General features: G+C 32.3%; 1 protein-coding gene across 1 annotated transcript; it reads left to right on the forward strand.

The window, feature by feature from the left end:
• Window positions 1–27,035: 27,035 nt before the first annotated feature.
• Window positions 27,036–29,666, forward strand: LOC139892073 (plasma membrane-associated cation-binding protein 1). The gene is made up of 5 exons (XM_071875107.1): window positions 27,036–27,154; window positions 27,660–27,808; window positions 27,937–28,026; window positions 28,544–28,628; window positions 29,080–29,666. Exons 2-5 carry the CDS (start codon window positions 27,698–27,700, stop codon window positions 29,403–29,405), a joined length of 612 nt encoding a protein of 203 aa, XP_071731208.1. The 5' UTR covers window positions 27,036–27,154; window positions 27,660–27,697; the 3' UTR covers window positions 29,406–29,666.
• Window positions 29,667–72,089: the final 42,423 nt, after the last annotated feature.

Genomic DNA, 72,089 nt, shown 5'->3' on the forward strand with positions numbered 1-72,089 from the left:
GAAGTTTTCTTAATCAACCTACACATCAAAATGAAGCTAGTGATGCTAGTAACTCATTTAATACATGAACTTTTAACATCTAACAATATTTAAGCAACCAAAACTCAAGATCAAACTAGTTACTTTTCAAGTTTAAGCTAGTTACACTAGAACAACAAGATCGAGCATACAATCATGTATTCATGTTAGACTCGAGCCATAGACACTAACTAACACTTTTATAAGTCAAAAACATCAAGAACATAAACTCTAGTGTTTTTAGAAAGTTACCCAAATGAGATGAAGTTGGTATGGATTCGAAGAGGAAGATGCAAGGATTCCGAATATGTAATTTGTTTTGAAGAACGCTTGCTAGATTCAAAATGGATGATGATTCTTTGATTTGGTGTTTGAGAGAATAAAGTGGAAGTAGTGGAAAAGTGGAGGATGAAATGAATGGAGGAGATGGGTATTGACCCTTTAACCTAGTCAAGACTTTGCTCACATGGCAACATTGGTTCCTCAAGTTTAAAGGCGGGTGCGTGAATTACCTAAACGAGATATTTCAAAAACGTGTATTAACAGAAGTTGTTATAATTATATAACGGACTTTAAGATAATTAAACGGAAAGTAAATGGAAAAATACGGGATGTTACATTACATACTCCTTAAAAGAAATTTCGTCCCGAAATTTAAGTAGGCGTAGTAGTCGTTGTTTCTTCCTCGAGATCTTGCGTTCCCAAATCCACGAATAAATGAGGGTACTTCTTTTTCATTTGATCTTGCCTTTCCCAAGTAAACTCGGGTCCTCTTTTGGTGTTCCAACGGACTTTGACAATCGGAATTCAGCTTTGTTTTAGCATTTTGACGGAATGGTCCACAATTTCAACCGGTTCTTCCACAAAATGAATTTTGTCATCAATAGTAAGCTCCTCGAGGGGGATGACGAGTTCGGGTTTGTCAAAACACTTCTTCAAATTAGATACATGGAAGGTAGGATAGACGGAGCTCAGTTGAGGCGGAAGGTCTAAACGATAAGCAACGGTTCCAACACGCTCCAAAATTTCGAAAGGACCAATATACCACAGATTTAGCTTCCCGCGTTTCTCAAAACGGATTACACCCTTCCAAGGTGTGACTTTTAACATTACTCGGTCACTGACTTGGAATTCGAGATCGTTGCGTCTAATGTCGGTATAGCTCTTTTGATGACTACGGGCCGTCCTGAGCCTATCTCGGATTTGAACGATCTTCTCGGTTGTTTCATGAATGAGTTCAGGTCCGGTGATTTGCTTGTCGCCTACTTCGGCCCAACAAAGAGGAGAACAACATTTTCGGCCATATAACGCTTCGAATGGTGCGTCGTTGATACTCGAGTGATAACTATTGTTGTAGGAGAATTCGGCGAGAGGCAAGTGCTTGTCCCAAGCTTTTCCAAAATCGATAATGCAAGCTCGTAGCATGTCTTCCAAGGTTTGAATTGTGCGTTCGCTTTGTCCGTCAGTTTGCAGATGGTATGCGGTGCTCATGTCTAATCGTGTTCCCAACGCTTCTTGTAAAGTACGCCAAAATCTAGAAACAAAACGGCCATCTCGGTCAGAAATAATCGATAACGGTACACCGTGACGGGCTACGATCTCTTTAATGTAAAGTTGTGCAAGTTTCTCTATTTTTTCGGTTTCCTTCATGGCAAGGAAGTGGGCGGATTTGGTGAGACGGTCTACAATAACCCAAATAGTATCATAACCGCTCACTGTTCTTGGTAGTTTTGTGATAAAATCCATCGTTATTCTTTCTCACTTCCATTGTGGGATTTCGGGTTGTTGAAGTAGCCCGAACGGTCTTTGGTGTTCGGCTTTGACTTTGGAGCAAGTTAGGCACTTTCCAACATAAGTAGCAACGTCCCTTTTAATGTTCGGCCACCAATAGTGTTCCTTGAGGTCGTGGTACATCTTATTTGGCACCGGGGTGAATCGAATACGTTGACTTATGGGCTTCGTCTAGAATAAGGCTTCGCAAGTCCCCATCAATAGGCACCGAAATTCTCCCGGCGAATTATCGGAGTCCGGTCTCCTTAACTTCGAATCGTGAGGCGAGGACGTTCAAGCTTTCGAGAGATATGTTTTCATCCTCAAAAGCTTCATCTTGGGCTACCCGAATTTGGTTATTGAGATTGGTGTGGATGGTGATATTTAAAGCTCGGACACGAAGAGGCACTGCTCTTTCCTTTCGACTTAAGGCATCGGCTACTACATTTACCTTTCCCGGATGGTAACGAAGCTCACAATCGTAATCGTTCAAAGTTTCAATCCACCGTCGTTGTCTCATGTTTAGTTGCTTTTGATCGAAGATGTGTTGGAGGATTTTATGATCAGTGAAAATAGTACTTTTGGTCCCATAAAGATAGTGTCTCCACATTTTGAGTGCAAAGACAAAGGCTCCGAGTTCGAGATCATGTGTCGTGTAGTTCCGTTCGTGGATTTTCAATTGTTGGGAGGCATAAGAAATAACCTTCTTTCGTTGCATCAATACGCACCCAAAACCAAGTTTCAAGGCATCGCAATATACAACAAAATCATCATTGCCTTCGGGAAGTGACAAGATAGGAGCTGTGGTTAGCTTTGTCTTCAAGATTTGAAACACGGACTCTTGTTCGGTTGCCCAAATGAATTTCTTTCCCTTGTGAGTTAATGCACTTAGAGGACGAGCAACCAAAGAGAAATCCTTAATGAATCTACGATAGTACCCGGCGAGGCCTAAGAATTGACGAATGTGAGTAGGAGTAGTAGAGGTTTCCCATTTGCTAATGGCTTCGATTTTTGCGGGATCGACCTTAATGCCTTGATCGCTTACAACGTGACCAAGAAATTGAACCTCCTTCAACCAAAATTCACACTTGGAGAATTTGGCATAGAGTCGTTCTTGTCTTAAGAGTTTGAGCACAAGTCGAAGGTGTTGTTCGTGCTCTTCTTCGCTTTTAGAATAGACCAAAATATCGTCGATGAAAACAATAACGAATTTGTCGAGGTAAGGTTTGCACACGCAGTTCATAAGATCCATGAACACCGCCGGTGCGTTATTTATACCAAATGGCATTACAAAAAATTCGTAACTACCATAGCGAGTCCAGAAAGCAATTTTGGAGACATCTTCCCCCTTAACCCTTAGTTGATGATAGCCCGAGCGGAGATCGATTTTTGAATATACACAAGACCCTTGTAGTTGATCAAAGAGGTCATCGATGCGAGGAAAAGCATATCAGTTCTTAAACGTCAATTTATTTAGTTCACGATAATCGATACACATTCGCAGGGATCTATCTTTCTTCTTAACGAATAAAATCGGAGCTCCCCACGGTGAATGGCTAGGTTGGATAAAACCACGGTCAAGTAGTTCTTAAATTTTACTTTGCAATTCTTGCATTTCGGATGGAGCAAGTCTATATGGTGCACGTGCCACGGGTGCAGCTCCCGGGATAAGATCGATTTGAAATTCAACCGGTCGATGGGTGGAAGACCCGGCAATTCTTCGGGAAATACATCGGAAAATTCACTAACAATTGGCACATCATCGTTATGCTTCTCGTCGGTCTCAACTTTCTTAACGTGGGCTAGGATCGCAAAGCAACCTTTATGAAGATATTTTTCAACTTTAAGGCACGAGACGAGGTTGAGTTCGGTGCAACTCTTATCGCCATAGACAATCAAGGGCTCACCATTCTCGATAGGAATTCGGATTGTGTTAAGATCACAAAGGATGTGAGATTTTGTTTTTGCTAACCAATTCATACCAATTATTACATCGAAGCTCCCTAGTTCCATAGGTATCAGGTCAATTTCAAACTCCTTACCCAATAAGTTTAACGTACACCCCCGATAATATTTTTCAGCACTTAATAGTTTCCCATTGGCCATTTCAATAGTATAAGTAGTATCTAGGGGGAGTGGTGGAGTGCGAAAAGCGTGAGTCAAAGTCTTGGATACAAAACTCTTATCGGTACCCGAATCGAATAAACACGAAACATAAGTGTAGTTGAGAAGAAACGTACCCGTGACTAGTTCATTGTCATCTTGGGCCTCCGCGGTGTTAATGTTGAAAGCTCGGCCGCGTGCATTGGGATTGGCTTTCTTCTTTAGGCATGCATTTCTAAAATGACCCGGTAGGCCACATTTAAAACAAACACCCGTCTTTGGTGCATTGAGCCCCTTTTGAGCGACGGGGGCGGCACTTCGACAATCATTGGCCACATGATCAATTCTTTGATACCGGTGGAAAAATGGCTTGCCACATTCACCATAGTGATGCTTGTTGAGTTCCGGCATAACTCTTCTTGCCGTCGGAGGTGAAAGGCTTTTTGGTGAAGGTGTTGTTGTTGTAGTTGCTTGATTGAGTGGCTTCCCATTTTCTTTTGTTGCCACCCGACTTATCCTCGGCCTTAGGTGCCGGCACTTCGATTTCATCCACCGTTTCTATCAATTGGCGGGCCATCTTTAAATCTTCTTGTAGGTTAGTGGGTTTGGATGACATCACCCCGTGTTTAATGCTCTTAGGGAGGCCATCCATATAAAGTTCAACTCTTAGGGGCTCGGGAGTCACGAGGGCCGGACACATTAGGGCTAGCTCAGTAAACCGTTGATTATAAGTCTTGAGGTCATTTCCGACCGCTTTCAAACTTCTTAGCTCGCTTTCGAGCTTTCGAGTCTCTTCACGCGGAAAGTATTTGGTGATCATCCTTCCTATTAAGTCGCCCAAGAGAGTGCGTGCGCTTCATCGGTACCCATCGATTATACATATGTATTCCACCATGTGAGAGCAATACCGGCGAAAGTGTGAGTGGAAAACTTGACCTTATCTTGGTCCCGGCAATCGCTTATACTAAAAACGGCTTCCGTTTGTTCGAACCATCGGGTGAGAGTAATCGGTCCTCCGGTCCCATCGAAAGTGTGAGGTTTGCACCCCATGAAAGCTTTGTAGGAGCATCCCTCGTTTGAATTACCGGCTCCTTTGTGGTTGTTGTGGCTGTTGTTATTGTTATTGTTGTTGGAAGAGTGACCGGCCATGGCCGCGTCTACGGCAGTGGCTATCATTCGTTGAAGAGCTTGTTCAGGAGTTTCATTGCATGGAACTAGGCGAGGAGGCATTGTTCCTTCAAGACAAAAGAATATCATTGATTAGTATTCTCAATAATACTAATCGTGATATGGAATAAAGATAGATAGAAATTTTCCTTGACTCGCTCTAAATTCTTTATGTTATAATGTCGGAACATCCATATGAGTCACCGTAATATAATCCCGGCAATTATATTACTCTAATTCATATGTGCATTCAACATTATCTCATAAAGTCAAGATGGCGTGTCAATCAAATTAAACAACGTGAGATTAAGATGAAATAAGAGTTAGATACGAATAGAAGAGTTCAAGTATAAATGCACAAGTAGTAAACCAAGTCCTACTTCAAGTCTATATGCCAGTTGTAGTCTAGACTCACTAATGCACCCTATGACTCAGGGTTGATGAAAGGACCCGTCCTAATCCATCAGGACGAAGTCCACATCGATTATAAACGATTCACAACAGTTGATTTCATCGCGAGTTACTTGACCTCTATATGATATATTTTACAAACATTGCATTCGTTTTGAAAAGACAATCTTTCATTACATCTGAAGTTGACAGACATGCATACCATTTCATAATATATCCAACTATAATTGACTAAATAATGATCTTGATAAACTCAATGACTCGAATGCAACGTCTTTTGAAATATGTCATGAATGACTCCAAGTAATATCTTTAAAATAATCAAATGCACAGCGGAAGATTTCTTTCGTACCTGAGAATAAACATGCTTTCAAGTGTCAATCAAAAGGTTGGTGAGTTCATTAGTTTAACATAAATAATCATTTAATAATTTTAATAGACCACAAGATTTCATATTTCTATTTCTCATAAACATACGTCCCATGCATAGAGACAAAAATATCATTCATATGGATTGAACACCTGGTAACCGACATTCACAATTTGTATATAAGAATATCCCCATCATTCCGGGATCCTCCTTCGAACATGATATAAATTTCGAAGTACTAAAGCATCCGGTGCTTTGGATGGGGCTTGTTGGGCCCAATAGATCTATCTTTAGGATTCGCGTCAATTAGGGTGTCTGTTCCCTAATTCTTAGATTACCAGACTTAATAAAAAGGGGCATATTCGATTTTGATCATTCAACCATATAATGTAGTTTCGATTACTTGTGTCTATTTAGTAAAACATTTATAAAAGCACATGCATTCTCAGTCCCAAAAATATATATTGCAAAAGCATTTAAAAAGGGAGCAAATGAAACTCACCTAATGTATTTTGTAGTAAAAATACATAGAATGACATTGAACAAGTATAGGGTTGGCCTCAGATTTACGAACCTATATCATTTGTATATTTATTAATATACATAGTTATAATCGAACATATATACATATAAATTTATTAGTTATATCTTTTTTTATATGGTTATTATTTATATGTTTCATTTATTCATTTTGTATACTAAAGTATTAATTTTTATTATGTTATATGTATTAAGTGTGTATATATATATATATATATATATATATATATATATATATATATATATATATATATATATATATATATATATATATATATATATATCATTTATTTGTTAAAATATAGTAATTATAATAATTCCATAATATTATTGTAATGGTAAAAATGATAATAATGATAATACCTAATGTTAATAATAAAAATAATAAAGCTAATAATTTTGTTAATAATAATATTGAAGGTAGTTTTTGATTACAAATTTGATAATGATTATATTAGTAGTTTTTGATAAAATGAATAATTTAGAAATGATATTAATAATTAGTAATTCACTTAAATCGTAGTTTTTAAATCTATACATTTATGATCTTAATAATAATATCTTTAAACTTTTATTGTCATAATTATAATACTCCTAATAATAATAATATGAATACTACTGATAATTTTAATGATAACCTTTATAAAATTTATAGTGATGATAATAAGTTTTATAATATTAATGATAATAAGAATAATTAACATTGATAGTAATAATAATAATTGATATTCATACTACTTATTAATAATAATACTTATACTAAATATTAATACTAATATTAATGATAGTAATAATTATAATTCTTATAAATATGGTAATAATAATAATAATTGTAAGTATGGTACTAATAATAATAATAATCATAATAATAACAATAATAATAATAATCATATTAATATTAACAATACTAATAATTATGATTAATAAGTATTAACAAATAAATAAATAAAGACTACCTCAAAACCTCTTCAAAAAAAAGAAAACGTCGCAAACCGGTTTCGAACTCACGACCTCTCGCTTCACGACACTAACCCCCAACCATCCAAGCTACACGTTCTTTCTATTTTTATACAACCCCGAAATACTTTTAAGCCGTATTTCTTATTATCCCGGCCCAACTAGGAGACTTTGGCCCAAAACCACAATACATGATTAGTTTATGTATGGGACAATTAGGATCCAAGGAGAAATATCCCCTAGCCGACCCCCCATTCCTTTATTTAATCGCATATACTGCAACACCATTCAATCATGTTATTTACTTTAATCATATCATTGAATTGATTTCATCAACCCATCATCTTCTTCTTTTATTTTATCGAGTATAAACATAAACATATCACAGCGGCTGCATCAAAGGTTCGATGATTGGGTGATCTTGTTCGTTGGCTAAGGCAGATTACAAATTAGCAATAGCATGATCATGTGACGAGCTGTTGAATGTTGTTGGTATTTTGGTGGTCTGAACAGTAACCGAAGCACTTTTTAGACGACAAGTTGCAGCAGTAGCTGCAGCTGTAATGTTCGATCAGTGAAGGTGGTGGTGGATTGCAGAGATGTTTGATACTGATAAAGATGGAACAAAAAAAAATTGAAAGATAGTGATTATTGTTTATTGAACAATAAGTGTACGATTTATTTTTCATGGCCGTTCTTGATCCCTTGTGACTAGAATCTAAACTATCGTTTGTTCTCGAGCTTTAGGTTCTACTTGGAGTCTTGGGTGGTTTCATGCGTGGTGCAAACAGAAAACATAAAATAAAAAAAGTTACATCAACCGTGAGTCGAGCAAGGTGGTTATCGAAAGTGATAATGGTCATAGTTGATGGTGTGCGGTGGTGATGATTAAAGAGAGCAAAGTTGTAGGTGGCATGGTGATAATTCGAATAGTCTGAGATGGTTCGTTTGATAATGTTATTAACAGAAAAGAAATAGAAGGTTTAACAGAAGAAGAAAGAAGGGTGATGTTCCTTTTAAGCTGGGTTCACGATCAAGAAGAAAAGAAAGAAAGGAGAAAGAATTGTGATGGTGTTTTGGACAGAATAACAACGACAGTAGTAGTAGTCGATGGGTCTTGATGGGTTGAGGAATTGGTGCTTGAAGTGAAGATGATGGTGATCGTTTGTATTAAAAGTTCATGGGTTGGAACAAAATGAAGATCACAAAGTGATGGGTTGCAGTAACTAGAATTGATCTATTTGGATTATAGTGATTGTGGTTGACAGCTTTCATTCTTCAAGGACAGAAATAAAATACAGAATATACAAAAGATTGAATGTGATGGCTACAATTTTTGGATATTATTGATATTAGATTCACTAGTACAGATCTTTAGAGACAGAAACAAATTACATAAAGTATTGAAAACAATAGGAAACTGAATATGCAAATTCTCTGTATCTTTATATGTATATACCATGTTTATATAAGTATATATACCATATTTATTTATTTATATAACTGTATACACATATTTATCCATATATATTTGTAACTGTAATTTGCATATGTATATATATTTACATATATCTTTATTTGTATAACTATATATATATATATATATTTGTATATTAAATATATAATGAAACATAATAATAATAATAATAATAATAATAATAATAATAATAATAATAATATTAATTATACAATTATTAATGTTAACTATTAGTTTTAAAAATAATAATGAAAGTAATAGTAATAATATTGATATAACAATTTACTCATACCAAATCTTTTATATATATATATATATATATATATATATATATATATATATATATATATATATATATATATAATCTATTAATAATACAGATATCAATATTGATAATGAAAGTAGTATAATAACTATATTTTAACTCATAATTAAGTTAATATAATTGTATTTTATTAATTATGTAATACCTATTATAACACATTTGAATATTTAATTTTTATATATATATTAGATATATTACCACATACATATCATATTAATTGTGTACTTAACTTATATATATATTTATTTACTTTTATAATATCTTATTTATTTTATAAATTAATTTACATGTTTAAATCAAATGATTAAATGGTATTATATTAATACAAATTAATATATACACACATATATATATATATATTTACATGTATATATTTATTTACATATTTATTTACACCTTTGTTCGTGAATCGTCGAGAATAGTCAAAGGGTAATTGATTACCTGATTATAGATTTCAAACTTTCGAGACTCAACATTACAGGTTTTTGCTTATCGTGTCGGAAACATTTAAATATTAGAGTTTAAATTTGATCGGAAATTTCCGGGTCACTACAGTACCTACCCGTTAAAGAAATTTCGTCCCGAAATTTGAGTGGTGATAGTCGGAATTGAAATTGAGAATGTTTTAGTACCAAATTTTGAACTCAGATTCTTAATAGAACGATTTTAGTCGTCTAAGAATATTTCATCGAAGAAGAAAATGATAGGATTTAAGATTTCTTCGAGGTTGATACGCAGATAGATTTATGAATGCCCATCTTGGGTCGAGTTCGGGTTCATAATGAATTAGAATCAAGTAACAGGGTTCATGATGAATATAAGTCGAGTAACACGGTTCGTGGTGTTAGTAAGGTTGATCAAGCATTACCACCATCACGTTCCATTAGAAACTCAGCATGAATTACTGTAATATAATCATGTTGATCAAGTGTCATTATATTATACTAACTCATGCATCAGTTCCCAACATTACTTCAATAACATTCATATTTTAAGCTCGAAAGTTTACAGAATATAGAAACTAACAGCTTCTATATGATGTAATACTGATAGCACGAAGAGATTAATGATTTCAGATAAGAATAGTTATAAAAATATCTCCAGAAATATGGAGGATATTTATAATGAAAGATACGATAATATCTCAGAATATCTAAGATCAGAGGATGATAGAAACTATTATCAGCAAGGGTTTAGAGTAAGGAGCAAGATATTCACTAAAGACTTTAGCAGACATTGAATCATTTGAATTCTTTGAAGTCAAACTTATTCTTTGTGATTTATCCACGGATTTCTTCCTAGTTTCGCATAATCTATTTTTCGGTACTAAATTTTCTATTGAATGTTTCCAATATAATGATACACAGGAAGCACGAGGAGGTTTATAATTTCGGACGAGAATATTTATGACAATATCCTCAGAAATATCGAAGATATTGATGATGATATTTTGGAATTTCTAAGTTCGATGGTTGATGGAGAAAGATTTTCCGCAAGATTTTAACATGACTTCGGAGCAAGATATTCTCTAAAGATTTCAACGGATCTAGATTTATCTGGGTTCTATCAATTTAGGGTATGTTACTTGTATTTCTCCTTGGTTTCCTTTATGGTTAGCTCAATCCACTTTCCAGTTCCAACTTTTCTGAGCTTTTCCAACATACTAATCTTTATCATCAAACTTTCGATGATTATGGTCGTTTACGGTTATCTACAGTTTCTGCTGCTTCATTCAGCTTTTTCAACATTCAGAGTATTGATTTGTGACTGAATGCTTTTCAGAATTTCAGAATGAGAGATCATAATTCTAAGAGATAAATGTCATACATATAACTATTGATGTAGATATGCTGTGAGTTTTCAAAGTACTGATTGCTGATTCCCGGTAATTGGTATGGCAGTTCTCGTTACAAGATGTGGATGAGTATATGATAGGGTTTCAATGAATAAATATAATGATTTGTCAGAGAGATTTAAGCCAAGAAGTAACGAGGTTGCAGGTATGTCTGCTGGTAATATTGTGGAATATAAAAGAATTTTCCGGTATCAAAAGGGTAATCGTATATATCAGGATTATAGTAAGGCTACTTCAAATGAAAAGTCGAAGTTGAAATGCTGAAGCTGTGACAAAATTGGCTAATTTGGAAAGGAATTGCAAAGTTATTTTCGGTGATAACAACGCCAAAGGAGCTAGCACAGATACGTGTTAAACGTTTATACAGGTTCTGAGAATTTTTCAGGTGCATAACTATATGCGTAAATCTTTTCTTCCGTAGATGGAGTGCGGTTGATTCATCCTCCCGATTGAGGTGTTTTCAAGAATCATGAAAGGTTTGAACGTTGATTGTAATCGTCAAGATACAAATGAAGTTTAAGATGAAATCAAGTGGCAAACTTGAAGAATTGTTTAGTTTCATATGTTAAAATCAATATTTTAATTCATTTTAATTGTCCAATGTTGATAGTCCTCAGTTGATAGTCCACAGTTAGCAGTGTACAAATAATGATTCATATATAGTTTACTATATAATATTCGAATTAATAAATACGTATCGTGACCCGTGTACATGTCTCAGACTCGATCACAACTCAAAGTATATATATTATTTGAGAATCAACCTCAACCCTGTATAGAGAACTCGATCATTACTATATACAGAGTGCCTATGGTGATTCCAAATAATATATATATATGCGTCGATATGATATGTCAAAACCTTGTATACGTGTCCCGATATTTAAAGTGCGTAAAATAAATAACAGAAATTAAATGACGATAAATAAAGTGTGTAAAGTAAATAATTAAATGACGAATAATAAAATTGCGAGAATGTAAATTGCGATAAATAAACTGCGATAAATAAATTGCGATAATTAAATGGTAATACGGAATTAACAGTTAGCTAGGAACAGTTAGCTAGGATTTTGTTAGCGTAGATTCTTAATAGAATTTCATATTATTAATTAATCTGTTTCTAATCAATTTTTATTGTGTCCATTATTTCTTCATTATGCCACTTGTTGGATTCTGATAGGTCAAAATCCAAATATGTAATTGGATGAATATGGTTATTCAGTGGTGAACGGATTTGTATATCGGTGGATGTAAGTAGGATAGTATATGACTGTTGAAACAGATTCGAAGAACGTACAATGTAACTTATTAATGTGAAATTTAAATAGTCCTCGGGTATTACCTACCCGTTAAAATATTTTCACCATTAACAGTTTGTACAAGAGAATTTTTAATTACAATCTTTATGAAAACATATATACATATATATTTTCTTCAGATGTATTCATGGATTTAATGAGTTAATATAATATTAAACTCATTTGCTTTTCGGTTGGAACTAGAATAAATAATCTTTAAAACTTTAGAGATTACATATTCGACATGTCGAACGAAGATCATACTCAAAGTACAGATGATGATATTGAAGCATGGATTGTTGATGGTACTGGTGCTGTTATTGATTGTACTGTTGGTGCCGGTGATGTTGCTGAAGCTGGTACATTTTGCACCATATTCTTCGAATTGATTATTCGAGCGCGAAGTTTGTTGACTTATTACTCCAGGATGATTGTTGGTCGGAACGAGCGGATGAATAAGGTTCAGAATTGTGGATAGAATATAATCTTGTCAAGTTACCCCGAAAATGAGACTGAAAAATGGTGTCTCGAACAGGTTCGCCGGTAAACGCTTCAGGTTCATTGTCAAGAGGTGAATTCGGTTGGTGGAAGGGATTGCCTTCTGTGCGTTTCCATTAATTAAGTCGACTACGAACCCATCAGATGAATTGATAATGGCTGATTGGTTGATTCATGCCGATGACGCTGTTTTCGGAGCTTAGGTGAACATCTATATCGGAATAGCTGTCGGAATAACTATCGGAATAGCTATTGGAATCTGAGGGACTCGAACTGGTTGCAGGATTCATCTCGTACGATCAGATGAAGGATTTTCGATAAGAAATAGATTATAGGATGTAGATTAATACCCTGTAATACATAATTTACATATGCATATATAATACTAAAATCCCATAAGTTACGGAGGAATCTACGGAAGTTTTCAGGCAAAGTTACAGTAACAGATACGCTAAGATATAAAGTAGCAGATACGCTAAGATATGAATTTTGTCTATACACTATTCATGCAGTCAATGCAGTAAAACGTGTCTAGACTAAGAATGATAAGCAAGTGATTCTCTAAGAATGTTAAGCAGGTAATTTTTGACACCAAATGATAAGCAAAACTTTTGACATGCAGACACGATCGAAGTCCAGACTCACAAATGCATCCTAAAGACTTATCAGTTAGACACACTAATGCAGACATGGTTCGCTAAGACCACCGCTCTGATACCAACTGAAAGGACCCGTCCTAATCCATCTGGACGAAGTCCATATCGATTATAAACGATTCACAACAGTTGATTTCATCGCGAGGTACTTGACCTCTATATGATACATTTTACAAACATTGCATTCGTTTTGAAAAGACAATCTTTCATTACATCTGAAGTTGACAGACATGCATACCATTTCATAATATATCCAACTATAATTGACTAAATAATGATCTTGATAAACTCAACGACTCGAATGCAGCGTCTGTTGAAATATGTCATGAATGACTCCAAGTAATATCTTTAAAATAATCAAATGCACAGTGGAAGATTTCTTTCGTACCTGAGAATAAACATGCTTTCAAGTGTCTACCAAAAGGTTGGTGAGTTCATTAGTTTAACATAAATAATCATTTAATAATTTTAATAGACCACAAGATGTCATATTTCTATTTCTCATAAACATACGTCCCATGCATAGAGACAAAAATATCATTCATATGGATTGAACACCTGGTAACCGACATTCACAATTTGTATATAAGAATATCCCCATCATTCCGGGATCCTCCTTTGAACACGATATAAATTTCAAAGTACTAAAGCATCCGGTACTTTGGATGGGGCTTGTTGGGCCCAATAGATCTATCTTTAGGATTCGCGTCAATTAGGGTGTCTGTTCCCTAATTCTTAGATTACCAGACTTAATAAAAAGGGGCATATTCGATTTTGATCATTCAACCATATAATGTAGTTTCGATTACTTGTGTCTATTTCGTAAAACATTTATAAAAGTGCATGCATTCTCAGTCCCAAAAATATATATTGCAAAAGCATTTAAAAAGGGAGCAAATGAAACTCACCTAATGTATTTTATAGTAAAAATACATAGAACGACATTGAACAAGTATAGGGTTGGCCTCAGATTCACGAACCTATATCATTTGTATATTTATTAATATACATAGTTATAATCGAACATATATACATATAAATTTATTAGTTATATCTTTTTTTATATAGTTAATATTTATATGTTTCATTTATTCATTTTGTATACGAAAGTATTAATTTTTATTATGTTATATGTATTAAGTATATATATATATATATATATATATATATATATATATATATATATATATATATATATATATATATATATATATATATATATATATATATATATATATATATATATATCATTTGTTTGTTAAAATATAGTAATTATAATAATTCCATAATATTATTGTAATGGTAAAAATGATAATAATGATAATACCTAATGTTACTAATAAAAATAATAAAGCTAATAATTTTGTTAATAATAATATTGAAGGTAGTTTTTGATTACAAATTTGATAATGATTATATTAGTAGTTTTTGATAAAAATGAATAATTTAGAAATGATATTAATAATTAGTAATTCACTTAAATCGTAGTTTTTAAATCTATACATTTATGATCTTAATAATAATATCTTTAAACTTTTATTGTCATAATTATAATACTCCTAATAATAATAATATGAATACTACTGATAATTTTAGTGATAACCTTTATAAAATTTATAGTGATGATAATAAGTTTTATAATATTAATGATAATAAGAATAATTAACATTGATAGTAATAATAATAATTGATATTCATACTACTTATTAATAATAATACTTATACTAAATATTAATACTAATATTAATGATAGTAATAATTATAATTCTTATAAATATGGTAATAATAATAATAATTGTAAGTATGGTACTAATAATAATAATAATCATAATAATAACAATAATAATAATAATCATATTAATATTAACAATACTAATAATTATGATTAATAAGTATTAACAAATAAATAAATAAATAAAGACTACCTCAAAACCTCTTCAAAAAAAAGAAAACGTCGCAAACCGGTTTCGAACTCACGACCTCTCGCTTCACGACACTAACCCCCAACCATCCAAGCTACATGTTCTTTCTGCTTTTATACAACCCCGAAATACTTTTAACCCGTATTTCTTATTATCACGGCCCAACTAGGAGACTTTGGCCCAAAACCACAATACATGATTAGTTTATGTATGGGACAATTAGGATCCAAGGAGAAATATCCCCTAGCCGACCCCCCATTCCTTTATTTAAACGCATATACTGCAACACCATTCAATCATGTTCTTTACTTTAATCATATCATTGAATTGATTTCATCAACCCATCATCTTCTTCTTTTATTTTATCGAATATAAACATAAACATATCACAGCGGCTGCAGCAAAGGTTCGTTGATTGGGTGATCTTGTTCGTTGGCTAAGACAGATTACAAATTAGCAATAGCATGATCATGTGACGAGCTGTTGAATGTTGTTGGTATTTTGGTGGTCTGAACAGTAACCGAAGCACTTTTTAGACGACAAGTTGTAGTAGTAGCTGCAGCTGTAATGTTCGATCAGTGAAGGTGGTGGTGGATTGCAGAGATGTTTGATAATGATAAAGATGGAACAAAAAAAAAATTGAAAGATAGTGATTATTTTTTATTGAACAATAAGTGTACGATTTATTTTTCATGGCCGTTCTTGATCCCTTGTGACTAGAATCTAAACTACCGTTTGTTCTCGAGCTTTAGGTGCTACTTGGAGTCTTGGGTGGTTTCATGCGTGGTGCAAACAGAAAACATAAAATAAAAAAGTTACATCAACCGTGAGTCGAGCAAGGTGGTTATCGAAAGTGATAATGGTCATAGTTGATGGTGTACGGTGGTGATGATTAAAGAGAGCAAAGTTGTAGGTGGCATGGTGATAATTCGAATAGTCTGAGATGGTTCGTTAGATAAAGTTATTAACAGAAAAGAAATAGAAGGTTTAACAGAAGAAGAAAGAAGGGTGATGTTCCTTTTAAGCTGGGTTCACGATCAAGAAGAAAAGAAAGAAAGGAGAAAGAATTGTGATGGTGTTTTGGACAGAATAACAACGACAGTAGTAGTAGTCGATGGGTCTTGATGGGTTGAGGAATTGGTGCTTGAAGTGAAGATGATGGTGACCGTTTGTATTAAAAGTTCATGGGTTGGAACAAAATGAAGATCACAAAGTGATGGGTTGCAGTAACTAGAATTGATCTATTTGGATTATAGTGATTGTGGTCGACAGCTTTCATTCTTCAAGGACAGAAATAAAATACAGAATATACAAAAGATTGAATGTGATGGCTAACGATTTTTGGATATTATTGATATTAGAATCACTAGTACAGATCTTTAGAGACAGAAACAAATTACATAAAGTATTGAAAACAATGGGAAACTGAATATGCAAATTCTCTGTATCTTTATATGTATATACCATGTTTATATATGTATATATACCATATTTATTTATTTATATAACTGTATACACATATTTATCCATATATATTTGTAACTGTAATTTGCATCTGTATATATATTTACATATATCTTTATTTGTATAACTATATATATATTTGTATATTAAATATATAATGAAACATAATAATAATAATAATAATAATAATAATAATAATAATAATAATATTAATTATACAATTATTAATATTAACTATTAGTTTTAATAATAATAATGAAAGTAATAGTAATAATGTTGATATAACAATTTACTCATACCAAATCTTTTATATATATATATATATTAAATTAATCTATTAATAATCCAGATATAAATATTGATAATGAAAGTAGTATAATAACTATATTTTAACTCATAATTAAATTTAATATAATTGTATTTTATTAATTATGTAATACCTATTATAACACATTTGAATATTTAATTTTTATATATATATTAGATATATTACCACATACATATCATATTAATTGTGTACTTAACTTATATATATATTTATTTACTTTTATATTATCTTATTTATTTTATAAATTAATTTACATGTTTAAATCAAATGATTAAATGGTATTATATTAATACAAATTAATATATACACACATATATATATTTACATGTATATATTTATTTACATATTTATTTACACCTTTGTTCGTGAATCGTCGAGAATAGTCAAAGGGTAATTGATTACCTGATTATAGATTTCAAACTTTCGAGACTCAACATTACAGGTTTTTGCTTATCGTGTCGGAAACATTTAAAGAATAGAGTTTAAATTTGATCGGAAATTTCCGGGTCACTACAGTTGACACCAAAGAACTCTAAATCCCTACAACCAACGCTCTGATACCATCTGTAGCGACTCGACCAAATCGTCATTGACGGCGCCGTCTACTTAGGTCCCGTTACGTGGTCATAAGTCTTTAAAATAACGTTTGACCAAAATATGTCGCATTCATTTCAAATGTAAAGATGTTACAAAGTTTACAAGGTAGTTCAACGACTAAAGGTGTTACAATATTTTAAGTACAAATGAAACCTATGCGACACAACTTAAGTAAAGTTAAAAGACGTTCCAAGTATGCATGTATACTCGACATCCAAGCAAGTATCGAAATAGTGTGCGAAAGCATGTATCACTTAGCGTTCAAGGACCTGAGAAAACATATAGAAAACTGTCAACGAAAAATGTTGGTGAAATCATAGGTGTATTAGTAAACGTTGTTTTTGAAACACAAGATTTTGTATTTCCATAACATAGATTATCTAAATCGTTTACATTCCGAAGTTGTTATTCGTTTGTTGAGCACCCAATTATCAAGACTTAACTGTTCACGTACCCCGTCATCATAGTGTTAGAACCTACACTATATACTCGAAAATATATTTCATCCGCTAACGGTAGCGAACCGTCCGAATGAGGGCTTGTCAAGCCCATGTGATCACATAACATAAGTTCACGTTTACACCCTGCAAGTGTAACTAATGATAATTGAATTGAGGCCTTTTTATTCTAACTCGCATATGGAATGTTTGTTTTTGTACTTGTGTTCAAAGCATAAAAGTATGATACGTATATGTTTCTCATCCCATACTTTAAAGAGTAAAAGTTGTTGAAAAAGTGGGACTATGATCTCACCTTGATTGCACGAAAGTAAAAGTACTTCATAAAGTAACGTGTGCAAGAACGAATGCTAGTCTTGACCTAAACAAATAGGTTGTATCAATAACGCTAAACACGGTCGGTCAAAGTTGTTCAATTAGTCCTATGGCTCGTTACGACTCGATTAATATAGCATGTAAGTCAAATTGTCAAGTTTCATGCAAGATACAAGTATAAAAGCACGCTAGAACGATTGCATAAGTATTCGGTTACGTTTGAATAAAAGTAAACTTTGGTCAAGTCAAAGTCAACGAAAAAGTCAACACGTTCGGGTCGGGTCTCGGACAATTTTTCTGAGTTATATAATCATATTTGAGCATGTTAGAACAAGTTAAATGTTAATCGGAGGTGCATAGCATAGTTAGAATTAAACGGTGAATGACCAACTTGATCAGAATTCTGCAGTTCATTTGGACGGCGTCCAAATGGCCTTGACAACGTCCAGTATTGAAGGACTGGAAAGCGTCCAATGATTTGGACGGCGTCCAAAATGGCTTCCAGATCCTGCTTGCTGAAAACTCACAAGTGCACGAACCAAACTTCAAACAATCACAATTTATGACCCGCAAACAATCAAAATATGTTTCTTATCTCATCAGAAAGGTATTTTGACGAGGAAAATGACTAAACACATTTCATCAATCAATTCAACATTTACCACATCCAAAATCACATTAAATTCTCATCATTTATTACATTCAAGATCATAAATGCAATTTGTTAATTCGAGAACTTACTACCTACATATCATACGACGTTTCGTAGGTAATTACGCATACAATACAACTAAACACTTACCAACAACATTTCATAGCATTCAATGCATCAAAAGTTCATTTTTAAGTCTATCAAACCCTAACCAAAATCACAAAATCAATAATCATCTTAGTGAAGTTTTCTTAATCAACCTACACATCAAAATGAAGCTAGTGATGCTAGTAACTCATTTAATACATGAACTTTTAACATCTAACAACATTTAAGCAACCAAAACTCAAGATCAAACTAGTTACTTTTCAAGTTCAAGCTAGTTACACTAGAACAACAAGATCGAGCATACAATCATATATTAATGTTAGACTCGAGCCATAGACACTAACTAACACTTTTATAAGTCAAAAACATCAAGAACATAAAATCTAGTGTTTTTAGAAAGTTACCCAAATGAGATGAAGTTGGTATGGATTCGAAGAGAAAGATGCAAGGATTCCGAATATGTAATTTGTTTTGAAGAACGCTTGCTAGATTCAAAATGGATGATAATTCTTTGATTTGGTGTTTGAGAGAATAAAGTGGAAGTAGTGAAAAATTGGAGGATGAAATGAATGGAGGAGATGTGTGTTGACCCTTTGACCTAGTCAAGACTTTGGTCACATGGCAACATTGGTCCCTCAAGTTTAAAGGCGGGTGTGTGAATTACCTAAACGAGATATTTCAAAAACGCGTATTAACGGAAGATTTATAATTATATAACGGACTTTAAGATAATTAAATGGAAAAAGACGAGATGATATATATATATATATATATATATATATATATATATATATATATATATATATATCGGGTCACCTTGCCTCAAACCCCGCTTTCCTTTAAAATAACCAGTAGCTCACCGCTAATATCAATGGAAAATGAAATTTATGTGACACACTTCATAAATCAGTGAATCATCAAATACGGGAACTCAAATCGAATCAGAATAGACCTCATAAAGTCCCTATTCACAGTATTTTACGCTTTCTGAATATCTACTTGAAAATCACACTTAGGCGTACGTCTCGAGAAATGACAATTCCTCATCAAATCTTGCGTAAGTAGGTACTAATAGAAATCCGAAGGTCAGGCACAAATGCCGACTGATTAATGACAATAATGTCATCAAAACTCTCTTTAATATGGTTCGTAATAATTTTGCTAATGCATTTGCTCGAACACGACTCACAGCTAAGTATCATAAAGTATAACATTATAAAAATATATTTGATGATTGCCATCTATTATAAAACACAAAATCATGAACAATAAACCTGCTGACGTAACATCCACTTATACTTTTTTAGAAACTTTTTAATTACTATTACTAAAATAAGACTTTGGCCAATGAATAAGAGTCCATAAAAATTAAGTTCAAGGAAAATCAAGCTCACTTCTCTTTTTCTTAATCTTTACCTTGGAACTTTGATTTAATAGACTCACTTCCAGACTTCAATAAACATTATTTCTACCTTCACCAATTTTTTGCACCTACTCTTTAATCATCTCTATATCTACCCGAATTTTAAGAGAGTTTTTCATTGTCGGCCTAAAACTTATGTTGTACCGCTAAGTTGAAAAGCACCGAAGAACATGAATTATCGTAAATAAAGAAAAAAGGGTTTTCTAGCTATTCGTGGATGGGTTCGGAGGAATTTCATTTGGTTTTGATTTTCTAGCACATCCCTGGTGTACTGAAGCCCCATGCATTGCATATATTAGCTACGAGCCGTTGTAAGCGTTGTTGCGTGAGTACTATATCACGAACTAACAAGAGAGGAACTACAAGCAGAAATCAGTAGTCACTCTTCGACTTAAAGAACAATTGAAAAATGGTGTAGTCATTATGCATATTAACGACTGTCTTTGATTGTTGTTATATATATATTACACCTATAGATAGATGGTCCCGATTGACCATTTGGATTTTTCTAGTTGATAAATAAAGTTTTGTATTACCACGTAATGCATTCCCCCTTGTATCTTTTGAGTTATGAATAGTTCACTTTTGGAGCCCTCAAAGGTCATTTTACCCATCTCTTTCCCACTTTCTTATTTACAACATCCACTTACAACCTGCTACATACTCCCAACAAACACACAAAGACGAAAATACCCTCACACTACTAGCTCTCCTCATTGTTGGTACTTCTTCTACAACATAGCGTACAGCCACTTACTACCTAAGTTTTGTTATCAAATACAAAATACAAAAATTAACAAACTCATAACAAACAAAAACATATAAAAAATAAAAATAAAAAAACTACAAACATAAACATCTTTAAACAAGATCCTCAAAGTTCAAACTAACCTGATTCCCAAGAATTTCAAAGACAATTGCTACCCAGATCGTTAAAAAAATTAATAAAAAAAAAATCTATAAAAATGTAACCACCACAGATGGCCACTTCAAACACTAAAAAGTCTATTTTGTCAAACAACCATCAATCACGACGACTTCCCGCAACAACCGACGTTGGTAAGTACCACTATCATCCAGATTTGAAAAAAACTGTTAACACTGAAAAAATGTAATCAAAACACAAAAACAATATATAAACGCAAAACAAAATTAGATCTGAAAATAAAAAGAAAAAACTCAGTTCTAAAGAAAAATAATGATAACTAAAAAAATTTGAAAACATAAAGAAGGTCAACTTATTTAACAACGTGTGGATTTGGGTAATTGTCGGAGGACTACCGTTGTCAATGATGCATCCTAACCACCGCTGAAAAAAGATTAAATTCTATGTTTTAGTTTCACTTAACTAAGTAGCTTGGGAAAAAAAAAAAAAAAAGTTAGAACCGCAAAGTGATAGAAAAATCGGAGATGAGGCCGTGAGAATAATACTCCCTCCGTCCCACTACAAATGTCCACGTTTGACTTCTAAAGTCTTTTGTTGTTAACTATGGTCGTAAATATTTTCATTTGTGTTATATATTATTTGATAAAAATTGTATAAATAAAATCGTGTTTAAAAACTCAATCCATTCATATAAATTTAATCAAATATTATATAACACAAATAAAGATATTTACAGTCAAAGTTGAGAACAAAAGACTTTGAAAGTCAGATGTAGACACTTATAGTAGGACGGAGGGAGTAATATGGTAAGAAAATAAGTGGGTGAAATCAAAATGATAAAGAAATATGGTACAAAGGAATAAAGAAATATATATACTAGAAGTAATGAAACCCAAAACCAGGGGTGTTCAAAATATCCGAATCCGAAATCCGAATCCGAATTATCCGAAATCCGAATCCGAAAATATCCGAAAATATCCGAAAAATCGGATATCCGAAAATTCGGATATCCGAAAATCGGATATCCGATTTTTCGGATTCGGATATCGGATGGAGTTTTTAAAATTTTTGGATATTCGGATATCCGAATATCCGAAAATTTCTAAAAAATCCAAAAAAATCCGAAAAATGTCCGAAATATCCGAAAAATATCCGAAATATCCGAATATCCGGAAAATTATCCGAAAATATTCGAAGTTCTTCAAAAATATCGGATATTCGGATAATCCGATATCCGAATCCGAAATTTCGGATATCCGAAAATCGGATATCCGAAATTTCGGATTCGGATTTCGGATGGGGTTTTTCACTATCCGAATTTTCGGATATCCGAAAATTCGGATATCCGAATTTCGGATATCCGAAAATGAACACCCCTACCCAAAACAATCAAACTCAATGCATCACGAGCCCAAATTTTTAGAAGCCCAAAACTTATGTCCAACAACATATAACCAAAATATATTTTGACAAAATGAAAAAAAGATGAATACCTACATTTAGTTTGAATACTTAGAGCGCTAGGTGTCTGTGTCTCTTTGTTAAGGTTTATTTCGGTGTTAAAAATGGACCTTGATATTAATTAAAGTGGGGTGTCGTTTGGTGTCCATTTCAGGGTCGAGTATGACATGGACCAATAAGAAAATAGAATAATTTAAAAAGGAAAAAAGAGAGAGAAGAACCACCGTCGGTGTTGCGATGGTGTGAAGCCACGACAGAATCGACGGTGGGGCGGTATCCATGTCGCTGCAGCGTCGATGATGGATGGTGAAATGGAAGCCGGGTACCGAGAGCTCTTATAACTTTAATTACCATAATACGATAGGATAACTAAATATAAAAGGACAGGTTATATGTTTTTCAGATTTTGAGTTGATAAATAAACAAGGCTAAATATGGGTTATGGTCATTAATAAATATGTACTTATATATTATAGGCTATGACCCACTACAGATACTTAAATATTCATCTTAGCCCATACGCCATATAATAATATAATAATAATTACAATAAATAATATAGATAGATGTTCAAGAAAATACATATCTGGAATTTTCTTATCAATTTTTTCATCATGTTTGTCTATCGAAAAAAAGCGTTCCCGTCGCGAAGCGGGTCTCCTCACCACGTTTATACATATTAATTCTCTTTATACATATTAATTCTCTTTATTAACATATATGATGATGAAGTCGTTTATATAATTGATTGATTGATGATCACAAGGACAATTGGTGGGGTGGTGATTGATTTTGATTCTGTTTAAAATTAACTAACGGCGTGATTAATGGCTGTTACTTAACCCCCCACAGCTAAGCCACGTGGGAAGATAATCTCTTGAAGGACAAGTCAGAAAATGTTGGTTTCACAGGTCATCATCAGGTCCCACCTTTGGGTCCCATTTAAGGTGAGCGCCAGCTTTCAAATCATTTCAGTTTCCTATTTTGCCCCCTTCATCTTCAATCATTAATCCAGTCAATGCTAACCAAACTCTTCTCCAAATTCTAATTTAATTTAATTTAATTTTTTATATTAAAATTTAAATTTAAATATTTAAATTTTAATAATTTATAGAATTATTTATATTCGTATGACGTATACTACCGGGCTTATAACAGCTATTAGTACTTCGTGATTTATTCATTATTTTATGTCATAGGAGTGATCAAATTAATACAAGAGTTTTGTCAACTTGTTTCATCAATTTGATCTACTTTTACTTGATTCATATTTTTTTTAAATTTAGAATGTGTAATTAATAATTAACACTTATGATGATAGCAGAATTGTGGTGTCTTTTCAATGATGAGGTTTGCGGTTCAAGTTTTAAGATAAACAAATATGTATATGAGTAACCTCAAACGGTAACTTACTAGTTTGATGTTTAAAATTTATAAAGGAGATCTCCAGGCGAAACAAAAAGCTCAATATGAAGTGACATCAATGATTAATCAACAAGAGTTTTTATGTGGCTTCATCAAATAACCGCAAGGTTGAGTTGGCATCTTTTTATTGATATTTTGTCTCTAAATTGTATATATATGTCTGTATAGTTGTATAGTCTTCTTAGGTTTTGGTTTTTCTTGTTCGTTGGGTTTTTCCGCAGCTCTGCCTTGTACGTTCGTTTGGTTCTAATATATTGTTATGCTTGCCTTGAAAAAAATAAATAAAGGAGATATAGTTTCAATCTTTATTGGCTACACGGTATTGTCTTTAAAATATATTTATTCTTATAAATTGTGGTGTCGAGTATGAGTAATTTACTTTTCTTTCTGTTTTTGTAAATGGCAAAAGGATAACGAGTAATTTATCCCTCTAAAAAGAATAATAAATTTAAACTGGATTAATGAGTAGTTATTACAAATTTTAGCTTTTTTAAATGGATTTAATTTAATACGTTTAAACGGTGCAATGCAGACAAGAACTAATAAAATCATCAGTTAAATCATTGGTAGTATGATGTTAGATTAAAAAAATATGCAAGTAATTAATGTTGTTGCTTTGGTGTACCAAATTAAAATTCATATATTATTATGCAAATACAATAGCACTTGGAATCTTAGCTAACCCCTAACTAGAGAGATAAATAACCCGAATATTTGTTTGATCAAAACTTTAAATTTAGTAAAAATATTCCTCTTAATATATTTTTTTTCTTTTTTCAAAAAGCAAATTTTATTAAACACGAAAGGGACAAGCATTGAGATAGCTTGCCCCGAATGTTACAACACGATGTCACTCGGAATCTGGAACAGAAAATGCAACGAAGAGAAACAAGTTGCTAAGGGAGCAACTAGGACACGAAAACAAGACAAAAATTACAAATGAGCTACGACACTACACAACATAGACACACGGGTTGGTGATCCATTGAAGCCAATCCAATTTTACGGTCTTTATTCTAGTAGAAATCCATTCAAACGATTTAAGTTGAATCTCCATTAGCGCCGTCGGTCCATTCCAACTTGTGTTTGAGAAAACTTTTTTGTTTCGGTTGCACCATATTAGGTAGGCGCACGTCCACTCCAAAGCTTGCCAAATTTTGCTACCCACATGAGACATTGAGATGTTGCTATTACCCCGGAAAGACTCGTTGACACTTAACAATGGGGTCGACTTGAAACCCCGCCATTTGTACATACATTCCCAAGTATCAAAAGCATCACGACAAAAGAATAACACATGATCAAAAGATTCCACGTCATCGTCGCATATCGGACATCTTACGGAGTGAAGATCTATCCCACGCTTGTCAAGTTCGATTCTTGTTGGTAAACGTTTCTTTAGAACTCTCCAAATGAAAACTTCGAGTTTCCCCGGCACCAAGTTGTTCTTAAGTGTCTCGCTTCTTGATCTATTGTCTAGTATAGTTTTGTCGTCAATAAGACTCGATAATTTCTTCGTAGTAAAGATCCCGTTCGATGCAAGATTCCAATACCATTTATCCGAGCTACCATCCTGTTTAACATATGAAAATAATAGGTTATTCTACAAAAATATTTTTGACAACCCTAATTAATTAGGAAGAATTTCTACAAAAATATTTTTTTTTTCGCCTCAATCAATTAAAGTGTCCACTCTAGCTACAGTATAAAATTATAAGATTCTTTGTAATTGTAAAATAATTTAAACACTTACATATATGCATGGGAGGGAGCAAGTATATACAAACCCGATATATGGTTAATCAATTTTTATTGAAAAAGTACTCCATAATTAATGTATATAGTTTGGAAATAACCGCATCATATTCTTTTTGGTAATTTTGTTTGCTTTTACGTTGATGTGACCATGATTGCAACATGAATTAAGACAAATGGTTTTATGTAGATGTCCGTATGTCATGGTGTTTGAGTAAACACGCATCTACATGTTTGAATTTGAGAATTTAAGCTCAATACGCATCATCAATTAATTAATTAATTTATCTTGTATTTTAACACTAAAATAATTATAACTATAGATAGCAAAATTAAAGAAGTGAAAAGATCAGTTGAAGGACAAAATTGTAACTAAAAGGTAGAGGTGGGGATTGTGGAGGGGTATTTATAAAATATTATTAAAATTATATAAATAATAATAATATATAATTTCATAATTTTTAATTTTAATTTTATAATTTATAATTTGATATCTATAATTTATAATTTTATATTATATATATATATATATATATATATATATATATATATACATATATATATATATATATATATATATATATATATATATATATATATATATATATATATATATATATATATATATATATATATATATATATATTATATTTATATTTATATTTATATTTATATTTATAATAATTAATAATAATAATAATATAATATAATAAAATAATAATAATAGTAATAATAATAATATAATATATAATATAATAACAATAACAATAACAATAACAATAATGTTAAACGAATTAAATAATTAGAATAGCTAGGCAAAGGTTTTGAAAGTTCATATATAACTTGTAATCACATCGTACCATTCAATTACAAAATATTCATCTTCATCAACAATCAATACAATTTCTCTCAAAGGTATCTCCTCCTTAATTTATCTTTTTTCTTTTTCTATACCCAAACCCAAAACCTTGAAGTGTTCAATTCCTGCATGTTAGATTTTTTCTTATGATTATCTTGATAATCATAATTTAAATATAAGATTTTAGAGTACACCTTTTTGTTGTTTTGATGTAGATATTTACTTATGCTTAAGAGTCTAAACTATGTTAATCATGCATGGTGTATGTGACTATAAAACTTGATTTAGTTATATCATTTATGTGGTTGGAAGGCCAATTGGTGTTCTATGTTACAGTTATATTTACAAGAAAAAACTGTTTCATATTATAATATAAATATTTTATTAAGGAAATCAAAGGTGATGACAACTTTAAAGAATTTCGTTTAATCGATTATTTCTGAAAATTTAATTAGTTGGTTTGGAATCCTTATTTGTGGATAATTTGATATCTGTATATATGGTTTTATACTATGGTTTTATAATTAATTATTAATTGAATTAAAATTATGGTTGGTACAGGGTTAAATATTTGAAGAAAATAGTTAAAGATCAAAAAAATGGGTTACTGGAAATCAACAGTGGTGCCAAAGTTCAAGAAGTTGTTTGAGAAGAATAGTATTAAGAAGGCTGGTGCTGCTGAAGCTTGCAAGGCCTTTGATGAATCTAAGGTACATACAACGTCCTTATTTTTTTTTTAAATCGAATTATTTGTTTTTTACTCTATATAGCTTTTTCTTTTCTTTTCTTTTCATTTTTTTTTTTTAAAAAGTGGATTAATTGATGAAACTTGGCGCAGGAAAATTACAGCAAAGAATTTGAGGAGAAGAAAGCGGAACTTGAAGCCAAAGTTATAGAACTCTATGAAGCTGCTACTGCTGAAGTCAAGGTAATTTGACTGTAAATTTAGCTAGTAACTAGTTACTTATAGATTAACGTTAACCTAGTATCGAGTATTAGGTGCTCTTTTTGTCTGAGGATATATGCTGAATACCGAAGACTGTTTGTAACTTAATCCCGTTTGCAGTTCTAAGTCAGCGAGATTGCAGACAGAATTAGAACTTATTTAATACTGTAGTATGTCTTCAAAAACAAACCGTCTGCATTAAAAACGTCTGCCAGTTTACAGATATAAAACATAATAAAGTTTGCAGACCGAAAAATAAAGGACACCATAGTTTTAATTGATTGGATCTATTAAAAGTAAATGACAAGGACACTCTTAATCAAATTCAATTATTGATTGATTAATATCAATAATAATTATTACTTATAATATCTAAGACTTTACAACTATAGTGTCAATCAATATTTTGAAATCATCAATTACTACTCGTAAATAAATACATAATCTTGTGTAACGAACTTAACTGATGATCACCTTGAACAAATTAAAACGATAACAGGCAGCCGTGAAGGAGCGCAAGAAGGGTATTTTCAAGAAGGTATCTACCGGTGTTGAGGCATTCCTCGAGGAGCTTTCTAAAATAGGTAAGAAAATTATACTAATCTTAGTTAATAGGATTCGATTTGAGTCGGTATTTCATACTTCCAGCGTAACGCTAGCCAGTTTTCAATGATGTCTAGGTAATGTAATGTATGCTGTTAGCAGCACCTAAACTACATTAACTGTAACCACCGACCTTCCAGTTGAGTGGTATCGAGTCTTAGTAGGGCGGACCCTCGATTCGTTGCCAAGCAACCCGGGTTCGATCCTTGGAGTTTCCTACCTAGCGTGTGTGGGTGCAAATGAGAACATTCGATGCCTCTCAAGCCGTTAAAAGAAAATACATTACATGTACCAAAGATCATTTTTAATATGTACTTATTTAGTCAATTTGATAGCTTAGTGGTTTTGAGTTCTGAGAGTTCTGAACAAAAAAAGTTCCAAGTTTTTAGTCGGGACTAATAATATATACTTGTATATATTTTCCTTCGTTAGAATTCCCTGGGTCGAAAGCAGCTCATGAAGCAACCTGCAAGTACGGAGCAAGCTATGTCGAGGGGCCCATTTTCTTTGTTTTCGAAAAGGTGTCAGTATTCATAGTTGTCGAAGAGAAAACAGAGGAAGCACCACCACCAACAACCACCGAACCAGAAGTGGTGGCTCCAGTTGAGGAAACAAGTACAAAAGAGAAGGAAATTGTTGTTGAGGAGGAGAAGAAAGACGAGGTGCCCGTGGTGCCTGAGGTGGTTGAAAAGAAACCCGAACCGGTGGTTGAACCAAAGGTGGAAGTAGTCCCAACTGAGCCACCAAAGGCTTGTTGATCAGGGTCTTGTTTTGAATGTGTGCAGTGGTATGGAATTATTTGTGAAAATTAATTAAATCAAAGTTCTGTAAACAATGTTTTACTTGCACAAATTTGTTATTCTTTTTGGTTAATTTATTTGAATTTATTTGATGGGGGTAGTTATCCACCCTTTTTGTAATACACTGAAAATGTTTTGTTGGGTGCATTTTTTTTGGATATAGTCTTGTACATTAATGTTGTAACGTGTATGATATTTAAAACTTTTTTTCTTGATTAATTACCTATCCTTGATATGTTACCGAAACAGTAAGCTTTGCTTGTACATATAAAACTTTATTTGTAATTGTTGTAAGATTATGAGAAAAGAGGTAGTGGAAAAGGTTACGAAAAGGCTGTGAAAATTTCAGGGCTGTTTCGTCGATTTCAATTTTTATTATGGGTCCCGTTCAATTAATAAAATTTAGACCTTTTGTATAAAAAATTTTAAATACATGTAAGAATAAGTTCAGTTAATACTAAAAAATAAGGTCAAATACCCGCATATTTAATAACATTTTTCTTAAATACAACATATTGTTGGACTTGGGACCCCTTTAGATTAAGGCCCTGTGCAACCGCACATGTTCAACGCTCTCAAATCCGCTCCTGAAAGATTGTGACTGAATTCGAAAAGCAAATAACATTACATTGCACGACGCTCGTTTTGTTGCTTGTTAAAAGTTGTTTTAAGCCCACAAAATAGTAACGGAATGGATCACAGGTTATATGATTTGAAGAAATCGGAACAATCAGACTTTCTCTAAATCTAAGCCAAATTGAGATTTAATTTTCAATAAAATTCAACTCAAAAGCTTTGAATGGATAATAGATACAAGTTCATGAACATTGTAATGGACCGATGGGTTTCATGTCCATTATCCTTAATGTCGAACGCGTTTAGCCGTTCTGGAATTGGATAAGATCGTGATTTTTTTATGGATGATATGGTGCAATTTTTGTGTCCCGTGGTTTTCGCCATGGGTGGTGCGAAATGTGTGCTTATGGGCTGCTTTGTCGTTGAGTCGCCAACGCTGTTGGCTCCTTTGTACACTGCTTACATTTTGAGTTAAGTCGATCCATGGTTACTGGTAAGATATAGAGTTGCACCTTTCCCCCCTTCTGTTTCATATACTATCGAGATCTCCTTGGGCTGCTGTTTTTGTTTCTTTGCTGCGATGCATGTATATGTATAAATTTAGTTACATGGCAATCTGTATTTTATTTTTCTTTGTTTTCTCTCGTTTTTTCGTGGTGAGCCCTTCGGTTTCTCCTTGCATTGTAAATACTTAATTTGGTGATAAATATAATTTCTTTTATGCTGTAAAAAAATAAAAAGAGTTGTGAGGTTTGCACACCCAAAAACAACTCCCAATAACAAGTGATCATATATGAACTAGAAAGGAATATAATATAACAATAGTGAAATAACACGTGAAACTATGGGGTTGTTTAAACGAAAAAGTTTAATGAAATGTTTTATGATTTAAGTGAATGTAAATGTTAAAGCTATTTAGTTTAGTGTGACGATCGCTCCAAATCCATATGGACGAACACGTCATTCATTGATTTCATTGCGAGGTATTTGACCTCTATATGATACGTTTTGTAAACATTGCATTCTTTTGAAAAGGCACACCATAAATGAATATTTAAATCAAAGGTTTTCGACATCTGATGATTTCTACATATAGACAATCACCGTATATAATAGTTTACAATAGTACTTCCGTTGACAATGCAGTCAAAATAAGGTACATGATGATGAATTGGTGAATGCAACGTTTTCTTGAAAAATATGCCATATAAGACTCCATGCACATAGCTTGTCTATCATATAAGCAAACAGCGAAAGACTTCTAGGGAACCTGAGAATAAACATGCTAACAAGTGTCAACACAAAGGTTGGTGAGTTCATAGTTTGTATGTTTCGCATAATCTGTATATAAAGATGGATCACAAGATTTCAGTTGTTTCATCCAGAAACGTTTATCAAAATATTCTACGAAATTGAGCACCCTGGTAACTAAACTTAACGTATATATAATTTGTACCCTTTGTATAATCATCTTAATAATACACGCAAACCAACGTGTACGCTTCTCAAATAGCATACATCCGTTAAAAGGCTAGTGCTCTAGCTCGGACGGGGATATCAAGCCCTATGGATCCATATACTACTACTCGCGCCCACCAGTTCTTATAACTGGCAGTTACTAGTTACCAAAGCTAAGGGATTTTCGGTTCAAACTCGGTGTAGAATTTAGTGTGTACTTGTATCCATTTTTAAAATAAAGTGCATGTATTCTCAGCCCAAAAATATAGATTGCAAAAACAATTAAAACGGAAGCAAATGAAACTCACGCATATAATTATTGTAAAACAGTTAATAAAGCATTTGCATGTATTCTCAGCCCCAAAAATGTAAAGAGTAAAGGGGGAGCAAATGAAACTCACCTTAGCAGCACATACAGTTGTTCATCGTAATGTGACCGAAACTCGGTATATCAAATAATCGTAGATCTCAGCCTAGAGAACATATGTTGTTCAATAAATGTCTATCAAGCTAGGTCAGGTCATAGTGTATCACAATCCTAATGCTCGAGATCGACATACAAAAGTTATCCAAAGTTGTTTCAAAAAGTCAATTTTGACAATAGTTTAATAAAATGAGACTTGCCTTATATAAAGATTCATTATAAACTGTTTAACGACGAAATTTAGCATACAAGCATGTATAAATATATATACTCGAGTACTAGACATGGATACACTATTAATATATAATAGATAAAATATAAGTACTTACGTATTAATATTGAGATTCAATATTGTAGAAAAGTACGTAGACGTAACGGAGATGATAAACACTAGGTTTGATTCATAAATATATCCCCGAACATTACCCATAACCTCCTTAGCAATAACCCATAATTTCCTTAGCTCTATCCCGCTCGTAAAACTCATTTTTAAAAGTGACATGCTCATAACCTCGTCGTAATATTTTATGTATAATATTACTAAAAATATTAAGATTAATAATAATTTAATAATATAATAATAATAATAATAATAATAATAATTTAAATAAAATAAATACGGAGTAATAAGTGTGTGTAAACTGAGCAAAAACGAATTCAATTTATAGACCTTTCCTGAAATCTGACCCCATGCGATCGCATGGGTTTTATGCCTATTTTCCATGCGATCGCATGGCCCCAAAATCCAGCTCGTATTTTTTTGTATTTTTGTTTGTCGACATAATAATTAATAATATATATAATATATTTAATTTATATAATTAATTATATATTATATTAAATTCACATGCATAGTTAACTTGTAATTTTTGTTCCGATAAGTCGTACGTTGTTACGCGACTTATGTCCCGGTTCCGATTTTTCGAGTGTCCCTTCGTACGCTGAGAAAACTTGTAATTTTCATTCTGGGACACGTACCTTTGTCAAAATATAGCCTTAAATTATCCCTAAATTATACCACCCAAAGTATATCTTAAACTTTCGAGTATTTTGGTCATTTACTTCTATAAATCATTGTCTCGTTATTTATTAATATAATAGTATTTATCAAACGTTTCATAACCAAGTTAATATCTATTCTCAATATTTATAAACACGTTTTAAAATATGTATCGCAAGTTATTCATATAATTAATTCTTAACAGTTAATATTTCTTATTATTGTATGTGTCCAAATTACGTTATTTAAACAAATAATTCACCATTTATTCCGAATACCGTTAAAAATGAATAATTTCTCAAATCAACGTGGACCTCTCAACAGAGACACGTAATAATATCATAATTCTTAAGAGACTCAGTAAATATCTTTTACTTGAATCGTTTGGCATAATCTTTTAACTCTGTAGTTGAATATATCAATCAGATAATCAAACCAATAAGTTTAATGCACAGTATCATATCCCCAACACTTTGTTACGTTTTCAAGTTATAGTATATGTATCTATATATAATTGTTCGCGTTTCGTTGAGAACAATCGAAGGTTAATTGAACAGTTTAAAATTTTGAGATTTAACTTCATAGACTTTGTTTATCGTGTCGAAAACGTTAATCATACAAGATTAAGTTTAAATTTAGTCAGAATTTTCCGGGTCATCACAGTACCTACCCGTTAAAGAAATTTCGTCCCGAAATTTGAGTGAGGTTGTCATGGTTAACAATAAAAATGTTTTTATGACGAATATGAGTCGATAAATAGAGTTTTATCACCGTTGAATAATATGGATAAAACAATCAAATTACTTGAAGCGTATGAGAGAAGCCTTCGTAATAAAGTGAAATGGAGAATAGAGATGCGCCTTATCTCTTGACGTAGTAACGATTGATTTCCGGAATTTAAGGAATAGAAAATCTTCATAATCTAAATAAGATTTGATTCTTCGGGAATTAAGGAAATTAAGATTTCCTTTGATTAATTGCGTAATCTGCCTCGATTGTTATGTCTGATATTTTGCTATAAATTGCCCACTTCCGTTTCATTATTTTCACCACTCCCACATATTCTTCCTCATTTCATACTTCCAAAAGATTGTGAAATGCTTCATCCAGTTCTGATTCTTGATATACTCCTAACCTTCATATCTGTCATTCTTCTCTTTCATTTACCACCGGAGGATTTTATTTACTTTTACTTTTATCTTGGGGTTATAGTGTTATTAATTTTCCCGTGTCTTTACGTTGCAATACGTATTGATATACACGGTTTGTAAATTTCGGGGTTGTTATCGGGCCTATATTCTCCTTTATATTTCGGAGCTTCATGTTTTCGTTTTCTCTTCCCGACTTCAAGTCAAGCGAATAATGGTCCAGAATTCGTAGGTATGGAGTTTCGAATGATCATAATATACAAAGTAGAAAGGAAAGGTAATAACAAGATTTGATTTGTCAAATTACCATAATATCTAGAAAAGACTGAATCATCAAGAAAAATATTTTCTTGATATTTTTAGAGATTATATAGAATGAAAGAGTTATGTAACATGGTTCATGATGAGGGTATGATCTGTGAACCTTTATCACGTTTCATTAGAAACTCAGCATGACTTACTGTAATATAATCACGATGATCAAGTGTCATTATATTATACTAACTCATGCTTCAATTCCCAACACTACTTCAAAAACATCCATTTTTCGAAATTTTCAGAAATTAGAAACTAAAATAGTTTCTTTTATGATGTAACACAGATAGCGTGAAGAGATAATTGATTTCAGATAAGAATAGTTATGAAAATATCTTCAGAAATATGGAGGATATTTATAATAGAAGATACGATGATATCTTAGAATTTCTAATATCAGAGAATGATGCGGAAAATCTGTCTGTGAAGGTTTAGAATAAGAAGTAAGATTCTTACTAATGGTTTCAGCAGACACTGAATCATTTGGATTCTTTGAAGGTAGATTTCGTCCTTGTGATTTGTTTACAGCTTCCTTCATACTTTGCTCAACCCGTTTTCCAGTTTCAAACCTTCTCTTTTTCTGTGCTTTTCCAACACGCTACTCTTTATCATCAAACTTTCGACTGTTAAACTCGTTTATAGTTTTTGCTGCTTCATCAGCATTTTTCCAAAATTCGTAGAACTAGTTTCGTAGTTTGGGGTGTTTTTCAGAAACTTCACATTCGAAGTATGTAAGTCTAGAAGATAGATGTTATATATATATATATAACTGTTGTCGTAGAAAATGCTGCGAGATTCAAAATACTGATTGCTAATTCCCGGTGGTTGGTATGGAAATTATTGTTACAAGATGTGGATGAGTACATGATAGGGTTTCAATGAGTATAAGAATTTTTCGAAAGGTCAAGGATTAATAAAGTTGTTTGGTAAATTTACTGCTAATGTGGCGGAACATGAAAGGTTCCCCAGTAATAAAACGTATATACCAAGGTTACAATAAGGCTTAATCTGAAAAGTTGAAGTTGACTGGTTGGAAGTGTGATAAAACTGGATACTTTGAAAAGAAATTGCAAGATTATTTTCGGTAATAACAATGCTAAAGGATCTTTCACCGTTTTGAAGTCAAAGTATAGCTTTTAAAGATGTAGAGATCTAAGAATGATGTCACTTGTTAAATCTTGACTTGGATTCTACTCTGTCAATATCAGAATATGTAATTGAATTTGTATGGAAACGACTGTATATCGCTGTGAGCATAGTTAATAATTTTTGAATCAAAGTTGAAGAATGTACAGTGTAACATATTAATTGTGAACTTATATATTCCCGAGTATTACTTACCCGTTAAAGATTTCACAATTAATATTTTGTACAAAAGAATTTTCATTGCAGTCTTTATGAAAATATATGTATGTATATTTCTTCAGATGTAATACAGATTTAATGAGTTAATATCATATTAAGCTCATTTTATTTTTAACTTGAATTAGAAATGAATAATCTCTAAAACATTAGAGATTACATAATCTTCGAGGAGTATTTCACTAATGAAATCAATACTTCATTATTTATTTTTATTGATATTCCTTGGTGAAGGGTGTTGATATTTGTGGAATTCTTGCAAACTTCGCAAGGTGCAAATGATGTTTTCTAGAAAGTTTCGAGTGCATCGAAGATGAAAGTGTAAAATCAACCATGTTATTGAATAATACACTTGGTTTATTATGAAATGAAATTCATTGAATTGAAACAGAGATTGTAGTTATCGATGATTAAGCCGTTAACGAAGGATGTACATCATTGCATATTAGTAATATGAACTAACCGAGTAGTACCTACCAGTTAAGATTCACACGTAATAGCTTAGTACGAAAATATTTATTTTGATTTCAAAATTCATATATATTAAATATACATAAAATTTCTTCAGGGGAAATGAGTTAATACTTCATCGGTTATTGTTGCTGGTATTTCTTGGTAACTACGGTGCGTATGACGTTGATGCTCGTGGAACAGATTGTGAAGTTGAGGTTTGCGATACGGATGTTGTTGGTGGTGGTAATGGTACTGTTGGTGTTGTTGTCGGTGGTACTGTTGATGCTGGTGATGCTGCTGATGTTTGTAACCTTTGCACCATATTCTCCAAAGCTACTACCCGAGCACGAAGCTCGTTGACTTCTTCTACTACACCGGGATGATTGGCGGTTCGGACGAGCGGATGAATAAGATCCAGAATTTGAGATAGTATATTATCGTGACGAGATACTCTAGAAATGAGAGAGAAAATGGTGTCTCGAACAGGTTCGCCGGTAAGAGCTTCAGGTTCTTCGCCAAGAGGGCAATGTGGTGGGTGAAAGGGATCGCCTTCTTCTTGTCTCCAATAATTAAGTAGGCTACGAACCCATCCCCAATTCATCCATAATAGATGATGGCTAATTGGTTGATCCATTCCGGTTACACTGTCTTCAGAATTCAGGTGAATATCCATATCGGAATAGCTGTCAGAGTTTGAACTAGATACGGGATCCATCTTGTATAATTAGGGAGATGATTTTTGATATGAATTAGATTATAGAATTTAGTTTGGTATTCTTCAATACATAATTTACATATGTATATATAATACCAAATTCCATAAATCACGGAGAAATTTTCGGAAGATATCAGGAAAAGTTTACAGTAACAGATACGCTAAGATATGAATTTTTGTCTATACAATATTTATGCAATAAATGCAGGAAAACGTGTCTAGACTTAAGAATGATAAGCATGTAATTTTCGACAAGAAATGATAAGCAAAACTTTTAACATGCAGACACTGTCGAAGTCCAGACTTACTAATGCATCTTAACAACTATCAGTTAGACACATTCATGCAAGACCTGGTTAGCTAGGACCAACGCTCTGATACCAACTGTGACGATCGCTCCAAATCCATATGGACGAACACGTCATTCATTGATTTCATTGCGAGGTATTTGACCTCTATATGATACGTTTTGTAAACATTGCATTCTTTTGAAAAGGCACACCATAAATGAATATTTAAATCAAAGGTTTTCGACATCTGATGATTTCTACATATAGACAATCACCGTATATAATAGTTTACAATAGTACTTCCGTTGACAATGCAGTCAAAATAAGGTACATGATGATGAATTGGTGAATGCAACGTTTTCTTGAAAAATATGCCATATAAGACTCCATGCACATAGCTTGTCTATCATATAAGCAAACAGCGAAAGACTTCTAGGGAACCTGAGAATAAACATGCTAACAAGTGTCAACACAAAGGTTGGTGATTTCATAGTTTGTATGTTTCGCATAATCTGTATATAAAGATGGATCACAAGATTTCAGTTGTTTCATCCAGAAACGTTTATCAAAATATTCTACGAAATTGAGCACCCTGGTAACTAAACTTAACGTATATATAATTTGTACCCTTTGTATAATCATCTTAATAATACACGCAAACCAACGTGTACGCTTCTCAAATAGCATACGTCCGTTAAAAGGCTAGTGCTCTAGCTCGGACGGGGATATCAAGCCCTATGGATCCATATACTACTACTCGCGCCCACCAGTTCTTATAACTGGCAGTTACTAGTTACCAAAGCTAAGGGATTTTCGGTTCAAACTCGGTGTAGAATTTAGTGTGTACTTGTATCCATTTTTAAAATAAAGTGCATGTATTCTCAGCCCAAAAATATAGATTGCAAAAACAATTAAAACGGAAGCAAATGAAACTCACGCATATAATTATTGTAAAACAGTTAATAAAGCATTTGCATGTATTCTCAGCCCCAAAAATGTAAAGAGTAAAGGGGGAGCAAATGAAACTCACCTTAGGAGCACATACAGTTGTTCATCGTAATGTGACCGAAACTCGGTATATCAAATAATCGTAGATCTCAGCCTAGAGAACATATGTTGGTCAATAAATGTCTATCAAGCTAGGTCAGGTCATAGTGTATCACAATCCTAATGCTCGAGATCGACATACAAAAGTTATCCAAAGTTGTTTCAAAAAGTCAATTTTGACAATAGTTTAATAAAATGAGACTTGCCTTATATAAAGATTCATTATAAACTGTTTAACGACGAAATTTAGCATACAAGCATGTATAAATATATATACTCGAGTACTAGACATGGATACACTATTAATATATAATAGATAAAATATAAGTACTTACGTATTAATATTGAGATTCAATATTGTAGAAAAGTACGTAGACGTAATGGAGATGATAAACACTAGGTTTGATTCATAAATATATCCCCGAACATTACCCATAACCTCCTTGGCAATAACCCATAATTTCCTTAGCTCTATCCCGCTCGTAAAACTCATTTTTAAAAGTGACATGCTCATAACCTCGTCGTAATATTTTATGTATAATATTACTAAAAATATTAAGATTAATAATAATTTAATAATATAATAATAATAATAATAATAATAATAATAATAATAATAATAATTTAAATAAAATAAATACGGAGTAATAAGTGTGTGTAAACTGAGCAAAAACGAATTCAATTTATAGACCTTTCCTTAAATCTGACCCCATGCGATCGCATGGGTTTTATGCCTATTTTTCATGCGATCGCATGGCCCCAAAATCCAGCTCGTATTTTTTTGTATTTTTGTTTGTCGACATAATAATTAATAATATATATAATATATTTAATTTATATAATTAATTATATATTATATTAAATTCACATGCATAGTTAACTTGTAATTTTTGTTCCGATAAGTCGTACGTTGTTACGCGACTTATGTCCCGGTTCCGGTTTTTCGAGTGTCCCTTCGTACGCTGAGAAAACTTGTAATTTTCATTCTGGGACACGTACCTTTGTCAAAATATAGCCTTAAATTATCCCTAAATTATACCACCCAAAGTATATCTTAAACTTTCGAGTATTTTGGTCATTTACTTCTATAAATCATTGTCTCGTTATTTATTAATATAATAGTATTTATCAAACGTTTCATAACCAAGTTAATATCTATTCTCAATATTTATAAACACGTTTTAAAATATGTATCGCAAGTTATTCATATAATTAATTCTTAACAGTTAATATTCCTTATTATTGTATGTGTCCAAATTACGTTATTTAAACAAATAATTCACCATTTATTCCGAATACCGTTAAAAATGAATAATTTCTCAAATCAACGTGGACCTCTCAACAGAGACACGTAATAATATCATAATTCTTAAGAGACTCAGTAAATATCTTTTACTTGAATCGTTTGGCATAATCTTTTAACTCTGTAGTTGAATATATCAATCAGATAATCAAACCAATAAGTTTAATGCACAGTATCATATCCCCAACACTTTGTTACGTTTTCAAGTTATAGTATATGTATCTATATATAATTGTTCGCGTTTCGTTGAGAACAATCGAAGGTTAATTGAACAGTTTAAAATTTTGAGATTTAACTACATAGACTTTGTTTATCGTGTCGAAAACGTTAATCATACTAGATTAAGTTTAAATTTGGTCAGAATTTTCCGGGTCATCACATTTAGTGACCCGTGGGATCACAAATTTCGACTAAGAAACTTGTCTTTATTAACTTGGTCAGAATAAATGAACTATATTAATGCTCCCATCATCCTCTTCTAATTTCATTATAATTACTATTTTCCTGTTATAAATGGTACTTATTTAACATTAAAAAGAAGGACTCAAAATACCTGTTTCAACCTCGCAAAAATCATGATTATTTTTTAATTCTTCTATCATATTATATACCTTCATTTTAAATAGTCACAATATAATTTGACGTATGTTATCGATTTTCAGATTCTTGTCGTTAAACAAACATGTAATAATAAAACATCCAAAGTGTGATAAATTTCATCATCAAACAATTCATAAAAGAGAATAATTCTTTGAAAAATCATTAACACTGACATGAAGGTTTGTACCTGATTTTTACAAACAAAATGTTATTGGGTTATATGATGGAGATTGAGAAAAAGAGTTGAAAAGGTTTGTACAGATTGAGAAAAAGAGTTATGATAATATATGGTGGAGATGCTTCGAGATATATATTCATAAAACAGTAATACCGTATTAAATATTAAATGATATTTTTATTAATTATTTTTACTTTCCAAATCCGCATTCATATATTATCGGCATTTATTTGTTTTTATTTTGTATTTTTTTTATTAGAATTAATATTAATATAGAATAATGGCATCATCATTACAAAAATTAAAGGGTAACTAGTGAAATGATGACATTATCATTTTAGAGCTATAAATAAATATACTAGTGAAATGATCCGTGAAATCACATGTTTGTTTCAACGAAATAATTTAATGACAAGTTTTAGGTATTAAGTGAATGTAAATGCTAAAGTCATTTATTTTAATGACCTGTTTGACTAAAAAACTTGTCACTGTTTTTTACAAATATATAGAGACATGTATTTTCGCATACATATGTAATGTAATCAATTTCGTAAAAAGAATTCATATTTGAATATTAATAATATAATAATTATAATTATAATTATACTTATTATATTATAAGTAAATTAATAATAATAAAGTTCGCTCAAAGTTGAGTATTTATATTTTTAATAATAATAATAATTAGTAATAATAAATGTCTTTTAAATATTTTTATAAAATTAAAATACAATTATTATATAAAGGTCGTACAATTGCTTTAAAATTTGGGTATTTTGTAAAAGATTTTATAATTTAAGAGAGATTAGTATTTCCTTTTATAAAAGATTTCATATTAACTTTTTAATTAAATTAATATAAAATTATGATATCATCATTATGAAAATTAAAGAGTAATTAGTTTAATGATGACATCATTATTTTAGAGATTTATATATGAGTATATAGATAGATAGATTTCTTTTACGATAATTTTCAAAGTTGCTATTAAAATACTACGTAGTATATAAATTTACTCCCTATTATACATAAAGTCAATATTAATTTTAGAGTAGGGTTGTTTCCTTTTTTATATATTAAGTCATGTTTTACTTTGTTTTTTTTTTTTATAAAAAAAGTGTCAAATTCTAAGTCTCTTAAAAACAGATTAATAATTACAATTATATACTTAATGAATTACGAACCTATATAGAAACATATAATGAATTGAAAAGTATAAAGAAAAAAAAAACATAACCTTAATCATAATATATTTAACCGACTAATAATCACAATTATATTTAATGAAATAAGAACCTATATAAAAAAAGATACAGTAATTAATTGAAAAGTAAACATAACCTTAATCATGTACTCCCTCCGTCTCATTTCAATAGTCTACAGACAAAAAAACACGCAGTTTTAGAAAATTCCACTAACTTTATTTCTCCACCAATGAAATATCTTCACTCTCCAGATCCATCAATGAAATATCTTCTTTCATTTCTATTTATGGAAGTGGACTATCTCTCAGCTCAAAATAGAATACTGCTTTGTTGGAATGAAACGGATGTAGTAATATATTAAGAAGCTAAGCATCAGTGACGTAACTGTGGGGTCTATCCACAAAATTGTTAATTGAAACTTGGAAGATAGGGTGGAGGTTGCCTACACGCAATTTACATATAGAAAACTACTATATGGAGCACATTATTATTATTAAAATTATTATTATTATTATTATTATATATATATATATATATATATATATATATATATATATATATATATATATATATATATATATATATATATATATATATATATATATGTGTGTGTGTGTGTGTGTGTGTGTGTATGTGTGTGTGTGTGAGGTTATATACGGAGGCAACCAAGTTTATCATTTTGTATTTCTAGACCACTCATATTGTCAGAGGCGGAGACAGGAGATGCATGTGGATACTTTGCATCCCCCAACTCTTCAAATAAGCGAATATAATCTGTTAAAAATTTGTATATTAGTCAATAATATCCCCAAATAATAAACGCAAGCATCCCTTAAATATGATTAACATATGTCATAGTTACGATGTATATATGAAAATTTTATATTAACATTTAATTTTTCTGAAATGCATCCCCTATCCGCGAATCTTCGTTTCACCTCTGCATATTTGAAAATGATTTTGTTGGACATCCAATATTATCTTTTCGTGTTTTTAAACCACCTATATTTGAAAGTGATTTTGTATACCGTCCAAGTTTGTGTGTTGTTTCATACGTACCAAATCTAATAAAAAATTTATAAGAAAAATGTTAAGTTAAACACAAATAATCAAGCTTATGTTAATCAACATTATTATTTGGATAACGATTAGTTCTTATCAAATACATGAGTATTCGCGTATTTTTATATTTTTCAATGAGTTTTTAGTTGAATTTGGTATATATGTAACAACATACGAACTTGGATGACCTACAATATCAATTTCAAATATGTGTGGCCTACAAATACGAAAAGATAACCTTGTGTGACCTGCAAAATCATTTTCAAATCTGGGTAGCCTATAAAAACAAAAAGATTAAATTTTGGTGACCTCCCGAAATATAATATCTATATACTATATTACCTATATATAGTATTAACCAATGACCCATAACTCTACTTTTTTTTAATAACCTTTAAAACTTATTGATTGACTTGGAATCGGGTACGCATTGATTGACATGTTTGGCTATCGAACCCACTTCTCGCTGTGACATAACTATTAAACGGACTGTTGTGTTGTTGTGCAGTCGTTCTTCCGTGTGGAGACTATGATACCCACTCTATCTTGGTCTTGAGTTTCGTGTTAAGCTTTTAGCATAGCAGCTGTGGTATGAAATGTGTGATGTTATTCTATGTTTGGATCATATTACGTGGTCCCTCCAAATTTAGTGTTTCTATTCTCATTATTAATGATATTATGTTTGCCGTAAAATAAAAATAGTAGTAAAGTATTGTTTTTTTTCTTTTATTTGAACAAAAATATAATAAATAGGAGAAGTATAGTTTTTTGAAAAATAAATATTAATTTAATACGCTCTCCGTTCCAAAATAATTGTCTACCTTACTATTTTTGTTTGTCAAAAAAAAATATCTCTTACTAAAAATAACCATAGAAATCCCTTAATGTTCCAATTAAATCCCCTTTATTATTGAAAGATATAATTAACAATGGCAACTCATTAACAATTTAAGCAATTCTTAATCAATTAAATTAAGAGCAAAATAGACAATTCGCACATATTTCTTAAATCCAAAGAAAAGTCAAACCAGACAATCTTTTTGGGACGAAGGGAGTATATGATATGCATGTACATGAATATTACAAGAGTGAGCTATAAGCCCAATTTCTGGGTGATCTATGGCTACAGTTTTTTTAACATGGCATAGTTTTCGGTTCTCAACAGTTAAATACACGTGATCTATTTTGATTTTATATGTAATTTTTTATTTTTTGGATTAGGTATAGAAGCAACTGTAATTTGTTCAAGATTAACTGGTACCTTAATCCCTTGTAATCGTTTGGTGTTTTTGACACTTTTTTATTGTTGGAACAATGGTAATTTTTATCATACCACAAACAACCAACCATCTAGCATGATCCTAGAAAGGTATTACGATGGGCATATATGCCAAGTGTTCCAGTTTAGATAAAACGACTCAACCCTTTTTCTCAAAAACTACACCACTTTTTATAGGATATCTGAGCAGAGCGTAGAATCTCGCATGGCGCGTCGTACAACAGTATTTTACAACAACACTGAAAACTGATATCGCTTCAATTATACACATTTTATGTCGCGATATCGGTTCTTTATTATTATTATTTCATGAAGAATTGAAGACTTTTGCGGGTAATTTATAGAAAATGATGATTTGTGCTCTAGAAGTCTGTGGTTGAACGTTTTGGATGATTTCAGCAATGTATTAGCTTCAAATAAACACAAGATAAGGTACAATACGAGAAAAACAAAGAGTTTCTGAAGATAGATGGATCGCGGTCGCGATTAGTTGGATAACGACCGTGATAGATTAACAGAAAGTGGAGTTTTCAATTTTCACGGGATCGCGGTCGCAATTATGGTGATCCCGACCGCGATATGATGGCAGGACAATGAGGTTTTCGAAAGCAGTGGATCGCGAGCGGGATTGGCCGATCGCGGTCGCGATGTTTAACATGAATCACGGTCGCGATTGCCCTATCGCGGCCGCGATGCGAAGGCGTTTGCTGTTTTTTTTCTGATTATTATATATATACGTGTTTTTACCTAATTTAGGGTATGCAGCTTTTCACCTACGATTTATGGAGGTTTTTGAAGACTACCATCTATTCTTTGAAGATTAGTTCATCAATTTAATTGTTTCCATCTTTATTTACATTCGGTACTTAATTTCTTCATTAATTTCAGTTTTGTAATCATGAATTCTCCTGGCTTTTATTATTTTGTTTAATTTCTTCATTAATTTCAGTTTTGTAATCATGAATTCTCCTGGCTTTTATTATTTTGTTTCTTGCACTTTTAATATGCTAGGCTAAATTCTTAGTGTGTTTACTTGAATGTGAAACTTGAGATATTGGATTGTTCTATATATTGAATTTAATGTCTTGTTGATTTAAATTACATGTGCTTGATTAGAGAACCATTGTTATGCATGATCTAAACTCTTAATTCAATTACATAGATTGTTAATCGTTTAATGTGAGTTAAAGTGAGATGCAATTTACGCTTCAACACTTTGGTGATCTAGACAATTAGATAAGTGATTTCAAGTGATTGTATCATAAGTTTAATTGGTCATTGAAAGAGTTGTGAACAACATAATCGTGTAACTATTTCAAGTGATTGTTATAGTTAGAATTTTACGTGAGTTTAGTCTAAATCAAGTCTCATAAATTTTGTCAAATATAGGTTAATCTCTTGAAGAAGGTTTATGTGAGTTTATTGACTTCAACTGATTTAGACTTTGTGAGAAGTCATAAGACTATATTAGGGGCATAATAATCGGTAATAATTGCAAAGAACAATTGTGATGGCCCGCCAAAATCCCTATTGACGCAGCACATCATTCATCGATCCCATTGCGAGGTTTGCCCTCTATATGATACGTTTTACAAACATTGCATTCATTTCAAAAGACGCGCTTTCTATATAAGAAAGTTTTAAAATCTGTATACATTTTTAAAGCATGTATATAAATGTTTTCGACTTGTGGTGATTTCTACATATAGACAATCCCAATAAATGATAGTTCATAATAATACATCAGTTGACTAAACAGTCAAAATATAATACATATTAATGTTTGAATGCAAAGTTTTCTTGAAAAATATGCCATGTAAGACTCCATGCACATAGCAGTTAAACAGCGGAAGCTTCTTTAATACCTGAGAATAAACATGCTCTAAAGTGTCAACCAAAAAAGTTGGTGAGTTCATATTTTTATCATAAATAATGATTTTCAATAGTTGTAATAGACCACAACATTTCAGTTTTATAAATAACCATACACTCGCAAGTGTATAAAAAGCATTCTATTAGTTGTAGTCACACGGTAACAAGCCTTACATGTTTTACCCTCTGAAAGTACACCGAATCAGGTGTGTTATATAAACCTCGAAGTACTAAAGCATCCCATAGTCAGGATGGGGTTTGTCATGCCCAATAGATCTATCTTTAGGATTCGCGCCTACCAGTCATACTCCAGTAGTTATAGTTACCAAGCTAAGGGGATATTTCTGGTTTAAACCCACGTAGAATTAGTTTTAGTACTTGTGCCTATTTCGTAAAACAGTTATAAAATATGCATGTATTCTCAACCCAAAAATATATAATGCAAAAGCATTTAAAAAGGGAGCTATGAAAACTCACGTATCAATATTGTAGGAAAAGTATGTAGAAGCAAAGGAAATGATAAATGCAAGGTTGTCCTTTGATTCACGAACAATACCCCCGAACATTACCCATAACCTCCTTAGCTATAACCCATTTGAAAACCCGTTTGAAATCACTTGAACATAACCCTGTCGTAGTATTTTATGTGTATACTAATAATAATAATACTACTAATGATAATAATAAGATTAATAATAATAATAATAATAATAATAATAATAATAATAATAATAATAATAATAAAATTGAGATGATGAATATGATACGGAGTAAATATCTATTTCTATGTGAAAATGAATTGAACGAGAAATTGAAGTTGTGTGAAATTATTGGTGTCGATCATTCATATATATAGATTAATAAAATAATAATATAATAATTTTGAAATAAAATATAATAATATAATAATAATCAATAATTCAATATAATAATAAAAAAAATTAAAATTTGAAAACATGTGAATTTAAAAAGTAGCCGCCTTTGTCTCATTCTACCGACAGTTTTCACGGACCGATATTTCGTACTCTGTTGCCAATAATTTACGGGTAAAATTATGGATAAAAATTCTACTTTTTATATGTGTGTATATATATATATATATATATATATATATATATATATATATATATATATATATATATATATATATATATATATATATATATATATATATATATATATATATATATATATATATATATATCCGTTTTGGTCTTAAGCTTTATAAAATTAGTTGTAAAAAGGTTCGTTTATAAAGTTTATAAGCGTAATATGTGTTTTCCTAGTTTTTGACTGGACAAAGATATATAATATAATATAAATTTTAATATAATAATATAATAATATAATAATATAATACTATTGAAATAAAATATAATAATATAATAATAAATTTAGAATCATTTGAATCGTAATTTTTTTAAAAAGTCGTATTTATTAAATACTTCAGGGGTTTATTATGTAACTTATAATTAATAATTTCTATCATGTCGCTTTCATGTGAATAGTAAATGAATTAATTTCATTTCATTTACTATTCAATGAATAGTAAATGAATTAATTTAAATTTAACTATTTAAGCTACACGTTGTTGTACGTTGTGCTTTACAAATTGAACATTTTTAATTTAACTTCGTTTCTTAAAATATATTACAAAAATTATATCATAAAAATAAAATGATTTAATACGTAAAATTTTTAATTTGAAATAGCATCGTTTAATAGTAAATTTTTTTATCATTTCATATATAAATGTTATAAAATTTAGTTTTCTAAAACTAATTATATTCAAAATCATTTTATTAAGAGGTTATAATAATATAAATTATTATATTATAAAATGTTTTCATTTAAGAAAGTAAAATCATATATAAATCATGACGGGTTCAAGTTTTAAATTATAGGTTGTTCGTGAATCGTAGGGTAAAGTCCAATGGTTAATTAAATGTATGAAAAAAAATATTTTAATGCAACACATCAATTTGCTTATCTTATCGGAGTTATCAGAGTTTAAATTTGACCAAAATTTCCGGGTCATGACAACAATCCATATCGATAGTAAATCATTCAAGTAGGCACCATTTTCTCTTATCAATTAATTCGATTTCTTTACTTCAGGTTATTTTTGTGATTTGAAATACAATTCAAAACCCTTTTATTAAACTCTTAGGATAATTACTAGTTTTAGAATCTTAATTAAACTGCTCTCTGTGGAACGAACTGGTCAAATTACTTATCAGTTACTGCGTGATCGGGTTCGAGTCGCCTGAATTTATGTGATAATTGTTAAGTTTTTAGCTAGTTATTTTGGGTACGAATTTACATATCAACTTTTTGGCGCCGCTGTCGGGGAGCGGTTTTACATTAGGATTTTAAGCATACTTTTAGTTGTTCAAACCTTTTGTGAGAATTTAATTCTTGCAAAAGTTACTTTTCTGTTATTTTTGTTTGGATTTAGAGTTTTGTTGTGGTGTGATCGCAGGTTAGGTAATCATAACTCTGAAACCGTCTAGAGTTTACCATACACGCAGCAAAGCGAAAGAAGAGCAAGAAATCGCTGAAGGTTTCTCAGCATTACCTCTTTATATTCCGGATTTTCAATATATCAAGGAAGAAGTTAAGATGGGTGAATCAGCTCAAGGTCAAACTATGAAGGCGATGATGAAAGCCACGAGGGCTGGTAGGGCATGCAATTACACAATCAGTAGTTACAATAGATTTCGAGGTCAAGGGGCAGATTCTCAATATGATTACACATCAGTGCCACTTCAGGGGTACATCGAAGGAGGATGTATACGAGCATCTCTGAGCATTAAAAAGCATCTGTAACTTGTTTAAAATCAGAGAAGTTGCAGACACAGTTATTTATTTGAGAGTTTTTCCTTGGTCTTTGAAAGACGATGCCAAAGATTGGTTGGAGTCATTGCCCGAGGGTAAGATTGACAGTTGGACGGTTATGGAAGATAGGTTCTTACAGCGTTTCTTTCCCGCTTTAAAGGCTGCAAAGTTACAGAGTGGCATTAATCACTTTGTTCAAAAGTCAAACAAGACACTCTATGATGCCTGGACACGATTCGGTAAAATGTTACGAAATTGTCCTCAACACGGGTTGAACAATTTCTAAAAGGTCCAGATTTCCTACAAGGGTATTAATGTGCCTACGGGGAAGGAAATTAACATTTCTGTAGGTGGGTCGCTAATGAAAAAGACACCGGATGAAGCCTATAACATCATCTCAGAAACTGCTACACATTCGTATGATTGGCACCAAGAGATGGATTTTTCTCGATCATCTCATGTCGCTAGTACCGAAACTAGTGACGAACTTGCATCGGTTAAGGCACAACTGGCAACCTTCAAAATACAAATGGATTATATGACTAAGGAGATGCATTGATAATGCTAAAAACGAACACATATTTCATAGCATTATCCTTCAAGAAAGACAAGCTTTTAGTTGTAATTGTTCTATTTACAAGTGATATTCGTTTAAATAATAAAAGGTGAAGACAAAAGACAGATTCGACGATTTGAAGACGCAAACGACCAAAATGCTAAAAAGTACAAATTACAATCCAAGTGGTTCAATTTACTGATGAGAAACGTCTAAAAATTACAAGAGTACAAGCTGTGAAACACAAAGTACAAGATATTAAATTATACGAAAAGGCGTTCGAAAATCCGGAACCGGGACATGAACCAACTATCAACGTGCGACTCAACGGAGCTAAAATTACAAATCAACTATGCACATAAATGTAATATAATATATTATTAATTATGTAAATTAGATATATATTATATTTATATATTAAATAAATAAACGTCGGCAAGCTAGGATCCAAATTCTGGGTGAGCTGTAAATGGAAGCTCCGCAGTCGCGGAGCTATGAGGAGGAAACTAGCCACAGTCGCGGAGCACACCAGGACCCAATTTCTCCTATAAATAGCCAACGAATTCGACGAATTATGTACACCATCTTCAAGCTTCCTTTCTGTAAACATATATATATATATATATATATATATATATATATATATATATATATATATATATATATATATTTATAATTATAATTTTAATTTTAATTTAAGTTTAATAATAATAAGGTTATTATAGTGAATGTTTTAAGGTTTTGTAAGTCAAAACTCTGTCCGTGTAACACTACGCGATTAATACTCATTGTAAGTTATGTTCAAACTTTTTAAATTAACGTCTCGTAGCTAAGCTATTATTATGTTTATTTAAGCCGAAGTAATCGTGATGTTGGACTAAATATTAAAGACTGGGTTATTGGGCTTTGGGCCATAATTGGGGTTTGAGCAGAAGACCGATGTAGTGACCCGAACTTTTCCATGTTTATATATATTAATTGAGATTGATGTTTACATGATTAAATGTTTCCAACATGTTAAGCAATCAAACTTGTTAAGACTTGATTAATTGAAATAGGTTTCATATAGACAATTGACCACCCAAGTTGACCGGTGATTCACGAACGTTAAAACTTGTAAAAAAAACTATATGATGACATATATATGGTTATATATATAGTTAACATGATATTATGATAAGTAAACATATCATTAATTATATTAACAATGAACTACATATGTAAAAACAAGACTACTAACTTAATGATTTTGAAACGAGACATATATGTAACGTTTATCGTTGTAACGACATTTAATGTATATATATCATATTAAGAGATATTCGTACATCATAATATCATGATAATATAATAATTTAAAATCTCTTTTGATATTATAAACATTGGGTTAACAACATTTAACAAGATCGTTAACCTAAAGGTTTCAAAACAACACTTACATGTAACGACTAACGATGACTTAACAACTCAGTTAAAATGTATATACATGTAGTGTTTTAATATGTATTTATACACTTTTGAAGGACTTCAATACACTTATCAAAATACTTCTACTTAACAAAAATGCTTACAATTACATTCTCGTTCAGTTTCATCAACAATTCTACTCGTATGCACCCGTATTCGTACTCGTACAATACACAGCTTTTAGATGTATGTACTATTGGTATATACACTCCAATGATCAGCTCTTAGCAGCCCATGTGAGTCACCTAACACATGTGGGAACCATCATTTGGCAACTAGCATGAAATATCTCATAAGATTACAAAAATATGAGTAATCATTCATGACTTATTTACATGAAAACAAAATTACATATCCTTTATATCTAATCCATACACCAACGACCAAAAACACCTACAAACACTTTCATTCTTCAATTTTCTTCATCTAATTGAACTCTCTCAAGTTCTATCTTCAAGTTCTAAGTGTTCTTCATAAATTCCAAAAGTTCTAGTTTCATAAAATCAAGAATACTTTCAAGTTTGCTAGCTCACTTCCAATCTTGTAAGGTGATCATCCAACCTCAAGAAATCTTTGTTTCTTACAGTAGGTTATCATTCTAATACAAGGTAATAATCATATTCAAACTTTGGTTCAATTTCTATAACTATAACAATCTTATTTCAAGTGATGATCTTACTTGAACTTGTTTTCGTGTCATGATTTTGCTTCAAGAACTTTGAGCCATCCAAGGATCCATTGAAGCTAGATCCATTTTTCTCTTTTCCAGTAGGTTCATCCAAGGAACTTAAGGTAGTAATGATGTTCATAACATCATTCGATTCATACATATAAAGCTATCTTATTCGAAGGTTTAAACTTGTAATCACTAGAACATAGTTTAGTTAATTCTAAACTTGTTCGCAAACAAAAGTTAATCCTTCTAACTTGACTTTTAAAATCAACTAAACACATGTTCTATATCTATATGATATGCTAACTTAATGATTTAAAACCTGGAAACACGAAAAACACCGTAAAACCGGATTTACGCCGTCGTAGTAACACCGCGGGCTGTTTTGGGTTAGTTAATTAAAAACTATGATAAACTTTGATTTAAAAGTTGTTATTCTGAGAAAATGATTTTTATTATGAACATGAAACTATATCCAAAAATTATGATTAAACTTAAAGTGGAAGTATGTTTTCTAAAATGGTCATCTAGACGTCGTTCTTTCGACTGAAATGACTACCTTTACAAAAACGACTTGTAACTTATTTTTCCGACTAGAAACCTATACTTTTTTTGTTTAGATTCATAAAATAGAGTTCAATATGAAACCATAGCAATTTGATTCACTCAAAACGGATTTAAAATGAAGAAGTTATGGGTAAAACAAGATTGGATAATTTTTCTCATTTTAGCTACGTGAAAATTGGTAACAAATCTATTCCAACCATAACTTAATCAACTTGTATTATATATTATGTAATCTTGAGATACCATAGACACGTATACAATGTTTCGACCTATCATGTCAACACATCTATATATATTTCGGAACAACCATAGACACTCTATATGTGAATGTTGGAGTTAGCTATACAGGGTTGAGGTTGATTCCAAAATATATATAGTTTGAGTTGTGATCAATACTGAGATACGTATACACTGGGTCGTGGATTGATTCAAGATAATATTTATCGATTTATTTCTGTACATCTAACTGTGGACAACTAGTTGTAGGTTACTAACGAGGACAGCTGACTTAATAAACTTAAAACATCAAAATATATTAAAAGTGTTGTAAATATATTTTGAACATACTTTGATATATATGTATATATTGTTATAGGTTCGTGAATCAACCAGTGGCCAAGTCTTACTTCCCGACGAAGTAAAAATCTGTGAAAGTGAGTTATAGTCCCACTTTTAAAATCTAATATTTTTGGGATGAGAATACATGCAGGTTTTATAAATGATTTACAAAATAGACACAAGTACGTGAAACTACATTCTATGGTTGAATTATCGAAATCGAACATGCCCCTTTTTATTAAGTCTGGTAATCTAAGAATTAGGGAACAGACACCCTAATTGACGCGAATCCTAAAGATAGATCTATTGGGCCTAACAAACCCCATCCAAAGTACCGGATGCTTTAGTACTTCGAAATTTATATCATATCCGAAGGGTGTCCCGGAATGATGGGGATATTCTTATATATGCATCTTGTTATTGTCGGTTACCAGGTGTTCACCATATGAATGATTTTTATCTCTATGTATGGGATGTGTATTGAAATATGAAATCTTGTGGTCTATTGTTACGATTTGATATATATAGGTTAAACCTATAACTCACCAACATTTTTGTTGACGTTTTAAGCATGTTTATTCTCAGGTGATTATTAAGAGCTTCCGCTGTCGCATACTTAAATAAGGACAAGATTTGGAGTCCATGCTTGTATGATATTGTGTAAAAACTGCATTCAAGAAACTTATTTTGTTGTAACATATTTGTATTGTAAACCATTATGTAATGGTCGTGTGTAAACAGGATATTTTAGATTATCATTATTTGATAATCTACGTAAAGCTTTTTAAACCTTTATTGATGAAATAAAGGTTATGGTTTGTTTAAAAATGAATGCAGTCTTTGAAAAACGTCTCATATAGAGGTCAAAACCTCGCAACGAAATCAATTAATATGGAACGTTTTTAATCAATAAGAACGGGACATTTCAGTTGGTATCCGAGCGTTGGTCTTAGAGAACCAGAAAATTTGCATTAGTGTGTCTTATCGAGTTTGTTAGGATGCATTAGTGAGTCTGGACTTCGACCGTGTTTTCTTTAAAAATGATTGCTTAACATTTTTGTTGGAAACTATATATTTTTAACATATGAATATTATGTGATATATTAATCTCTTAACGTGTTTGATATTATGTGATAGATGTCTACCTCTAGAACAAGTCCCATTGACTCACCTAATAATAATGAAGAGTCAAATGTAAATTGGAATGATTTGTGGACTGATTCACAAGTTCCCGAAGAGGAACCGGAAGAAGAGTCGGAACCGGAAGAAGAATCGGAACCGGAAGAAGAATCGGAACCAGATGAAGAAATAGAACCGGTGGGGGAAATAATAAAACGGTTAAGTAAAAGAAAATCCTCAACCAACCGACCAAAGTTAATTATGGTCAATGGTGTTTCCGCCAAGGAAGCAAAATATTGGGAGGATTACCAATTCTCCGATGAATCGGATTCCGACGAGAATTCCGATGATGTTATAGAAATTACCCCAACTGAATTTAAAAAGGCAAAAGAAAATAATAAGAGAAAGGGCATAAAAATAGAGAAATCTAATTCCAACCCCGATGAACTTTATATGTATCGTCAACCCCCGAAGTCCTTAAGTTGTAACAATGACCCGGGAACCTCTAAACCACCAGGTTTTTCTAAACCAATGTGGACAACGACGGCTCGTATTAGGGGAACATCATATATCCCTAGAAACTTAGCAAAACGAACCAAAACCGAAAAAGAAGAAACGAGCGAGTCGGAATAAGATAGTTGTATTCGTGTGGTGTAATATATGAAATATAGTGTTCTTATGCTTTATGATATATGTAAAAATTGCTTGTATTAATAAGTATTTTTTTTTATGAATCTAACTCTTGTCTATTTTACAGTTTAAAAACACAAAATGGATAGACAACCCAATATTTTAAGAGACCTACCCGGAGACATGATTGATGAAATCTTGTCTAGAGTCGGCCAGAATTCTTCGGCACAACTATTTAAGGCGAGATCAGTTTGTAAGACATTCGAAGAACGTTCCAAGAATGTCTTGGTTTATAAGAGACTTTCGTTTGAAAGATGGGGGATATCACATTGGGAAACCCATAAGTTACGATGTGTTTACTTTGACGCATATATTGCGGGGAACCCAAATGCTATTTTACGCAACGGGTTAAGAAATTATTTTGACTCAATATATCCGAATATTGGACTTCGTGATTTAGAAAAAGCGGCTAACATGCAACATAAAGAAGCATGTTATGCTTACGGATTAGTAATGTTCGCTTCTCACCAAAATGAGAACAAGAACATCGGGCTACAACTATTAAACAAAACGTTTCCACAAGTGACGGAGTCGGTAATTGGGGTAAGAAATGAGGTTTTTAGATTATTACGGGACTGTTGGACATTACGTAACCCTCGTCCCTTTGATGACGTTACAACACGCTGTCTTATCAACGGCCATAACGGTTATGTTGCACAAGACCAAGGATGGGAAGTAGTCCTAGTAAAACCAGAATGCATGACTTGTTTCTGGACGTATGAATTACGTGTCTTTATTGCCTTTGCTGAACGACTTGTGTACTAGCTAGAATTGTCTTCACAACTATCTTGTATCAAAGTTATTGTGTGCTATATTTCATGCTTTATGTAAAATAAGCGGTATTGTAAGTTTGTAAAATATTGTATAAAAGTTTGAACGCGAAATATTATTACAATCAGTTTTTCATATAGAATTGTAGTAGTTGAATTGTATATTAGCTACTAAGTATGAACTTAACGGGTAGGTACTACCCGAATTTAAACTTATAAAACGCTAATATGAAGAAAAAGCTTTTATAAATGAGTTCATATTATGCTACGAAATACTATTAACTACTCTTAATATTCTGTATGATTAACTTGTTCCATTTAACTATTTTGAAGGAAATGGCACCGACTACTCGACACACTGTGAATATGAATGAAGAGGAATTCCGTACTTTTCTAGCTTCAAACATAGCCACAGTACAGGCTGCGCTACATACCAACAATAACCTTGGATCTAGCAGTACAGGAAATCGTGTAGGATGCACCTACAAAGAATTCACTGCCTGCAAACCTTTGGAATTTGATGGAACCGAAGGACCGATCGGATTGAAACGGTGGACCGAGAAGGTTGAATCGGTGTTTGCCATAAGTAAGTGTACTGAAGAGGACAAAGTGAAGTACGCTACGCATACCTTCACAGGTTTTGCGTTAACATGGTGGAATACCTATCTAGAGCAAGTGGGACAAGATGATGCGTACGCACTACCGTGGTCAGCATTCAAGCACTTGATGAACGAGAAGTACCGTCCCAGAACCGAGGTCAATAAGCTCAAGACAGAACTTAGAGGGTTACGAACCCAAGGATTTGATATTACCACGTATGAAAGACGATTCACAGAATTGTGCCTATTGTGTCCGGGAGCATTCGAAGATGAGGAAGAGAAGATCGACGCGTTTGTGAAAGGATTACCGGAAAGAATCCAAGAAGATATAAGTTCACACGAGCCCGCCTCCATACAACAGGCATGTAGAATGGCTCACAAACTAGTGAACCAGATTGAAGAAAGAATTAAAGAACAGACTGCTGAAGAGGCCAATGTGAAGCAAGTCAAAAGAAAGTGGGAGGAAAACAGTGATAAGAATCACCAATACAACAACAACAGAAATTACAACAATAATCGCAACAATTATCCCAACAATCGCAACATCAATCGCAACTACAACAAACGGCCCAACAACAACAACAACAACAACAACAACAGCAACTACAACAATCATCCCAACAACAATAATAACCGCAACAACAACAACAATCAGAAGCAGCTATGCCAAAGGTGTGAAAAGAATCACTCGGGGTTCTGCACCAAATTTTGCAACAAGTGTAAAAGAAATGGTCATAGCGCGACGAAGTGTGAGGTCTACGGACCAGGGGTTAATAGAACGAAAGGAACAAATGGTGTCGGAACGAGTAATGGCGGAGCAAGTAGTGTCGGAGCAAGTTATGCCAATGTAGTTTGTTATAAATGTGGAAAACCAGGCCACATTATTAGAAATTGCCCGAACCAGGAGAACACGAATGGACAAGGCCGTGGAAGAGTTTTCAATATTAATGCGGTAGAGGCACAGGAAGACCCGGAGCTTGTTACGGGTACGTTTCTTATTGACAATAAATCTGCTTACGTTTTATTTGATTCGGGTGCGGATAGAAGCTATATGAGTAGAGATTTTTGTGCTAAATTAAGTTGTCCATTGACGCCTTTGGATAGTAAATTTTTACTCGAATTAGCAAATGGTAAATTAATTTCAGCAGATAATATATGTCGGAATCGAGAAATTAAACTGGTTAGCGAAACATTTAAGATTGATTTGATACCAGTAGAGTTAGGGAGTTTTGATGTGATAATCGGTATGGACTGGTTGAAAGGAGTGAAAGCGGAGATCGTTTGTTACAAAAATGCAATTCGCATTATACGAGAAAAAGGAAAACCCTTAATGGTGTACGGAGAAAAGGGCAACACGAAGCTACATCTTATTAGTAATTTGAAGGCACAAAAACTAATAAGAAAAGGTTGCTATGCTGTTCTAGCACACGTCGAGAAAGTACAAACTGAAGAAAAGAGCATCAATGATGTTCCCATTGCAAAAGAATTTCCCGATGTATTTCCGAAAGAATTACCGGGATTACCCCCACATCGATCCGTTGAATTTCAAATAGATCTTGTACCAGGAGCTGCACCAATAGCTCGTGCTCCTTACAGACTCGCACCCAGCGAGATGAAAGAACTGCAAAGCCAATTACAAGAACTTTTAGAGCGTGGTTTCATTCGACCAAGCACATCACCGTGGGGAGCTCCTGTTTTGTTTGTCAAGAAGAAAGATGGTACATTCAGGTTGTGTATCGACTACCGAGAGTTGAACAAACTTACCATCAAGAACCGCTACCCACTACCGAGAATCGACGACTTATTTGATCAACTACAAGGCTCGTCTGTTTATTCAAAGATTGACTTACGTTCCGGGTATCATCAAATGCGGGTGAAAGAAGATGATATTCCAAAGACTGCTTTCAGAACACGTTACGGTCATTACGAGTTTATGGTCATGCCGTTTGGTTTAACTAATGCACCAGCTGTGTTCATGGACCTTATGAACCGAGTGTGTGGACCATACCTTGACAAGTTTGTCATTGTTTTCATTGATGACATACTTATTTACTCAAAGAATGACCAAGAACACGGTGAACATTTGAGAAAGGTGTTAGAAGTATTGAGGAAGGAAGAATTGTACGCTAAGTTTTCAAAGTGTGCATTTTGGTTGGAAGAAGTTCAATTCCTCGGTCACATAGTGAACAAAGAAGGTATTAAGGTGGATCCGGCAAAGATAGAAACTGTTGAAAAGTGGGAAACCCCGAAAACTCCGAAACACATACGCCAGTTTTTAGGACTAGCTGGTTACTACAGAAGGTTCATCCAAGACTTTTCCAGAATAGCAAAACCCTTGACTACATTAACGCATAAAGGGAAGAAATTTGAATGGAATGATGAACAAGAGAAAGCGTTTCAGTTATTGAAGAAAAAGCTAACTACGGCACCTATATTGTCATTGCCTGAAGGGAATGATGATTTTGTGATTTATTGTGACGCATCAAAGCAAGGTCTCGGTTGTGTATTAATGCAACGAACGAAGGTGATTGCTTATGCGTCTAGACAATTGAAGATTCACGAACAAAATTATACGACGCATGATTTGGAATTAGGCGCGGTTGTTTTTGCATTAAAGACTTGGAGGCACTACTTATATGGGGTCAAAAGTATTATATATACCGACCACAAAAGTCTTCAACACATATTTAATCAGAAACAACTGAATATGAGGCAGCGTAGGTGGATTGAATTATTGAATGATTACGATTTTGAGATTCGTTACCACCCGGGGAAGGCAAATGTGGTAGCCGATGCCTTGAGCAGGAAGGATAGAGAACCCATTCGTGTAAAATCTATGAATATAATGATTCATAATAACATTACTACTCAAATAAAGGAGGCGCAACAAGGAGTTTTAAAAGAGGGAAATTTAAAGGATGAAATACCCAAAGGATCGGAGAAGCATCTTAATATTCGGGAAGACGGAACCCGGTATAGGGCTGAAAGGATTTGGGTACCAAAATTTGGAGATATGAGAGAAATGGTACTTAGAGAAGCTCATAAAACCAGATACTCAATACATCCTGGAACGGGGAAGATGTACAAGGATCTCAAGAAACATTTTTGGTGGCCGGGTATGAAAGCCGATGTTGCTAAATACGTAGGAGAATGTTTGACGTGTTCTAAGGTCAAAGCTGAGCATCAGAAACCATCAGGTCTACTTCAACAACCCGAAATCCCGGAATGGAAATGGGAAAACATTACCATGGATTTCATCACTAAATTGCCAAGGACTGCAAGTGGTTTTGATACTATTTGGGTAATAGTTGATCGTCTCACCAAATCAGCACACTTCCTACCAATAAGAGAAGATGACAAGATGGAGAAGTTAGCACGACTGTATTTGAAGGAAGTCGTCTCCAGACATGGAATACCAATCTCTATTATCTCTGATAGGGATGGCAGATTTATTTCAAGATTCTGGCAGACATTACAGCAAGCATTAGGAACTCGTCTAGACATGAGTACTGCCTATCATCCACAAACTGATGGGCAGAGCGAAAGGACGATACAAACGCTTGAAGACATGCTACGAGCATGTGTTATTGATTTCGGAAACAGTTGGGATCGACATCTACCGTTAGTAGAATTTTCCTACAACAACAGCTACCATTCAAGCATTGAGATGGCGCCGTTTGAAGCACTTTATGGTAGAAAGTGCAGGTCTCCGATTTGTTGGAGTGAAGTGGGGGATAGACAGATTACGGGTCCGGAGATTATACAAGAAACTACCGAGAAGATCATCCAAATTCAACAACGGTTGAAAACCGCCCAAAGTCGACAAAAGAGCTACGCTGACATTAAAAGAAAAGATATAGAATTTGAAATTGGAGAGATGGTCATGCTTAAAGTTGCACCTTGGAAAGGCGTTGTTCGATTTGGTAAACGAGGGAAATTAAATCCAAGGTATATTGGACCATTCAAGATTATTGATCGTGTCGGACCAGTAGCTTACCGACTTGAGTTACCTCAACAACTCGCGGCTGTACATAACACTTTCCACGTCTCGAATTTGAAGAAATGTTTTGCTAAAGAAGATCTCACTATTCCGTTAGATGAAATCCAAATCAACGAAAAACTTCAATTCATCGAAGAACCCGTCGAAATAATGGATCGTGAGGTTAAAAGACTTAAGCAAAACAAGATACCAATTGTTAAGGTTCGATGGAATGCTCGCAGAGGACCCGAGTTCACCTGGGAGCGTGAAGATCAGATGAAGAAGAAATACCCGCATCTATTTCCAGAAGATTCGTCAACACCTTCAACAGCTTAAAATTTCGGGACGAAATTTATTTAACGGGTAGGTACTGTAGTGACCCGAACTTTTCCATGTTTATATATATTAATTGAGATTGATGTTTACATGATTAAATGTTTCCAACATGTTAAGCAATCAAACTTGTTAAGACTTGATTAATTGAAATAGGTTTCATATAGACAATTGACCACCCAAGTTGACCGGTGATTCACGAACGTTAAAACTTGTAAAAAAAACTATATGATGACATATATATGGTTATATATATAGTTAACATGATATTATGATAAGTAAACATATCATTAATTATATTAACAATGAACTACATATGTAAAAACAAGACTACTAACTTAATGATTTTGAAACGAGACATATATGTAACGTTTATCGTTGTAACGACATTTAATGTATATATATCATATTAAGAGATATTCGTACATCATAATATCATGATAATATAATAATTTAAAATCTCTTTTGATATTATAAACATTGGGTTAACAACATTTAACAAGATCGTTAACCTAAAGGTTTCAAAACAACACTTACATGTAACGACTAACGATGACTTAACAACTCAGTTAAAATGTATATACATGTAGTGTTTTAATATGTATTTATACACTTTTGAAGGACTTCAATACACTTATCAAAATACTTCTACTTAACAAAAATGCTTACAATTACATTCTCGTTCAGTTTCATCAACAATTCTACTCGTATGCACCCGTATTCGTACTCGTACAATACACAGCTTTTAGATGTATGTACTATTGGTATATACACTCCAATGATCAGCTCTTAGCAGCCCATGTGAGTCACCTAACACATGTGGGAACCATCATTTGGCAACTAGCATGAAATATCTCATAAGATTACAAAAATATGAGTAATCATTCATGACTTATTTACATGAAAACAAAATTACATATCCTTTATATCTAATCCATACACCAACGACCAAAAACACCTACAAACACTTTCATTCTTCAATTTTCTTCATCTAATTGAACTCTCTCAAGTTCTATCTTCAAGTTCTAAGTGTTCTTCATAAATTCCAAAAGTTCTAGTTTCATAAAATCAAGAATACTTTCAAGTTTGCTAGCTCACTTCCAATCTTGTAAGGTGATCATCCAACCTCAAGAAATCTTTGTTTCTTACAGTAGGTTATCATTCTAATACAAGGTAATAATCATATTCAAACTTTGGTTCAATTTCTATAACTATAACAATCTTATTTCAAGTGATGATCTTACTTGAACTTGTTTTCGTGTCATGATTTTGCTTCAAGAACTTTGAGCCATCCAAGGATCCATTGAAGCTAGATCCATTTTTCTCTTTTCCAGTAGGTTCATCCAAGGAACTTAAGGTAGTAATGATGTTCATAACATCATTCGATTCATACATATAAAGCTATCTTATTCGAAGGTTTAAACTTGTAATCACTAGAACATAGTTTAGTTAATTCTAAACTTGTTCGCAAACAAAAGTTAATCCTTCTAACTTGACTTTTAAAATCAACTAAACACATGTTCTATATCTATATGATATGCTAACTTAATGATTTAAAACCTGGAAACACGAAAAACACCGTAAAACCGGATTTACGCCGTCGTAGTAACACCGCGGGCTGTTTTGGGTTAGTTAATTAAAAACTATGATAAACTTTGATTTAAAAGTTGTTATTCTGAGAAAATGATTTTTATTATGAACATGAAACTATATCCAAAAATTATGGTTAAACTTAAAGTGGAAGTATGTTTTCTAAAATGGTCATCTAGACGTCGTTCTTTCGACTGAAATGACTACCTTTACAAAAACGACTTGTAACTTATTTTTCCGACTAGAAACCTATACTTTTTTTGTTTAGATTCATAAAATAGAGTTCAATATGAAACCATAGCAATTTGATTCACTCAAAACGGATTTAAAATGAAGAAGTTATGGGTAAAACAAGATTGGATAATTTTTCTCATTTTAGCTACGTGAAAATTGGTAACAAATCTATTCCAACCATAACTTAATCAACTTGTATTATATATTATGTAATCTTGAGATACCATAGACACGTATACAATGTTTCGACCTATCATGTCGACACATCTATATATATTTCGGAACAACCATAGACACTCTATATGTGAATGTTGGAGTTAGCTATACAGGGTTGAGGTTGATTCCAAAATATATATAGTTTGAGTTGTGATCAATACTGAGATACGTATACACTGGGTCGTGGATTGATTCAAGATAATATTTATCGATTTATTTCTGTACATCTAACTGTGGACAACTAGTTGTAGGTTACTAACGAGGACAGCTGACTTAATAAACTTAAAACATCAAAATATATTAAAAGTGTTGTAAATATATTTTGAACATACTTTGATATATATGTATATATTGTTATAGGTTCGTGAATCAACCAGTGGCCAAGTCTTACTTCCCGACGAAGTAAAAATCTGTGAAAGTGAGTTATAGTCCCACTTTTAAAATCTAATATTTTTGGGATGAGAATACATGCAGGTTTTATAAATGATTTACAAAATAGACACAAGTACGTGAAACTACATTCTATGGTTGAATTATCGAAATCGAACATGCCCCTTTTTATTAAGTCTGGTAATCTAAGAATTAGGGAACAGACACCCTAATTGACGCGAATCCTAAAGATAGATCTATTGGGCCTAACAAACCCCATCCAAAGTACCGGATGCTTTAGTACTTCGAAATTTATATCATATCCGAAGGGTGTCCCGGAATGATGGGGATATTCTTATATATGCATCTTGTTATTGTCGGTTACCAGGTGTTCACCATATGAATGATTTTTATCTCTATGTATGGGATGTGTATTGAAATATGAAATCTTGTGGTCTATTGTTACGATTTGATATATATAGGTTAAACCTATAACTCACCAACATTTTTGTTGACGTTTTAAGCATGTTTATTCTCAGGTGATTATTAAGAGCTTCCGCTGTCGCATACTTAAATAAGGACAAGATTTGGAGTCCATGCTTGTATGATATTGTGTAAAAACTGCATTCAAGAAACTTATTTTGTTGTAACATATTTGTATTGTAAACCATTATGTAATGGTCGTGTGTAAACAGGATATTTTAGATTATCATTATTTGATAATCTACGTAAAGCTTTTTAAACCTTTATTGATGAAATAAAGGTTATGGTTTGTTTAAAAATGAATGCAGTCTTTGAAAAACGTCTCATATAGAGGTCAAAACCTCGCAACGAAATCAATTAATATGGAACGTTTTTAATCAATAAGAACGGGACATTTCAACCGACACTTGTGAAAATTGGACTATGGGCTATTAATGGGCTTTATATTAATTAAATGATATCTCGTTGATTTAATATAGAGATTTATAATTTGACCTGTTTATATATAACCACATACGCTTGACTGGGTACGGTGGGCGGGATATTTATAAATACTAATAATTATTCATTTGACCGGACACGGGAATGGATTAATAGTCAATGGACTCATTAAAACAGGGGCGGATTACATTCAAGGGTAATTGGTGTAATTGTTAACAACGTATTAAAACCTTGGATTACACGCAGTCGATAACCTGGTGTAATCATTAACAATGTATTAAAACCTTATTACAGTTTAAGTCCCCAATTAGTTGGAATATTTGACTTCGGGTATAAGGGTAATTTGACGAGGACACTCGCACTTTATATTTATGACCAATGGACTCTTATGGACAAAATCCAGATGGACGTATCGAATAATCTAGGACAAAGGACAATAAACCCATGTTAATAAATTAAAATCAACACGTCAAACATCATGATTACGGAAGTTTAAATAAGCGTAATTCCTTTATTTTATATCTCATCGCACTTTTATTTATCGTCATTTTATTTATCGTACTTTTATTTTATTGCACTTTTAATTATCGTACTTTTATTTTATCACATTTTTATTTATCGTCATTTAATTTACGCTTTAAACTAAGTTATATTTAATATTTTGCATTAGGACTTAAAATCGACAAACCGGTCATTAAAAGGTAAAACCCCTCTTTTATAATAATACTACTACTTATATATATATATATATATATATATATATATATATATATATATATATATATATATATATACAAATATAGTTAATAAAAATATAGCGTTAAACTCAGCTAGCTCCCTGTGGAACGAACCAGACTTACTAAAAACTACACTACTCTACAATTAGGTACACTACCTATAAGTGTTGTAGCAAGGTTTAGGTATATCTATTCAATAAATAAATAAATAACTTGTGTAAATTGTATCGTATTTAATAGTATTTCGTAGCAAAAATAATATTATTTCGTACACCACCTCGCACACATCAACTATTTTTGGCGCCGCTGCCGGGGACAAATCACGCCGAAGCGAAATGCTATATAAAAAAAAAAATAGTTTTTAAGCCATTTTTGTAAAAATATATTTTTATAAGTTTTAAATATTAAAATACAAAGATATAAAAAAAATATATATATTTGAAACTGCCGAACTAGTTTTAGCCTACATCAGAATCTGAACCTGCATTACTCTGTAGTCGCGGAGCTCTTCTGGCACGTGGTACCGCAGTCGTGGAGCCGCCTTACACACCAAACCTGGTACGCCATTTAATGCTGGATTAGGGCTATAATTTAATTATTATAAATTATAATTAGGGTTTAATTAAATATTAATTAGTTTATCTTAGTTTTAATTTTAGATTTAATTAATATTATTAAGTATAATAATTATTATTAAATATATAGAATAATATTTTTATAAAAATAATATTTTTTATAAAAATTGTATTTTTATAACTTTAGTTTTATTTTTAACTTTTGTATCTTTATTTGTAATTTGTATTTTTATCGTTCGTAATTAGTTTTAAACTTAGTTTTTACAGTATTTATTTTATATTTCTAGATCTTTAAGCTTTGCCGTAAAATCCCTTAAGTGTTTTTTCTTTAGATTAAGATTTAGGTGCTTTAGAATTTTGCGACGCCGTTTTAAGATTTAAGTGCCTAATTAAGTTATTGCTGTTTTGGTTATAGAATTTCTTTTAAGCTTTAATACCTTTAGACACAAGTTTTAATTTTTAGTTTTTAGACTTCTAAGTTTCGACGCTTTACTTTCTTATATTATTTTTTTCGACTGTTTGTTTTTCGCCTCTTATTTTTTGACGCGCTTTTTCTTTTTCATTTCTACGCTCTAGTTTTTAGGACATAGAATTTTCTATATTTTCTTTAAATTTTGACGAAAAATTATTTTAAGCGGTTAAATTGATAGACATCCAAATTTTATGGTTCGTAGTAATAGTTGGATTTGTTAGTGGCGAGTTGTGGGCTTCCGATTTAAAGCGTCCTGGCTACCTGCTGCATCTATTGGCTATTCGAAACGTGGGCAAAATCAGAAAAGTCTATTAATTTGATAACTTATATAATTTTTATTTTTATAACTAATAGGATATTCAGTGAATCCACCGAGCAAAACGTTCACCACCTTTCATACGTTCACCACCTGTAACTCGATCAAGACATCTAGCCAATATTGTCGCCGTTGATTTTTCTTTAGAATCATCATCAAGTCGAACGAGTACTCCAATTCAAATTTCCGGTAATCCATTTTTTGAACCCGACCTCACAATTGAGAACTCAGAGGATATTCAAGGACAATTCAGAGATCCTGAACCACTAATCATTCCTCCGGAATCACAAATCATACAACCAGAGATTGTCGAGGAAGAAACCATTAAATCAGAATCCTCTAGTGATTCAGATTCAACAAATTCAATCATGGAAAATCAGGAACCTCTAATTATGGAAGATCGAATGAGAGCTACACGCACTGGCCAAGGTCATGCCATTACTCAACCAGACATTAATGTGCCAGATTATGAAATCAAAGGACAAATCCTACACATGGTAACTAATCAATGCCAATTTTTTGGTACACCGAGAACCCAGAGGATATTCAAGGACAATTCAGAGATCCTGAACCACTAATCATTCCTCCGGAATCACAAATCATACAACCAGAGATTGTCGAGGAAGAAACCATTAAATCAGAATCCTCTAGTGATTCAGATTCAACAAATTCAATCATGGAAAATCAGGAACCTCTAAGTATGGAAGATCGAATGAGAGCTACACGCACTAGCCAAGGTCATGCCATTACTCAACCAGACATTAATGTGCCAGATTATGAAATCAAAGGACAAATCCTACACATGGTAACTAATCAATGCCAATTTTTTGGTACACCAAAAGAAGATCCAAACGAACATCTTCGAACCTTTAATAGGATCTGTACTCTATTTAAAATCAGAGAAGTTGAGGATGAACAGATCTATCTCATGTTATTTCCCTGGACTTTAAAGGGAAAAGCCAAAGATTGGTTAGAATCGTTACCTGAAGGAGCGATTGATACATGGGATGTTTTAGTTGAGAAATTTCTTAAAAGATTCTTTCCGGCATCTAAAGCCGTGAGACTTCAAGGAGAAATTGTTACATTCGCGCAAAAGCCAAATGAAACTCTATATGAGGCGTGGACAAGATTCGGAAAGTAGTTGAGAGGATGTCCTCAACATGGCTTAGACACTTATCAAATAGTACAAATATTCTACCAAGGATGTGATGTTGCTACACGAAAAGACATCGACACAGCAGCTAGTGGTTCCATTATGAAGAAAACCGCAACTGAAGCTCACAAAATCATTGATAACACAGCATCCCACTCACATGAGTGGCACCACGAAAAAGATATTTTTCGTTCATCTAAAGCGGCTAGAGCCGATTCTAGCCAAGACTTTGATTCCATTTCCGCAAAGTTAGACGCTTTCGAGAGACGAATGGAAAAGATGACTAAAGATATTCATGCAATACGAATTAGTTGTGAGCATTGTGGAGGACCACATTTGATAAAAGATTGTCTCAGTATTGAACAAACAATGGAACAAAGAGAGAATGTTTCATACATGAACCAAAGGCCTGGAAATAATTATCAAAATAATTATCAACTGCCAACACCAAACTACAATCAAAATCAGAATTATAATCGAAATGTTCCATACAATAACCAACAAGGTCCTAGCAATCAACAAGTATCTAACAATACTTACAATCAGCAAAGACCTATTTTTCCAAATAAACCACCACAAACCAATGATAAAAAGCCAAATTTAGAAGATATGATGTCGAAGCTAGTTGAATCTCAAACTCAATTTTTCACATCTCAGAAACAAACTAATGAACAAAATGCTCAAGCATTTAAAAATCAACAAGCTTCTATTCAAAATCTAGAACAAGAAGTGAGCAACCTAGCAAGGTTGATAGGTGAAAGAAAACTGAGAAGTCTACCTAGCGATACAAATGCTAACCCCCAAAATGAAACATCTAAAGCCATTACCACAAGAAGTGGTATCACACTTAAACCACCTAAAATGCCTGTAATTTTTGATGACTCTATTCCTACTATACAGGCACCACAGCTTGAGCAAGAGAAAGAATCAGAATCGGTAGTTGAAAAGGTTAATGAAGATAACACAGTTAAGGCAAAGCCTTATGTTAAAACATACCAACCACCACTTCCTTACCCGAGTAAAATGAGAAAAGAAAGACTTGATGTCGAGCAATCCAAATTCTTGGATATGTTTAAACAAATAAATGTAAATCTTCCTTTCATTGATGTGATTTCAGGAATGCCTAGGTATGCTAAATTCCTGAAAGATCTAATCACAAATAGAAAGAAAATGGAAGAACTCCCGGCTGTTACAATGAATGCTAATTGTTCTGCAGTGATGTTGAATAAACTACCAGAAAAATTATCAGATCAAGGAAGTTTCACAATTTCATGTTTTCTGGGTAGTCTTAGTTCAATAGAAGCATTGACAGACTTAGGTGCTAGTATAAATTTAATGCCGTATTCACTATACGCTAAACTAGACCTTGGAGAATTGAAACCAAAAAGAATAAGCATACAACTAACCGATCGATCAGTAAAATATCCTAGAGGGATAATGGAGAACATGCTAGTTAAAGTTGGTACTTTAGTATTTCCAGTAGACTTTGTTATTCTGGACATGGAAGAAGATTCTCGAGTTCCTCTCATATTAGGAAGACCATTCTTAAACACGGCTAAAGCAATAATAGACGTGTTTGGTAAGAAACTGACCCTAAGTATAGAGGACGAGAGTGTTACCTTTTCTGTTGATAGAGCCATGCAACAACCGCAATCTGCAGATGATACATGTTATTATGTTCAAACTATAGATTCACATGCAGAATTGTTACAAGAATTTTCAGAATTACAAGGAACAGGAGAATGAATACGATTGATGAACTGGACCAATTGATGAAGCTAAAATGTTAGCTACACTCATGGCTAATGAATACGAACCAACAACAAAAGAACTTCAAATGCTGAAAGAGGAAGACAGATATCGATACAAATCATCGATAGAAGAACCACCGATATTAGAGTTAAAGCCACTTCTAAACCATTTGGAATACGCTTATTTACATGGTGAATCTGAATTACCTGTAATAATCTCGTCTTCTCTTACGAAAAATGAAAAATTTCAACTCATTTCTGTACTAAAAGCTCATAAACCAGCTATTGCATGGAAGATTCATGACATTAAAGGCATAAGTCCTTCGTATTGCACACATAAAATCCTTATGGAAGAAGGTCATAAAACATATGTGCAACGCCAACGAAGACTAAATCCTAATATGCAAGATGTTGTTAAGAAAGAAATTATTAAACTACTCGATGCAGGTTTAATTTATCCAATCTCTGATAGTCCATGGGTAAGCCCAGTTCAATGTGTACCTAAGAAGGGTGGCATCACTGTCATCACAAATGAAAAAGATGAGCTTATTCCTACTAGGACTGTAACAGGATGGCGTGTTTGTATTGATTATAGAAAATTAAATGACGCCACCAGAAAAGATCACTTTCCCTTACCTTTCATTGATCAAATGTTGGAAAGGTTAGCTGAGAACAGTTACTATTGTTTTCTTGACGGTTTCTCCGGATACTTTCAAATTCCAATCGCACCCGAGGACCAAAATAAAACCACATTCACGTACCCTTATCGTACTTTTGCTTACAAAAGCATGCCATTTGGACTTTGAAATGCCCCTGCAACCTTTCAAAGGTGCATGATGGCAATTTTTCACGCCATGATAGAAGAATGCATGGAAGTTTTCATGGATGACTTTTCAGTCTTCGGTGATACTTTTGAAACATGTCTAGTTAATCTTGAACGAATGCTTATTAGATGCGAACAATCAAATCTAGTTCTTAATTGGAAGAAACACCATTTCATGGTTAAATAAGGCATCGTTCTTGGTCATAAAATTTCAAAGGAAGGGATTGAAGTGGATAGAGCTAAAGTAGATGTAATTACTAAACTTCCACATCCCACCAATGTTAGAGGAGTTAGGAGTTTTCTAGGGCATGCCGGTTTTTACCGACGTTTCATAAAAGATTTTTCTAAAATTGCCACTCCTATGAATAAACTCCTAGAAAAAGATGTTCCATTCTTCTTTTCGGATGAATGCATCAAATCTTTTAATATTCTTAAAGAAAAATTCACTAATGCGCCGATCATGATAACTCCAAATTGGAATCTACTATTTGAACTCATGTGCGATGCAAGTGATTTTGCAATGGGAGCTGTTTTAGGTCAAAGGATTGAAAAACGATTTCAACCTATCTATTACGCTAGTAAGACGTTACAATGTAACAACTCGGAAATTTCCGACCAAATTTAAACTCTAACCTTTATATGTCTTCGACACGATAAGCAAAAAAAAAACCCTAATGTTGAGTCTAGAAAGTCTGAAATCTATATCTGGATAATTTGATACCCTTTGACCATGCCTGACGATTCACGAACAATTATGCGTAAATAGATATGTATGTGTATATACATATGTGTGATTAATAAAAAAAAAATTTAGAAATATTGTTAAAATGTTTAATGGTTTGGTTGATACAAAAGTAAGTTATTGATATGATATAATATATGGTAATATATTATATATGTAATTACAAGTTAAAGGATAATTGTTATATTGATATTATTAATATTTCTTTCATCATTATGATTATTTGTTATTATTATTATATTTTTAGTATTACTAATATTAGTATTAATATGGTTACATTTATTAGAAAATAATACAATCTATTATTATTATCTTTAATGATATAATTATTATCATTTTTATGATTTTGTATCATTATTAATTGTTATTATTAATATAATAATTATTAATATTATTAATAATATATTTATTAATTATTAATATTAATTAAATTATATAAATCATAAAAAGTCAATAACTTGTACAATTTCTGTTTGATTTCACCATCGTATTTTTCTAAAATTTGTTTCTGTCCCTTAATTTCATACATATCGAATATAATCTCAATATACAAACAAATCAGTGTCATTTTCTACTATTAAATCTTTGAATTTTTCTGCTTAAAGGAATATTGATGTCGATTTATTTTACTATAAAACAATCGAACCGAAATCACGGGTATCATCTTTTCTCTCTATCTTTCTCTCTTTTGTGTTGTTAGCAAACCAACCACCATTAAACCTATCGAAAGAAAATGAAACCAGTTGCATCAATCTTACTGTTATCTTGTTCAATCACTTTATTACCTTCACTTAAACCACCACATACCAGCAAATACAACTGCTTTTGTATCCATTATCTGTCCGAAATAATCGATCCAAAACCACCAATCCCACCTTGCTGTTACTGCTACGCTGCTACCTGTTTCTACTTCCAACTATGTCGATCAAAATTCTGGTGAGCCGTCTCTTATGATAGAGATGATGATGAAACGATGACCATGAGATGACATTATTATGTGTTATCAAATTATAAACTGCACCTAATACATGATTATATATAGTCGGTTTAAAAAAAAAAATGAATGAGAACCCCACCACAATTATCACCACCGAAACTACTTTGGAGTTTTCTTCTTTGTGGCCAACATGTATCAATCAAACAACCCCACTTATTTTCTTTCACATGCCGATATCCCCTTTTGCTGTAGATTTTTGGTTTTGGCAGCCATACGTTTACACTTTACCTATTGTTGGGCTTCGAATTTCCTTGTGGGCCGTAAGACTTGATAGTTGTTGAACTTATGTTTTGCTTTAAACATGGACCGAGAGGTTAGTAACCCAAATGATGAAATTATAGTATGATGCTGGTGATGCGTGTGTTATGTTCCCAAACAATCACAACAATATAATTATTTATATGAGGCTCAGGAATACCGAGATGATTAGGAGGAAATAATGACGGTTATGAACGAAAATAATGAGGGTGATGATATGATTAAGATTATGACTATGAAAGTGATTAGGATAATGGTGATTTAATTAGGGTAACGATGATGGTGATGATGTAATAACGATGATGATGAAAAAGTTATGATGATGGTATGATAGTGATGATGTAATTATGATAAAGACGAAGATAAATAGGTTTGCAAGGATGGTAATTCGATAATTTGGTATAGAGAGGATTAGGGTAATGATGATTCAGTAGATGATTAAGAAAAAGACAGTCAGAAAAGGGTTTAATAGAATTAATTTGTTCTTATTAAACAGATAATAAGAAACAGTGCAATGGTTTGTCGTGTGTGTGTATTACCGAGAGGTCCTAGCTTCGATACTAGGCCACGGTGTTTTATTTTTAATAAATGAAACTATTGGGCTATTCGACTATGTACTGCTTCTTGGACGAGTTACGGGCTGCCATGTTGTGGAAATTGATAAACAGATAGTGGTTAAGAATTAAACGTGTAAGATGAAACCAGAACGGGTGAAGAAGAATAGATGGTTAGAGGTTGGTGTCGTTAGGTGAGAGGTCGTGGGTTCGAGTCTGGGCATCTTCATTTTTATTTTGGAAACTTATTCTTCAAAGGTAGTAATTCCAACATCATTATTTTTTTTTTTTTTTTTTACTTTTATTACTATTATCATAAATATTATTATTGTTATTATTACCAAAATAAGTATTTTTATTATTATTATTATTGTTATTATTATTATTATTATTGCTATTATTATTATTATTATTATTATTATTATTATTATTATTATTATTATTATTATTATTATTATTATTATTATTATTATTATTATTATTATTATTATTATT

The sequence above is a fragment of the Rutidosis leptorrhynchoides genome, chromosome 2, assembly GCF_046630445.1.
Source record: "Rutidosis leptorrhynchoides isolate AG116_Rl617_1_P2 chromosome 2, CSIRO_AGI_Rlap_v1, whole genome shotgun sequence".
In the NCBI taxonomy this organism is placed as follows: domain Eukaryota; kingdom Viridiplantae; phylum Streptophyta; class Magnoliopsida; order Asterales; family Asteraceae; genus Rutidosis; species Rutidosis leptorrhynchoides.

Excerpts from the sequence above, each read along its gene's own strand:
- LOC139892073 (XM_071875107.1), top strand. The coding sequence starts at position 27,698 with ATGGGTTACTGGAAATCAACAGTGGTGCCAAAGTTCAAGAAGTTGTTT. Across the intron at positions 28,027-28,543 it reads CTGCTACTGCTGAAGTCAAG|GCAGCCGTGAAGGAGCGCAA; the intron begins GTAATTTGACTG and ends AAACGATAACAG. Across the intron at positions 28,629-29,079 it reads CGAGGAGCTTTCTAAAATAG|AATTCCCTGGGTCGAAAGCA; the intron begins GTAAGAAAATTA and ends TTCCTTCGTTAG.